This window comes from Callospermophilus lateralis, chromosome 2 (genome assembly GCF_048772815.1).
Source record: "Callospermophilus lateralis isolate mCalLat2 chromosome 2, mCalLat2.hap1, whole genome shotgun sequence".
Lineage (NCBI taxonomy): Eukaryota > Metazoa > Chordata > Mammalia > Rodentia > Sciuridae > Callospermophilus > Callospermophilus lateralis.
In genome coordinates, this window is record NC_135306.1 from 5,579,236 (window position 1) to 5,647,926 (window position 68,691).

General features: G+C 58.1%; 2 protein-coding genes across 3 annotated transcripts in view; both read right to left on the reverse strand.

Moving 5' to 3' along the window:
- Nucleotides 1-384: 384 nt before the first annotated feature.
- Ass1 (argininosuccinate synthase 1) lies at nucleotides 385-45,962 on the reverse strand. Of its 2 annotated transcripts, XM_076843081.2 has the most exons (17): nucleotides 45,885-45,955; nucleotides 44,390-44,495; nucleotides 41,245-41,303; nucleotides 39,459-39,565; nucleotides 38,083-38,151; nucleotides 37,001-37,189; nucleotides 31,897-31,953; nucleotides 30,201-30,275; nucleotides 27,039-27,109; nucleotides 26,543-26,573; nucleotides 21,850-21,940; nucleotides 19,043-19,127; nucleotides 18,421-18,485; nucleotides 11,006-11,137; nucleotides 5,760-5,916; nucleotides 1,975-2,040; nucleotides 385-653 (listed from the first exon to the last, which is right to left on the reverse strand). In XM_076843081.2, exons 4-17 carry the CDS (start codon nucleotides 39,561-39,563, stop codon nucleotides 608-610), a joined length of 1,239 nt encoding a protein of 412 aa, XP_076699196.1. In that variant the 5' UTR covers nucleotides 39,564-39,565; nucleotides 41,245-41,303; nucleotides 44,390-44,495; nucleotides 45,885-45,955; the 3' UTR covers nucleotides 385-607. The 2 variants fall into 2 exon arrangements, with proteins under 2 accessions (XP_076699196.1, XP_076699195.1); XM_076843080.2 differs by lacking the exon at nucleotides 44,390-44,495 and having other exon boundaries at nucleotides 45,885-45,962.
- Nucleotides 45,963-56,604: 10,642 nt separating this feature from the next.
- Hmcn2 (hemicentin 2) overlaps nucleotides 56,605-68,691 on the reverse strand; it is a 104,383-nt gene continuing 92,296 nt past the window's right edge. Inside the window, exons 85-96 of the mRNA XM_077108747.1 lie at nucleotides 65,840-65,989; nucleotides 64,331-64,468; nucleotides 64,121-64,242; nucleotides 63,547-63,784; nucleotides 62,527-62,589; nucleotides 62,285-62,401; nucleotides 61,516-61,650; nucleotides 60,439-60,567; nucleotides 59,775-60,095; nucleotides 59,015-59,134; nucleotides 58,157-58,283; nucleotides 56,605-57,281 (exon numbers count right to left, since the gene is read on the reverse strand). Coding sequence (XP_076964862.1) covers nucleotides 56,936-57,281; nucleotides 58,157-58,283; nucleotides 59,015-59,134; nucleotides 59,775-60,095; nucleotides 60,439-60,567; nucleotides 61,516-61,650; nucleotides 62,285-62,401; nucleotides 62,527-62,589; nucleotides 63,547-63,784; nucleotides 64,121-64,242; nucleotides 64,331-64,468; nucleotides 65,840-65,989 — 2,006 coding nt within the window. The 3' untranslated portion in view covers nucleotides 56,605-56,935. The remainder of the gene's footprint in view (nucleotides 57,282-58,156; nucleotides 58,284-59,014; nucleotides 59,135-59,774; nucleotides 60,096-60,438; nucleotides 60,568-61,515; nucleotides 61,651-62,284; nucleotides 62,402-62,526; nucleotides 62,590-63,546; nucleotides 63,785-64,120; nucleotides 64,243-64,330; nucleotides 64,469-65,839; nucleotides 65,990-68,691) is intronic.

The window sequence follows — 68,691 nt, forward strand, 5'->3', positions numbered from 1 at the left end:
TCAGTCGGGGATGCCATATCAGGGGTTCCCTGTGGGTCTCAGGCAAAGGCGCACCCTAGGAAATGGCTATGTGCCCCTCATGCTCCCAAGCAGGTCATTGAGCCTCTCCATGGCTTCCCGGGCACATGCCACAGGGTCACTGTTGGAGACAAGTTCCCAGGCTGTTGGGTTGGGGTCTGCCCTGCACCGGGACTTCTGGAGTTTCTCCTGGAGGAGACAGGGGTCCGTTCTGCCAGTAAACACCCTCTCTGCCCTTGAATCAGAAAACACAGGTTGGGTAAGGACAGCACGATTTTACACACACACACACACACACACACACACACTCACCCCTCGGTAGAAATAAAGAAACAAAAGACTAATATATCTTTTTTTTATTGTCATTTCACAGCTCCCCCTGCAGCCACCCCCACCCTTCTCTTCAATGACCACTTTTTCAGGCTACAAGGGACCAGGGAACAAAGCTGGGGCCCAGGGCAACCCTTCGAGGCTGCCAGGCCGGGAGAACAAGTCACAATTACAAATGATCACAACAATTAGCGCCTGTACTTGGGCAAGGGCAGAGTGAGGAGGCCCTGCTCCTCGCTGTCAGCAGGCCTATTTGGCTCTATTTGGCGGTGACCTTGCTCTGGAGCCGGTGATATTCCTTCAGCCTGTAAACCAGATTCAAAACAAAGAAAAATGTAAATCAACAGTGACAACAGGGCACTCAGCTCAATTAGTCCAGGCAGGACCCCGGGGGGCAGCTGTGTGTTAAGATGTTGGAGAAGTTGTCTTTTTCTTCTTTCCACTCTCCCATCCTGGCCCCTCCTGCCCTCCAATCAGGGTAAGGTAATTAATTTATCTTAGGGGGAAAACATGTTTGTCATTGTTGAAGACAAAGCATTTAACTGGCAATGGGAGAAAGGAAGAGGCCATTATGAAATCCCGGTGTGTGCTGGGCCATTTAAAAGGGTTCACAGAGTCATCCAATACACAGGAGGGCGTACAGGGTGGGGGAGGGGGAGGTGACTGCAGGGAGGTCCTGCTGGAGTCAGTGTCTGAGGTGGCTCCAGGGAAGAGAGACTGATTCTGGAGGAGAAGGGTGGCTCTGTCCCAGGACACATTGCTCTAACCTTCTTCCTGACCCCAAAGCTGGACGGGCAGGCCTTCTACTTCCTAGCTGGGTGACCCAGGATAAGTTACTTAACCACTCAGAGACTGTTTCCAGGGAACTGCAAATTTGGGTAAGGATTAAGTGAGGCACCTAGGACTGAGCCTGGGGGTGGGGGCTTAGTCAGCAGTAGCTGCTGGTAATGAATGACCCTGTGTGCCCTGAAGGACACTGGCCTTGGGCAGGGGGCACCTGCTGCTGGACTGGGCTCTTCCCGTGTGCCAGGGTTGTCATGTGCTTGATTTCCCTGAGGTCACATGGAGCCTTCCCTGCACCTGTGAGCAGGTGCATTTAACACCCTCACTGTGACTCGCAGAGGTTGGGAAGGGGTCTGAGACCCTACTGCAAAGCCAGGACTTGAACCTGGGTCTGAGGGGCTTCAGACAACATCAACCTCCCGAGTGGTGGAGAGCCATGTGGCTAGGGGGGTATCCCACTAGACCTTCAGCCCAGGTGACATAATGGCTACTTTGTACTGCTAAGCCATTTCCTCGTCTACCCTGCCCAGCAGAGCTCACAGAGGAGCCCTGGGGTTGGAGGGGCCAGGGTGAGTGTCAGAGGCACAGGACAGGACAGGAGCCAGGAACCGGGACCCCAGGCTCTGCTGCAGCTGTTGGCTGTCACAGATGCCTTCGGCCCCACTGAGGATGGGAGTAGCTGGGTGCGGAGCAGGCGTGGGGGCTACCGTGGGCACATGGACAAGAAGGTAGGTTTGTCCGGGGCAGGGCGGCCATCAGGGGAGTCAAGGTCCCATCAGAGCCTGTCCCCCCCCTCCCCCTGCATCTGGGGACTCTGAGGACCCAGGGCCCAGAGCTTCTCACCTGAGGGAGTTGATGTTGATGAAGCCGGTGGCATCCAGGGGCTCATAATCACCCTGCACGTTCATGCTGCAAGGAAGGTGGATGCCTGTCAGCCCACAGGGCCTTGTCCCCAATCAGAGGACAGCTGGGGCCGGGGAGCTCCACCCTGTCAACACCCAGGCCTCTGTGGGTCCCCCCGGCTCCCGCACTGTGGCTTTTCACAGGATTCCAGGAGCCCTACTCTGGGCTGGCACGGGCCACAAGGTCCCACAGGGCTCCCAGCAGCCTCTTTCCTGTGCGCAGTGACAGGCAGGGGGCTGCCAGGTCTCGGGAGGGGACTCAGTCAGAACCGACCCCATGGAATCCTCCTCTGAGCCAGAGCGTGCCATGTGCAAACCAAGGAGGCCTCCGAGCCAGCTCTGCCCCAGGGCGGTGGGCGGCTCAGAGAGGATCCAGGAAAAGTGGAGGACATTCAGTGGCCCAAAGGGGCACAGACTGGAGCAGCCCGATGGTCCCTCTCAAGCTGCAAGGAAGCCAACAGCTACAGCACCAGCATCTCAGTAAAGTCACGGTTTCCCTTGCTTGTCCCCAAGCCAGTCCCCCTAACCCACCCTGGAACCTGGGCGTCCACCACCTGAACAGTGCCAGTCACAGGCTGCGGACGCCCTCCGCAGGCGCCACCCTCCAGACCCGACAGCCTTCCTCTTCCAGCCTTCTCCCCCGACCCCACCCCCACGGCAGTCCTTCAAGCCTGTCAGGCTGGGTCCGCAGGCTGGCTCTGCTGCCACTGTGGGGGAGCCTCACACAGGCTCCTGGGGCTGCAGTCTGTGCTGCGAATGCGGCCGACGGTGGCCGTTCTCAGTGGTGGCCGTTCACAGCGACACAGCCGGCTCTACAGGGCACCACGGCTGGGACTTGTCGAGCACACTGCCTTGTCCAGGCTGGGCGTCCACCACGGACATGGGCCCAGGTGACCCATTACCCAGTGCCTGGTTAGTAACCGCACTTGGGGCACCTCGGTCTCAGGCCGACTCTACCAGGCCACCCTGAGCTTCTGAGAGCAAGGGGTCCCCGACATGTCCCATTCAGAATCAGTCACTTGTCTTCATGTTTGCAGAACTCCAACCTCAGGATGACCTCAGTCTCAAGGTTCTTGATGACAAGGAGGTGGCCTGTCCCCTCTTTGGGGAGAGGGAGGGAATCTGCCACTTTCTGCAGTTCTGAAGCTGTGGCTCTTGGTGGACTGTGAGCAAACTCTGCTCTGTCCTGCCAGACCTTGCATCTTGTGCGGGGCTTGGGCCCTGCCTCCCAGGCCCTGCAGCAGGGACATGGAATGCTCCAGAAGCCACCCATGCTGCTCCTCCCTTAACCCCACCCCCCATCTCCAGGGCCCCATTCCTGCAGGGGAGCAGCTGCTGGGCTTCCATACACCCCTCACTAAGGAAAGCCTGGGCCAAACCAGACCACCAGCCTCCTCAAATTGCTTTAGCAGACCTTGCTTGGGGTGGTGTGAGGGGAAACGGATGTCTGAATACCCCCTCCACCAAACCACAGAACAGGCCTTGGATAGCCAGCCTCCCCCCGTCCAGCCTCCCCCAGTCCAGCCTCCCCCCGTCCAGCCTCCCCCTGTCCAGCCTCCCCCCGTCCAGCCTCCCCCCTCCTCATATCCCCCACTTTGCAAGGACCAGGACTCAGCCTGGAAAAGATGGGTTGCAGAGTCCTTCCCCTCCCTGTCCACAAGGCGCACTGTCCTTGACCACCGCCCCTCCCAAGTCCAAACAGATTCTTGCCAGGTGCAGTGGTGCACACCTGTAATCCCACCAGCTTGGGAGGCTGAGGCAGGAGGATGGCAAGTTTGAGGCCAACCTCAGCGACTTAGCAAGACCCTATCTCAAAACAAAACAAATCCAAAGGTCTGGGGATGTGGCTCAGTGGCAAAGCATCCCTGGCACCAAACAATCACAAAATCTCCAAATTCTCCCAACCCCATCCAAGGTGGGGCCCTTCTAGACGGCTCCAACAACCCCTGCAAAGAGGAGCCCACTGGGAACAGGCTTGTCCCACGAGGCCACCAAGAGTTCCAAGAGGTGTTTCTGGGGAAAGAAAAACCTCTTTTTAAAATTGTGGTTTGGGGTATGTTGTGGGGGGAGGTGGAAAAAGAGTTTACAATGATTTTTTTCGCCTCCCCTGACGGTCTGCAGAAAACCTCTGTGCTTTTATTTTTGCTCATTCGAGTGGCTCTGACCTGCTCTATAATTACGTTACTTTCTACCCACTGTGCCGCGGCATTTCCAGTTCTGCTACCTCTCGCGGCTTCCTCGCTGGTCCCCGTGAGGCTGTCACTCAGGGGCTTTCAAGGCAGCGATGTAGAAATCAAAAAGAAAAGGGAAATGGTCGGAGACACAGTGAGAATAAATGCTTCTGCTTTTTTCTCTTTTTTCCCCCTTTCCCTTTTTACTTTATTCATTTAATCTCCCTCAGTGAGACTGTAAGGCTTAATGAAGGGTTGGACAGATTATTAGAGGCTGCTGATTGGGAGGGGGAGGGAAGAAAGAGCCAGAGAGAGAAAGAGAGAAGATAATTTGACATTTACCCCGACTGATCTAAACTGATTCGGTTATATTTATGGCTTATAAAGTGTTTAGAAAGATTGAAGGGGGGGCAACTCAACATGGCAAGGAGAAGGGAAAGAAAAAAATAATATTGACTGCTAAACAAAACTCGTACCTTAATTCCCAACCGGCCTCCGGGAGGGAAGAGCTGGCCTGGGCTGAGCTGGGCCGGGGTTGGGGCCCATGCCAGGTGGGGCTGTCTGTCCCTCAGGGGTTCTCCCCACCCTGGTTTGGCCAGGTGACCTCCGAAGGAGACCTGGCTCCCCAGGGAAGGCAGAGCCCCCAGGCTGTTGCAAGCCCAGGAGTGGATAAGACTCGGCTCTCCCTGGCCCCCAGCTCCCTGCACCGCCTGGTCTGGGGGGGAAGCTCTTCGAGGCTCTGTGGCTGGCCCCCTCCTCTGGGTGGCCGCCTCGTGGCCCAGCATGCCTGCCGCGCTCCCAGGCTTCAGCCCAGTTTCCCCCCTTGTGAGACCCACGTGTCCTCAGCCAAGCTGGTTCTGCGGGCTGCCTCAGAAGACCTGCGCTCAAGGCATCTAAGCCGACATGCATGAGCCTTCAGGGACATCCCCTGGACTCGGTGATCGCTACCCCCATGCTGCTCATGGCCCCCCAAACCAGGACACCTGGGCCTCCCACCTCCCTCCACATCCAAGGACCTTCAGAGCCACCTCCTAACCTTGTCAAATCTGTCTGCTCACGATGTTTGTTTGCATCAGGGATTGAACCCAGGGGCACTTAACCACATTCAAGCCCTTTTCATATTAGAGACAGGGTCTCATTGAGTTGCTAAGGGTCTTGCTAAGTTGCTGAGGCTGGCTTTGAACTCGTAATCCTCCTACCTCAGCCTCCAGAGCCGCTGGGATGGCAGGTGAGCGCCATGGTGCCCGGCCAGGCTCAGGACGTCTGCATAGCTCTCTCCCTGGACCGCCCCCTCAGGTTCACTCCTGCGGTTCCAATCGAGGCAGCATCTCCACAACCCCAGTTTTAGACCAGCCATGGCACCCTGTCCTGCCTCCCAATCCATTGCCATCTTTCTCATTCCACATTCCGGGGATGGTTAGGTTGGTACCCAGGTAGTGGTCCTCCTCGACACCTCACCTGCTCTGGGCACGCATCTGACAAGTGCTCTGGCACACATTTACTGAGGAAGCCCTTAGATGTGACACTGGACAGGAGGTGGAGAGGGGGCACCTACCTCACCAGCTCCTCGTTGTAGAGAGACAGTGGGGACTCCCGGCCGAGGATGTACACCTGGCCCTTGAAGACGGACACCTGCACTTTCCCTTCCACCCGCTCCTGGGACTTGGCGATGCAGTGGCGCACAAATTCACACTCAGGGCTGTGCCAGAAACCTGCGGGGAGGAAAACACGAGGACACTAGGGAAGGTCCCTGCTGCCTGCCTCGGCCAGGGCCCGGGAGGACGGGGCTACGGGAAGGATGTGATTTGTAAATGGCCGGAGAGGAACATGCTCCCCACCCCTGTCCTGTGACCTTGCAAAGGGCGTATGGGTGAGGAGGGGAATTTCTTATCCCTGAAATGCAGTCCCTTCCTCAGGGTCAAGAGGACAGTGGCCACAGACACTTAGGCAGTGTCATGGCCAGGCAAGGGACACTTGGCTCCGGCCCATGCCCCTGGGGCTAAGCAGCACAGGTGCCCAGGACAGGCAGCTGGGTGGTGGTTCAGGTCAGACCGACCAAGGATGTGCATGGCCTTCGCCTCCTCGCCCCCTTTCCCCACCTGTGAGTGGGGGGACAGGGCTGCTTCTGGGAAGAGCTGGGCCTGGCTGGGCGGGCCCCAGGAGTCACTGAACCACCCTCTAAGGCCACTGGTATTAGCATCTAGCATTTTCACTAGGCAAACAGAGGCCCACACCGAGTCCTTCACCTGGACCAGCTCTGGGCCTCCATGTGAGCAGCCTGCACTGCGGCCGAGCAAGCGGGGTTGGGGAGGGGCCACAGGCACGCATGGTGCCAGTGGGGCCTGGGCTCTGCCTCCTGCCCTGAGCCAGCAGCTTTCTCCTCCATGGCTGGAGAGTCAGGAGGCCTGAGAAATGCCCCCATGAGCTCCAGGTGCTCAGTCTCATTTGTCCTGGCCTCGGTGGCCAGGGCTGGGGGAGGGACAGCCCCGGGAGTAGGGTTTCTGTGAAACAGAGCTGGGAAGGTGAGCCCACCTGGGGGCAGCTGCAGGCCAGATGGTGCGAGATCCCTGCCCTGATAAGGGGCTGGGTCAGCGCAGGGACCTTGGCTATTGTTGGAGCAGGGCCTGGGGGTACCTGCAGCGCTCAGCTCTCCGTGGGAAAGGGGCAGGCCTCTGGGTGGGGTCCTGTGACTTGCAGAGGTATGGGGGAAGAGGTGGGGTCCTCACTCTGCAGTGTCCCATCCCAGCCTCCACAGGTGACTCAAGGCCCCTGTGACGAGAGACTAACTGCTCTCCAGGCGGTGAGAGCACGCCCAGGGCACTGGGAGCTTTGATCTGCCGTTTGGCACCATGACCTCTGCCAGCACTTCCACCAGAGAGGGAAAGGGCCTGTCCAAACCACACAGCAAGACCACGGAGGAACCCAGGTCTGAGGGAACATTCTTAAGTCTAGCCCGGGCTTCCCCAGCATACCACTGGACCCCCATGGGAGGGGACAGTGTCCTTTTCCCTGTCTATTTTATTTGGGATAATTAGCCCATGAAGTTCCCAGGCTGGAAGGCAGTGGAGACGGAGCTAGAGATAGTGGGGTAGAGATCAGTGGGGCAACTGGCCTGCGCTTTATCTCCTGCCTCCACCTGGTGGGGGTCCTTGGCTCAGGTTTCTTTTCCCAGTGGACCTGGCCTGGGATGAGGACAGTGACACTGGCCCAAGCTGCATGGGGGAGACCCGCCTGTGCTGTGGGTGGGGCCTGGGGCTGAGCCGCAGAGGCTCCCCTCCTGGTGCCCTCGAGGCCCAGCCCAGCCCTCTACACACATGGTCCTTCTACCTGGGACTCCGTGGAGTTGTGCATTGTACCCATTTCACTGCTGAAGAAACTGAGGAGAGGGGAGAGGAGGTGAGCTACGCCCCCCAAATGACCTGCTCCTCCCTTGGTCTCCTCCAGGGGACTGCAGCTGGGGTCCTGCAGGGAGACCAGAACATCTGGGACAGGGGATGGGGAGAGGGAGCTGCCCAGACACGGCCAGGCAGAGGCAGGGAGGCGGTGGTCACAGAAGTCGGGGCATGGAGGGGAGGGGCCTGGCACGTGAAGGGCCTCCCCCTGCTCCTGTGCCTCAGTTTCCCCCCACCCCGTGCCCTGAGGCCACCGGGCACCAGGGAAGCTAGGTGCTGCGGCAGAGTGGTGGCTCTGCAGAGGAGCCATACAGGACTGGGAAGAGAGCCAGCTGCCCCGTGCCTGGCACCCTGCAGTTTGCAGGAGCAGAAACGGAGGCTCAGGGAGGAAGGACATAAACCAGCCAGAGGCCTGACCCCGTCTCCGGCCTCCACACTCAGAATCCAGTGGCTTCTCCACTCCTGCCCTGATCAGAGGCTGGACAGGGTCCATGTGCTCAGTCCTCCCCAGGAGCGCGAGAGACGGGGTGATGAGAAGCCAAGGCACAGGGAGGGAAAGTGGGGTGCTGGGACCAAGCCCAGGGCTAGGCACAGGGAGGGAAAGTGGGGTGCTGGGGCCAAGCCCTACAGCTCTATATGCCCCTTGGGAGAAATCACATAAATGGCCCCCTTGGGGCTGTGAGGGGATGGTGGCTGCTGGAGGCTGGCTGGGAGGCCTGTGGGGCCGGGACATCGCAGGACCTGGCAAAGTCCATGCCAGCCAGAACCACCTGGGGTGAGCCCGACTCCTCATCCTCCCTCTCCTCCACTGTGGTTTTGTTTGCTTTCAAATCTCCTAATAGCTGTAGCTCATTTTGGGATTTAGAGGGCTCCTAACCCAGGCAGTGTGGTGCAGAGGCATGGTGCCCGCAGCCCGGGGCCAACCTGTGCCCCAGACACCCAGGGCTCCCCTGTCCTTGCTGTGGCACCCTGGCCACTCCTTGATAAGGATTCCCTGGGATCCACTGGAGTGACCAAGAACTCAGTATCTGAGGCCAGCCTGTGCTGAGGTCAAGGCCACCACACAGAGCGTCATGACCTTCGATGACTGTCTTTGCCTGAGCCTCAGCTATGGTCAGACAGCGGCCCTTGGTTCCCAGTCCAGGGCCTGGCAGCGGGGGAGCAGGGGAAGCAACGCCAGAGCCGCACTGGGCAAGGGGCCGCTTGGCTTCTACGGACACCCCCTGAGCAGCAGGGCCAGTGCCCGCTCCTCTGCTGCACCCCGCCACGTCTTAATGATGCTCCCACTCTGTAACCAAAATCTACCTTGCAGCGCTGAAATCCTGTGGTGCTCCCAAGCCCGCAGGAAACAATGGCATTTAAACACCTGTACCTGGCAAGGGGGTCTCAGCTTCAAAGCTGTGAGCAACAATGCAGTGAGAAGTGACTCCAGCCCATGGTCCCCGCCCCCGAGACTCTGGGAGGAGCTATGGTGGACCTTGGAAGGGCAGGAGGAGAGGGGAGCTAAGGCTCAGGGAGCGATGGTGGTCATCACGGTGTCACGGTCACCCTCAGGCAGCAGCCTGACCCCCAACAGCTCACAGGACTGTTAGAAACAACTCCCCAAATCAAAGACGTGACTATTCCAAACTGGGGGTCAGAAAATATCTTCTGTGTCTGGCCAGAAGGCCAATGCTTTAGGCTCTGTGGGTCCTTTGGTTTCTCAAAACTACTGGACAGCTGGGCATGGTGATGCTTGCCTCTAACCCCAGCAGCTTGGGAGGCCGAGGTGGGAGGATGGCAAGTTCAAAGCCAGCCTCAGCAACAGCAAAGTGCTAAGTGAGACCCTGTCTCTAAATAAAATGCAAAATAGGGCTGGGGATGTGGCTCAGTGGTTCAGCATCAAAACCCTAGACAGCAGGTACAGGCCACATGGACACCAAGAGTATGGCTGTCCCATTAGAATCATTTATGGACACTGAAATATGAAGTTTGTCGAATTTTCACAAGTCATAAAATAGCTTCCCAACTATTTAAAAATGTAAGCCAGGTTTGGGGGCACACACCTCTAATCGTAGCAGCTCAGGGGCCTGAAGCAGGAGGATCACAAGTTTGAAGCCAGCCTCAGCAACTTACAGAGGCCCTAAACAACTGAGTGTGACCCTATCTCAAAATAAAAATGCATTTAAAAAGGGCTTGGGTGCGTGCGGCCCAGGTTCGATCCTCAGCACCACATACAAAGATGTTGTGTTCGCAGAAAACTAAAATAAATAAATAAATAAAATATTAAAAAAAAAAAAAAAGGGCTTGGGGATGTAGGTCAGTGGTAAAGCACCCATGGGTTCAATCCCTATCCCTAGGACCAAAAATAAATAAATAAATGAAATAAAAACATAAAAACCAGGGGCAGGATGGTGGCTCAGCAGTAGAGCGCTCGCCTAGCATTGGGCGGGACCCGGGTTCAATTCTCAGTACCACATAAAAAAATAAAGGCATTGTGTTGTGTTCATCTAAATACCTAAAAATAAATATTAAAAAAAAACATAAAAACGATTCTTAGCTCACGGGCTGAACAAGAACAGGTGATGGCTGGATTCGGGGGAATCCCTGATGTACAACATGGGCGTCAGCAGGCCTGATTCCAGCTCATGGGCAAGGCGTGGGGCTGGGTCTGCTGGCCTGGAAGGTGGGTGCCAATGTCACCCTCTGACTCTTCCACTCATGGACTATGCCTGGGCCTGTGGCCACTGCAGTGGTTTCATGGTCAAGATCTGGCTCCTGCTGGGGGCAGTAGCGCACACTTATAAATCCCAGAAACTTGGGAACTGAGGCAGAAGGACCACAGACTCAAGGCCAACCTGGCGACTTAGGGAGGCCCTATCTCAAAATAAAACAGAAAGGGCTGCGATGTGGCTCAGGGTGGAGTGCCTGCTCAGCACGGGGAGGCCCTGGGTTCCATGCTGAGTCCAGACTGGATTCCTGGTCCAGCGGCTCCCTCAGGCAGTAACCAGAGTGGCTCCAGGTTCTGCCTGGGGACAGTCTGACTCAGGGTCAGACCCTGCTGGGCCACTCTGGCTAGGTCATTTGGAACAAACTCCTTCTCTGGGTTTCTGTTTTCTTATCTCTAATAAAATGAGATACAGGTTTCCTGGGCAACATGAGGGATGGCCTGTGTTCCCCATGGCACCAGCACCTGGCACATCTTGCTGCAGGCTGGCTCCTTGGGAATGAGACGGGACACTTCCCTGACCTTGCTCTTACCAATCCCAGGGGGAGGCATCGGCCTCCCTTCTCCCTGCCTCCTCCCTGGCCTCCCAGACCGCCTCAGCCTGCACCTTCCTCCAGCAGGCAGTGGGCGCGTGGGCCAGGAGGGAGGCCCCGAGTGCCTGGGGTGGGGGTGGGGCTGGGGGACGGAGGGAGAGTCACGCACCAGTGTATACCAGCTCCGCGAATTTCAGGCCCAGGCCCTGTTTGATTTTGCGCACCTCGCGATCCATGGTGAAGGCCTCGATATCTAAATGAGCGTGGTAAAGGATGGTCCCTGCTGGGGTCTCGTAGATACCTAGCCATTTTTCCAGGCAGGGGGAAAAGGAGAAAAAAGAGAGAAACACATGAAACCCAAACTGTCAGCAAATGACAAAAAAAAAAAAAAAAATAATAATGACTCATCTGACAGGAGACAAGCCGGTCGGACCCATTCACTCCCAGCTTGCCGCAAAATGCGCCTGTCATTATGCTCATGCTGGGGCCACGACAGTCCACTCTGCGGCTTGTGGAGAAAATGTCTAGATGCCCCCCTTTGAAGAGGCCCGCAGACGTTGGAAAATGACAGGGTTTCGGAGCAGTTCCCCCCCTTCCCAATGCATGCCCACCGGCCTGCGCTGAAAACCTGTAATTAAACCAACTACGGTGGAGCCCAGGGCCCCAAATATCCCTTCCTTCCTTCCACCAGGGAGCCAGGGAGGGGGACGGCGGAGCGCGCACGCACATACATGCGCCCGTGTGTACATGCATGCGCCCTCCATCAGTGGCCTGGGGCCCACGTGAGCACCTGGGCTGGCCCCACTGTACAGATGGGGAAACTGAGCCCTGGAGGAGAGGGGATTTGCCCAAGGTAGAGCTAGGAGCCCCCGAGTCCCTGGCCCAGTGCTGTCTGCTGCCCTGTGGGCCAAATGACCCTGGAGGCCCAAACCCAGAGGGTCAAGGGCATGACCCTTGCTCAAGTCTCCTCCCCCCTGTCAACCTGCTTGGGCCAGATGGTCTCCAAAGTGATGCAGAAGTGCCTGCTCCTGGGCTGGACTAGGTCCGTCCTGCTACGCTTGAGGACGGAGACTGTGAGGCAGGATCGTCATCCATGCTTGGCTGGCCCAGAACCTTTCTTGGACAGGCAGTGTGGCCTCTGTCCTGTGTCCACTGTTCTGATGGGAGGGACAGTAGCCCCCTCCCCACACATTCCACCCTGAAAGTTTTCTTCCTCTGACCACATAACACTAGAGGCAGGATGTCAGTCACCTCTCCACACTAGGATTCACACACCCACAGGAGCACATGCACAGGGCCCCAGATAGGAGGCCGCCCAACGCCCTTGGCCAGAGGACAACACTGTAGTCCAGCCACACCATGGAACTCGGCTCCACCTTCCCAAGGAAGGACTTTCAGGGATGACCTAGGACTGGCGCTGAGTGCAGTCAGCCAGTTACACGCCAAGGACAGACCCCACTGAACTCCACAGGACCCCAGAGCAGCCACACATAGAGACAGAAAGTAGCTGCTGAGCTGCAGGACAAGCAGGGGACTTAGTGTCTAATGGGGACAGAGTTTCAGCTTTGCAAGGTGACAGGTCCTGCCAGTGGACAGTGGTGGCGGCTGCTTGACCATCTGAATGTACTGAATCCCACTGAATTATGCCCTATGCTCAGGAATAGTTAAATGGTATGTTTTGTTAGGCATATTCGATTATAGTTAAGCCCCTCCCCTTTTTACAAAACCAAACTAAACCAGCAGGGAGAATATTCTTGACTTTGAAATCCTAACGGGGCATGGGGAAGGCTATCAGTGAGCATCTCATGTTACAAACTAGAAGTTTCCTCCTCTGAGAATTGCCCCAGGAGGGCAGTGACTCGTCCAAGCCAACCAGAGGGGGACAGGAGTGGCGTCCTAGCCTCCCGTCTTGGTTCCAGGTTGCCTCTCATGGCCCTCATTGCCCTCTCATGGTCCTGAGCATGATGGAGACACCCAGGTCCGAGGTCTCGGCTGAGCCGGAGGTCAAACCCCACAGAGACGGGGCGCGGATCTGGTCATCACGTGCCCTCCCCCCACTCACTGTAGAGGCTGCAGCTCTTGTGCAATCTCCACTGTTCTTCTGCTTGTGACCTGTGGACGGAAAATGGCCCCGCTAACACCCCCTTTATACAGGAGGCTGAAGCCCTCAACTCCCTCGGGACACATCGTCACTCTTGTAAGTACGTTCAAACAGGCTCCAGTGTCGGCTTCTGCACGTTAGAGGGGCAGAGAGCCTGATGGAGGGAGGACAGGAGGAGTGGTACAGAAGGGCCACTGCAGCGGCCTGAGAACAGGAGACACCGGAACTCAGCACAGAAGCCGGGGCCACTCTTTGGGGGACAGGATGGTTCCACACAAGCCACCAAATCCACCACCTAATAGTCCAGCAGTGTGTTTAGGAGGAGCTGAGCACAGGAGGTTGGGAACACCTGTCCCCAAACACAGCAGAAATGCTGACGAGGCTCAAGGCCAACTTTTCAATTACCCTAAACCTTCACCACCAAGAACAGAGTCATTTCCCAGGAGCCACCAAGATGCGTAGGAAGCCGGCACCTCTCATCCTGGCAGAGCAGCAACTCAGTACTTCCTGGGTCTGAGTCAGGTCTCCTAATGATTTCCTTTTTCTTTTCTTTCTTTCTTTCTTTTTTTTTTTTTTTTTTTTTTTTGGTACATTTTGAAAAAAACTAGAAACTTGCAAAACCCGCCCTTGCACCAGTCACAGGTAGTGGTGGCAGCGCTGTCCTGGGCAGGCCGGTAGCAGGAGCCTCTGCAGTTGCAGCTCCCAGGGACCAGGCAGCCGCCCTGGGCCTCTCTCCTGACTGGGACAACTGTAAGGCCGAGCCATATTTGCAGAGCTGGGGCTGGAACCGCATCTTACCACCTCCTCCTTTACAGAGGGCCCGCTTGGCTTTGCTGGGGAACTTGGCCCCTCTTATGAGTTCTCTGAGCCCCAGGTGGGCAACCTGCCTGGAGAACACAGGTTGCCAAGTTTCTGCGGCTCTTCCTCTGAGACCTGCCTGAAGGTAAGTGGAGACAGCTGTCCCTGCAGGCCATGCACACCCATGGGGTGTTTCCAGAGGAATGCGAAGGGCCAACCTCAAGGCATTATTTCACCACAGGCCAGAGAGGGGCGGACACAGCGAGAACTTTGACTTGCCTAAGGTCCCCTAGCCACTGGCCCACAACAGGTGTCCCCAGGAAAACAAGGCCAGCAGCCCCAGAACAAACAGTGTCCAGGGGCAGAGGGGCCCGCAGAGCCACCTCCTCCTGCTCCCCCAGAACAGCCGTGCCTGGGGGCCTCTGAGGCAGCTCCAGGAAGGGCCACAGCCATGCCCCGCCAGCCTGATTAGGTTCTTGCTCCTTTCCTTATGCGGTGTTAAAGTTAATCGTGGCTGATCAAAAAACTGGTTTTTAGGCTGCTGCTGGTGTGTGCACGTGTGCGCGCGCGTGTGTGCATTTTAAAGCTCTCTCCCCTCTCCGCAGGGGTGGGGGGCACAGATGATTTCTGTGTGTTTCTACTGGGGAAAAAAAATGACTTAAAAAAAATTGGTGACAGAAACCTGATGCTAAAAGACTATGGATTCTGGCTTTTGACAGTCGGCATACAAACCACTGTGCAAAAGGAAGGAGGACGTGACAGCTGAGCCTCGCGTCGCCGAGGAGCAGACAACAGACATCTTCGGAGTGACACGCACAGCGGCTCCAAGTGTCTATTTTCATCTCCCCGTGTTTACAGGGAAGACAGAGGTGTCAGCACCGCTCTGCGGAGCAGCTTCAATCACACCGTAATTACTGCCAAGAAGGTGGGGGAGGCGAGGAAGGAGGATGAGGAGCCGGGGGTGGCAGGCGGGGAGAGTGGACAAGGAGGAAGGTGGGACCACACAGCTGCTGCGGCTTAAATCCTTCTCATCAGCCCCAGGCTGCCAGGTTAGCCCGCGCTGAGCGACTGGGAAGAATTGAGTGGATCTGCCAAGCCAGCGGGGGGGTGGGTGGGTGTTAGGCACCTGGGCCAGAGGCTCCAGAGGAAGGGATTTGGAAAGGCCAGGGGAAGGAGGTTGGCCGGAGCCCAAGTGCTCCCCTCTTGGTACCAGGGCCGAGGCTGGAGGCGGTTGCCATGGTGACGGGAGGCCAGTCGGGGTGGTGCCCAGCCACCCTCTGTGCTCCTGGCGCCTGTCCTGAAAACAGGGTGGATCTCTGAGGATGGCCGCCGCAGGCCTCTGGGAAGAGAACCCCTCTGTTTCACAGGTCACCTACACTCTGCGTCTGGAATGTTCCAGCTGAGCAGAGCCTCTGGGAGGGCTGGACAGGGGGGCAGCCCTGCTTCCTTCCTGACCAGAAAGTGGAGGGGCGAGGAGGAAGTGAGATGGGGGAAGGAAGAGGGAAGTGTCCCAGGGGATGAGCACCGGAAGCAGACCAGAGGGAGGAGAGGGAGGGAGGCGGGTGGGCAGCTCAGAGCTGGCTGGAGGGGTCTGGGCCAGAGAGGAGGGGGAAGGTGAGCCGAAGGACATGCGGGCTCCTTCTCGGCTTCCCCCCTGCCCGCCTCCCCCTCTCCTCCCCACTGATTTCATTTACTTCACTTAATTAGCCCCCCTCCAGAGTTAAAAAGATAATGTGATAATGGCGATGTGAACAGCCACAATACAGGGGAGCCACTCCATCCGAAGATTCCCAGCCCTCTGTCCCTGACCCCATGGCCCCTAGCACCTCCTGACCACACCACCCCAGGCCTGGGTCCTGGCACTGACCAACTCCCTAGCTCCCCCTCCTCCCTGAAAAAACAAGCCCTTAACGAATTTCAATTACGAGCTTTGTAAAATCAATACAAACGACATTCCCCTTGTACACTGAGATACGGACAATGGCACCGTCCAGCCATGCCCTCAATATAATTGGTGATTATCAGCATCTCCCGTTTCTGTCCACTTAATAAATACCTCATCACGGGGATCCACAACCCCTCACTCATTGTCCCTGTCCCTGCTTTCTCACAGAGAAATAGTTGGAGTGGAGAAATAAAAACAGGCCTCTCCCTGAAGTCATCAAGTGAGAGGAGAGCCATCAAGTCGGAACTTCTGAGGGAAATGACAGATCCTCCTCCAGGTGGAAGTCTCAGAGAGAGACAGCAACTTGCCTAAGGTCATTCAGCAGCCTCTTGGAATTGGAATCCTAATTTCCTTCCCAAGGATGGTGTGCTTCTCAGACTAAATTCTGTTCTTTTCGGGACAGCCCCCCATAGGTCACACAGTACCTGTGCCGAGTGAGGACAGCGAGACGTTTTCCTCCACAAGTGGTGAAGAACTAAGGGGGCTGGTACAAGCTGTTGATGTCACAACTCTGCCTTTCTGGGGGATGATGCTCCGGACGACACCCAGACCCAACCCCAATCCACTTCACAGGTGGAGGAGTCAAGCAAGGCTCGGGGCGCTCCGTGGCTTCCCAATGGTAATGGGGCCAAGATCAGGACTCAAATCTGGGGCACAGCTTGACCTGATATGTGCAGTGACGCATGCCTATAATCCCCGCTGCTGGGGAGGCTAAAGCAGGAGGATCTCTAATTTGAGACCAGCCTCAGCAATTTAGCAAGGATCTAGGTAACTTAACAAGACCTTGTCTCAAAATAATAATAATAAAAAAAAGCTGGGGATGTGGCTCAGCGTTAAGCACCCCTGGATTCAATACCAAGTACCAAATCAAGAAGAAGAAACAGAAAACAAACCTTGACTCTCAACACTGGATCTTCCATGTGCCTCCCCAGCTCTGCAGGGGCTCAGCCCCCACTAGCCCCCACCCACCACCTGGAGTACTCCTGCTCCACCCTCTCATTTGACCCACTGAAGTCTGTTCTACTACCACCCCCTCCGGGAGGTCCTCCTAGGATAGTACTACCCAGGCCTTCAGTACAGTTCTGCCCCCCGCACCCAGCAGGATGCCATTTCTCAATTGTAACAATCCTGATCAATTCATAGTGCCTGCCAACACCACTGAGCCACATCTGGAGTCAGCGGGAGCCTGCCACGATCGATTAGTGATGCCTACCATGGGCAAGGCAATGGGCAGAGTAGTGGACATGCCAGAGCCCACTGACCACACCCAGAGGGCCTAGGCTGCCTTTGTGCCCACCCGGCATCCCCTGAGGACTGGCCTCATCTGCGGAGCCCCTCCCTTGAGCCTGTTCCCCTATCTTGTTTCTCCTGGCCTTCCTCCCCACGCCTGCCTGGTCCTGCTGCCCTGGACTGGGAGCAAGCGCTCTCCCCTGCTGGCCCTGGGTTTCCCCATCTGGAAAGTGAGGTGTTGGCCTCTGGTCCCCAAGGTCCTGCCAGCTGCCTCTGGAGGACAACCATTGTGCCTGCTCCCAAGGGCAGGTGGAGACAAAGGGACATTTAATCAGATGTTAAATAGGTGAAGAGACAAAGGTGAGCAGGATAAAAAGGAGCAGCTAATTAGTAACATTGTTCTCCACAAGGCCTTCCCCAGCGCTTCCATTGAGTGGTTTCTCATGGACAACAGCTGAGGGAGGAGGAGGGGGGAGAGCCGCCGAGGCTCCAATTGAAACAGGCTGGAGCCAGGACGACTCTAGTCCCAGCCTCGGGATGACTACATTACACCTGGGGAAACTGAGGCCCAGAGAGAAGTCCAAGGTCACTGAGTCAGGCTGGGCAAACCTGGGTCCAGAGCCCCGGACACCTGGCCTCCCAGACCAGCACCCTGGCTAACGGCTGAAATCTGGCTGGGCCCTGGGATTTTAGGAAGTTGGTGAAAACGTCCTGCAGGAGAAAGGGCCCTGGCTGCCCTGGCCCGGCCTTGCTCAGCTGCAGGAGCTTCGCGAGTCGACGCTGCACAAGGTGACGTGAACACCCACCCAACACCACCGGCTGCCACAGGTCCTGGCGCCCAGTTCTGGGGTTCTCGCTTGCTGAGACCCCGTCCTCTCCCCCAGCGGCCCCTCAGAAGGAAAGCAGCACTGCTGCTCCACACCTGGCTGCCCCTCGGGCTCTGCCTGGGACCCCCTGGTTGGGCAGGAGGGGAGACTGAGTCCTGGAGAGGAGGGTGAGGTCAGTGAAATGGCGAGCGACAAAAGCAATCAGACTGTGGTTCCTCAGACAAGACAGCGGCCCCTCAGCCAAAGTGGCAGCCACTCCAGTCTGAGTAGATGCCTGCCGTCCGGGGCTTCTCCCCACACCAGGGGTGAGGCGGGGACAGGCCCTCGGGCTTGGGCTGGCTCACAGCGCCCACCCCTGGCGGGATTCCCGCCCTGCCTGTCTGGAGAGCCACACGACACAGCTTTAATGACCACAAAATCGGCCCTGCACGGTCTGCCTCCAAACCTGGCCGACCCGCCCCTGACACAAGAGAGGGTGACCTCAGGGCCTGGCCCTGGCCCCTCTGAGCCTCTCCCAGGCCCTCAGGGCCCTTCCCAATCTTGGGCAGGTCCCCTCATAACACTCTGGGAAGCCAGCGGCAGAGGCCATCATCCTACTTTGCTGGAGAGAAACTTTCTGGGCCTTCTGGGGTCTCTAGGGGCTGGCTGCAGTGGCACACTGCAGGAGAGCTGGGCCCACTCACCTCGGGACTTCATTCCAATGAAGCGGTTCTCCACAATGTCGATGCGGCCCACGCCGTGCTTGCCCCTGCGGGGAGGAGAGGTCCCTTGGATTCAGACACTGATGCAAGGCTTGGGTCAGATGCCACCCACAGGGCCGGGCTGGGGCTGACACCGAGGGCACAAGGTTGGTTGCACCCACCCCAGAGCCTGTGTGGCACATTAGCCTCCATCTCAGGCTCCAGGACTCAGAGGACATCTGAGCCAGGGACCTGGTCCAAGTGCCCACTGGTTGAGTAAACTGAGGCCCAGGGGAGAAGGGACTGCCTGGGTGACTGGGTTCAACCTGGCCCCACGCCTCCCCAAGCTCATCTTCCTTCCCTGATCCAGCGGCGGGCTGGAAGCCCCTGCCCGACCAACCCCAGGAGGCCACAGACCCCTTGGTTGCCATCTTTGTAGGCTAAAGGGTTTAAACAGGGACTGCAAGGGCTCTCCTGGCAAACCCATCACCGTGGTCCAGGAGACTCTATGCCTATGGGGCCAGTTCACAGCCTGTCCTCCTCAGCCTCTGAACCCCAGCTGTGACCGTTAGTGCCTGCCCAAGAGGATGGTTCCCGGGTGGCCAGGCAGGCTGTGGGCACTCACGCGACTTCATTCAGGTACATGAAGAGCTCCAAGGAGGTCTGGTGAGTGGTGCCATCCTTGACATTGGTCACCTTCACAGGGACCCCTGGGGGCAGGAGGAGAGGGCAGTGGGCCTCTGGGACTGGAGCTGGGCTCTGTAGAGGAGCCTGCGCCCGCCACCCCGCCCTCTCCCTGTCCTTGCAACGCCTTAAATGCATGTGACAGATATAGAGTCCAAATGACTCCTTCAAAGCCCTGTGCAGGTTGAGGCCCGCTGGGGGGAGAGAAGGGGCGAGAGAGCCCCCCAGAATGAAAGGGAAAATGCAATAAAAACGCTCGCAGGCCCCCTCCCATTCTCTGTGCCCCTTTTGCATTTAGGGACTGTGAAATTGGAACCAGGCCCTGAACTAATTGAATTTCACGCTCCACCATTGTCTTACACAGGGAGCACCTTCTGTCCCACCAGTTGCCCGGGGCCGCCTGGCCGAGGTGCGGCTGGGCGTGCGCACGCGCACACACTCAGCCCCTGCCACGTCTGTCAGGCGGACCCCTGCGCCCCAGCCCGACACCCCAGACCCACACACAGCCATGTGATTGATGGGGGCGAGCCGGTGCCCGTTCTGGCAGGCGGGGTGTCGGGGACGCCCATGAATTCTGAGAAGTGGGGTCCAGCGTGGCAGGAGGGCAGGAGGGAGGCGGTCGTGGCTCGGCAAGGAAGGGCCGTGTCAAGGGGGGCGGCGAGGTGGGGGCGGTGGGTGGGTTCGGGGTTGACTTTGAATAGCAAGGGGCACCTTCCCGAGCGGTGTGAAATGAGCAATAAATGTATTAGAGGGCTAACAAGAGAGCTGTAACAGTGACAAAGGAAAGCTGTTCAAAGTTGGCGCTAATCCCCCACCCATCTGCCCGGCTCATTACCATGTAGCGAGCCATCGGGTGCCAATCAGGGCTCAATAGCGGCTTTGGAGTCTTTATTAGCCAGCCGCGGCTTGGAGGGGCTTCGCTCAAGCCGCTGTCAGCCTCGCCATTCTTAACCCCCATTTCCAGGGGTTTTATAACTTGGTTGTAAATTGCTATTAAATGTAAGTCTGCCCAATAATGAACCTTAAGCCCCTCTCGCCACCCCCCGCCTCTCCCCGCTGCCTTTCTCTCCCTCCCGGGTCCTATTATGGGCCTTCACTGGGGCCGTGGATGGGGCCTGCCCGGGAGAAGAGGGGACATTGTTGGTGCGGCTGCTGCAGAAAGCCTCTTAGCGTTTAAAATAGTTAATAATTAGATTAAAACTTCAAATAAATTAACTAGAGAGTGAATGGGGACCAGGAGGGGGGGGGATGGTCCTCCCTCTCTCTCTTTTTTTTTCCCTTCCAGACTGTCCCCAGATCCTCATAATGGATCATGTTTCTTCCCCAGCTCAGCCCATAGGGCTGCCCTGTCCCTCCAGGTAGGACTGCCAGAGCCTGGTGCCAGGGACCATCAGCCACCTTCTGTTCACCTGTCCCCATTGCTCTCCTGGGCTCTTGGGGTTCCCACACAGGAGGGCAGGATGTGCTGCCTGGTGCCCCACCATCTTCTCAGGGGTGACCCTGTGCCTTCAGACCAGGCCTGGGCTGGGGAGCAGGCACAAAAGGACCCAGGACTCCAGCTGCCCAGGGGTCCACCTAGGTCTCAGCAGCCCCGTCTTTGGGGACATGGAATTCAAGGGTTTGAACAGTGATGGAGTTGCCCACTGACTTGGCCGGGCTCTTGGGAAAGGCCCAGAAGAGACTCACTGAGTACTAACAGTATGGAGACCTTACAGCGTCCGCTCAGCACCTGTGAGCATCTCCTCTATGGCTCGTGTTACAGGGGATTGCACCTGAGGCCCAGGGGTGCCGGTGTGACTGCTGTGTGACTGCTTCTCTCGCCCTGTCCTATCTCTGAGGTGCCCTGGGGAAAGGCTGAGCTTTGGAGCCCCTCTCTCTGGTCTCTGTCCCCTCCTGGCAGATGTGTGTAGATGGATGGGCTAGCCCCCTTGGGCTTGGGATGGCCTCAAACTCCTCTTGGTTCCCCTAGCTCCTGCTCAGCACCACCTCCTCCAGGAAGCTTTCCTGATCTCTGCAGCCTACTGGGAAGGTCCTCTCCTCAGACCTTGGCACCCTCGCTCTGAACTGGGTCCTGCTCCTCCTGTCATCAGGCATGCCTTGCCTTCCCCTCCCTCCTTCACAGCAAGCAATGAACACGGTGTCAGCTCAAGGCTGGGCGTGCAAACCAGGCCGGCAACTATTTCTCTGACAGCAGCGGGGTGAGGGGAGACCAGGATCCCCCGACCCCAGCTCCATCTGTGCCTGGGGCTGGGGGGTGGCCAGAGCTGGGCAGCTAATTTAGGACTGGCCAAGGCTTAAGAAGTGGAGCAGAGGGGCCCTTGAGTCCAGCTGTATCGGATCTGCCATTCATCGAGCACCTGCCCTTGCCAGCTAGCTCTGCTGCGGGTCATTTCCCATACGGACCTCCTTCCACACCAGGAAAACAGCAGGCACCTTGTATCCCCAGGTCACAGATGGGGAAACTGAGACCCAGGAAGGTCAAGTGACTTTCCCAAAGTCCCAGAGTATCTGGCAGGTGGCTGCTCAGAGGCTGGAAGTTTGGATTCCCCTCCCAAGCCGCGAGGTGTGCATGGATCACACCGTCTGGGGATGGAAACTGTTGGGACCTTGAAGCCTCTGCCTGATTTCTGGCTTCCAGGGACTCAGAAGAGGTGAGAGGACTTAGGACCCAAGCAGGGAGCAGAGCGGGCCAGAGCCCTGAGCATCAGCCCCCTTCAGGTCCCAGGGGTGCAGTGCGGTGCGACGTACCTTTCTTGAATTCTATCTCAAGGACGTCAGGGGTATTGGGGGTTTTGGCTGGGTCCTGGGTCTTTGTGTAGAGTCCTGGAGGCGCTTGGTTCTGACAAAAGAGAAATAGGTTGGAGGGTGGAGAGTGCAGAGCCCCCAGGCAGGAAAGCTGCACCCTACCTCCTGCACCCACGCCCCTCTCCAGGACAGGAGGCCTCCGGCAGGCACTTCCCCGCCATCCCGGCGGGTCCAGCAGGCTTCCCAGCCCCCAGCCCAGAGCTGGCCCCGCTGCCAGGGGCCTGGGAAACAAAGGGCTCAAAAAATCAGACAATTTTTCCCCTCAACTTGATCTCATCTTTTTCTTCGACGCCCCCACAGCTGGAGGTAGAATAGCAGGAGAGAAACAAGTCAGGCAGGAAAAAGTGCGACTTTGCAGGAGCGGCCGCGTTCCGCGGGCTTCCCGGAGCCGCAAGCACGCTCTCGCGGGCGCCCGGGAATTGGGGTTTATTCCGCGATGACCGCAAAGCTAATGACTGCGCGTGACCCCAGCAGGTGCTCCGGCGGGCCGAGCCGTCCCCGGGGTCCCCGAGGTTAATACTCACAGGGAGAAAAGAGAAGAGCAAAGCAAAAACCATTTGAAAACACATCAACCTTTATGTATATTTGTTCTCGGGCGCGTTGGAAAATGGGCCTCGTCTTGCGGCAGAGGAGGAGGGATTCCTGCTGCCCGGACTCTCGATTCCCGGCAGCCTCTGGGGGCCCCAGCTCCACCGGCTGCGGTTTGGGCACTTGCCGTGGTGGGGACAGGGACCCATGGGACCTGCCTGCTCAAGTTCCTCCTGTGCCCAGCTGCTTTGCACACTTGCTGATGTCCCGCCAACAGGGTCCCTTACATCTGTGCCTTTCAAAACCTGGAGCCCATTCACGCATCGCCTTTGCTTCTCAGCAGCCCTGTCTGGTAAGAAGGCCAGACCCCAGCGCCTCATCTACAGGCGAAGCCACAGAGCCTGTGGGCCAGCGCCGAGTTGCAGCAGTGAGTTCTGGAGGTATGGATGGACGTGTCCAGCTGGAGGCTGGGAACACCTGATTGTTGGCATTTAGAGTGGTGGAAAATACTCCAAGCTAGAGGCAAGACCTCAGGCTGCGGGGCCTTGAGCAAGCTGCCTTACTTCCTTCTGCCTCAGTTCCCTCATCTGTAAAATGGGGGGATGACAACCCCCATAATTTAAGTGCATAGACCGATTCTTACTGGACTCGAAAACATACCAGAGAACAATATGCAAGGTGCAGTGCAGATGGTAACGGATCTGCAAGGGAAGGGACAGCGGGTGACAGGCACTGAGCCTCCTGCCTGTAAGAGTCCTTCTAGGACAGGCCCCAGTCCACGGGGTGCCTCGGCCCACGCACCTGTGCTCCCCTTCCCACTGGCTCTATGCTGGGTCCACCCATCCCAGTTTCCCTTGGTTCCTGTTTCAGCAGTGGACATACAGTGACTGTCCAGGAAGCCTCTAGTGCCGGGCAGATGTGGTCCTTCCAGCTGTTTCTGAGCTCAGAGACGAGGAACCCTGCCCCACCCAGCACTGCCTGACCTTGGGCCTGTGCCCCTTCGTCTGTGCATTAGAAAACAAGAACCCAGAACCTACCTTAAAGACAGACTCAGGGAGGCAGGGAGGTAAGGACCCCTCTCCTTACCTCCCTAGACCAGAAGGAAAACTAAGGCCCAGAGAAGTGGCCGATCCAAATCATGCCTCTCAAGCCAGCCCAGGGCTCTTCCCAGCATCCCGTGCTCTGTCCCAGCTGCCGAGGTGGCCTGGGCCGAGAAGCAGTGTGAGGACCATAGGGAGAGAGCCAGCATCTGAGCCTGGTGTCAGAGACTGGCCAGGCTCCCAGGCCCACAGCCCCTTCCCCACCTGCCTGGGACTCCCAAGCCCCAGGGCCCCCAGCCAGGTGCCTGACTGTGACCCCAGTTTTCAGCTGGGCCCTTGTCACTTTCTCCAGCCACTCCTTAGAAGTGGAGGACAACAGTGTTTGTATTTGGAAGGAGCCACGGGAAGACAAGAAGACCTCGAGGCCCGGATAGGGAGGAGGAGGATGGTCCCTCGACATCGGAAGTTGCAGGCAGCTGCTGGGGGCACCTGACAGCTCCGATTAAATAAAATAACTAAATAGAAATAAAATGACATTTGCTTTGCATTCCAAGTGCTCGGCGCCTGCCTTCTTTTTTACTCCCCCTCCTAAAAGCCCAGTTCAAATGACAAATAGTTTGTTGCGGAGTATCAATGCCATCTATTTATCCATCCCAGCGGGAGGGCTCACTTCCAATGTCATCTTGGGGGGGTGCAGGGGGAGGGAAGAGAGTGAAGAAGAAGAGAGGGAGAGAGAGTCGGTGGGGGCGGGGGAGAGAGCGAAAGAAAGCATGAAGCAGAGCCCGGGAAGGAGAAATTGGAAGCAAATGGCCCATGAACTAAGCCATGATGTAGAGGCATGATCGATGCTGCAAATGGTTTATTCATCCATCAGATATGGCGGGCCGGCGACTGAATGAACTCTTTCACTGTGGGCCGTATGAAGTTAAAGCAAGTAAATTTCTATCTTTCTTCGCATTAGCTGCCTCATTGCCCTTCAATCAGCCCTCATGGAGGCAGAAAATGGCTCAGCCATCTGCCTTCAAACCCTCCCTTCCGCAGGTCTCGGGGCTTTTTTTGGAGAGGGGGAGGGGCACTGGTTCCCCTAAGCTGCTCCCCCAGAGCTCCTCCCCGGGGGAAATGGGGGGGGGCCGGGGGGCCGGGGGTCCACGGAGCAAGGCTGGGTCCTGGAGGTTAGGCACCTGCATGGAACTCTGGGGATCCCCTGTGGCCAGGTCAACTCAGCATGGCGCTGACCCCCTGCTAGGGTGGGTGGGCCTTGGGCACCTCTGCAGGACCCATGACTACTGCATGCCCTTTCTGTAGACTCTCACCCAGCCCAGCCCAGCCCAGCCCAGCTTTTCCTGCCTGATGAGAAGAGTTTCTGAGAGCAGCTTGGTGGCCTAAGGGGGAGGGTAGGACCCTCCAACCCCCAAGATTGAGGCCTTGCCTGTGCCAGTGGAGGTGCTATGATTTCCCGTTTTGTGCACAAGAATTGGCAGGCTCAGAGAAGTCAGGTAGCTTGCTTGAGACTGCACAGCAATTAAGAGGCAGAGCTGGGTTCACGCTCAGTTTTACTAACGCTGGGACCCAAGAATTGATTGGGTGGCAGCATCCTTGATAAAGACTTGGGAGCACTTACTTATCCATCCAATGCCATTGTTAAAAGGCCTGAGAGGGGACAGGGCCTGCCCATAGTCACAAGGCGAACTGTACCAAGTCTCAGTCCCCTAAATGCCTGAGGGGTGATCCTCTCCTGCCTCAGCCCCGCAACCCAATCCTGTGTTGGTCTAGTCTTGGGGAGATGGCCACAGGCTGCTTGGAGAGGGTGGGAGTGGCTTCCCAGCATGCCCTGGGCTGGCAGGACACCCTGCCTGGAAGCAGCTCTGCAGGGCCCAGCCCCCCGGACCCCCTTGGTGCTGACTGACTGGCTAATTAGAGGTGGCTGCCCAAGTGTCGTGGGGTCAACAGAGCGTGAACTGGAAGAACCTGTGGCCAGCAGGCAGCAGCCCTGCAGTGCCCATCAGTCCCCAGGGGACAGGGTGCCGGCTCTCCTGAGTGACAGCGTGGACCAAGCGGGGAGAGCGGGTGGGAGGGGGACCTAAGACCCAAGACACCAGCCCTGCCCTTTTTCTGAGCGACTGGCCCCCAGGGTGCCATCACTGCCCTGGCCCCCAGTGTCCCTCCTGTGAGGTGAGGTGCTCCCAGCCGGCAGCCAAGGAAATCAAGGCGAGAAAATGAATGCCCAAGCAGGCCAGGTGCCAGCGGGCGGGGGCACACGTCACATGGTGGCCGACAGTGACAGAGCCCTTGACGGCTGGAGGATGTCGGGTTGGCACACGTTGGGGCACTCAGAGACGCCAGGCCTGGGGAGCCGGCCCAGCACCCCGGGCAGAGCTCCAGCCCTCGGGGTTCTCAGCCAAGCCACCGGCCTCTCCCTCCAGATGGCCTTTTTGGATCCCCGAGGCCCAGCTGCCCCAGCACTACCCCCGCCCCCAACACACGTCCCCACCCACCCCCAGAGCTGCCGCCCAGGGTGGGGCTGGGCCAGGGACACATTCCCTTGGGGACAAAGAGGTGTTTCTCTTCCCATGATAGACTCTGCCCTGCCTCCCCCACCTCCCATGGTGGGCAGGGGAGACACAAAGAAACCCCCGAGGAGAGAAACCCCAAACTTCAAACCCGGCTGAGGGCCCAGCCTGGCCAGCCTGGAGGTCGGGAACAGGATCAGGGAGACCAGGGCGAGCGTGGGACAGATGCAGACAAATGGGTCCTGCCACTCAGTCCCACACGCCATGGGCGAGGCTGTGGGCACAGGCTGGGTCCTCCCACAAGTGTCTCATCTGCCTAATGACGCCTTTATTGTCTCACAGTCCCCTCTCTCCTGGCGGCTCTGAAATACTTCCTTCCCTATTCATCCCGACAGCAATTAGAAAGAGCACGGGGAGGGGGGTCGGTGGGAGGGTCAGGGACAAGGCTCTGCTCCAGGCCTGCCCCCCGTGAAATTTCAAATTAGGCTACAAATACATCAGAGGGCACAGGCACGGAGCCACCACCAAAGGTGGCCAGCAAAAAGGAACGGAGATTACCTTGGGGTTCTCCAGGATTCCAGCCTCGTAGCTGTGGGGAGAGAGGGAAACAGGGTGAGTCGGGAAGGGACACGGCCACGCCAGGCACATGCCTCCGCCCGTTGTGTGCCCACCAGTCTGGTCTGCCGTTTCCTGTCTGCCAAAACACTGGCTGCCCACCCTGCCTGGAACCCCCCCGCCCACCCCCGTTGGCTGTGAGAGCCAAGGGCTGCAAAGAAGAGCGGGACAGTGCCCTTGGATTCTGGGGTACAGGCCCAGGCTCCACACACGGGGCCTCTGGCTGGGGACCTTCCCATGCCATCCCTCTGCCTTCAATACTGAGCCCCGTTCATCCTCAAGGTTTTAACTGCCACTTCCTCAAAGAAGTCCCCCTACTGCCCCAGGCAAGGCCAGGTCCCCACTGACACAGAACTACAGTAGAAGCAGCAGTGGGAGCGGGTGACTGGGTGACCGCTCCGGGAGGCAGGACCTCAGGTGTGGGGTAGGCACGTCTTACCTGATGTGCATGAGGTTCTCGTCCATGCTCCAGGGGTTCTTGGGGGTGACCGGAATGGGAATTCCGTGTTGCTGCAGGTTAGAGACAACATGGGGCAGATGTGAGATGGCTGGAAGGGGCCCTGAGGGTCAGGCTCTGGACCACCGGGGGCCGCCCTGCAGGAGGAGCGAGGTCCGCTGCTAGACCTGCCAAAGACCAAGTGCTTGGGATGCTGATCTTGGAGCTTCCTTCCAGAAGACTCTGAGTCCATACTCCAAGGGCCCCTGGAGAACCTGGTGCCAGGCACTGTGCTGAGGGTCCCAGCACTGGCTCACTGACCCCCACAGAGCCCCTGCAGAGCCAGGGTGTGAACCCAGGCATCTCTCCCAGAGTCCACACCGTGCTCAGTATGGACCCTTCCACAGGAGGGACCCAGGACAGCGTCAGCTCGTGGCCCTGAAGTGCAAGACCTGCTGGGAACCACACCCTCCCCAAGCCCAGGGCAATTGCCACGTATGTCATCGTGGAGCTTGCAAGGGGATAGCCCCGGCTGGAGGCCTTGCTTTTCCATGAGACTTGGCTCTGGTCAGGGTTTGCTTCCCAGTGGTCCTCCATGGTTAAAGGAACCCCTTTCCCTGGGCCTTACTTAACATTTGGGGAAAGGACAGGGCTGGTGCCTTACTGACCGTGCCCCCTGGCTGACACCTGACTGGAACCTGCATGGCACTCAGGTCCTCCCAGCACAGGACTCTTGGCGCGTTCTCCCCTCCTGAGGCCTACCAGGCAGAGGGCAGGCCAGGGGCCCCTTGAAGCCAGTGAGACCCGACGCTCTGCCTCCCAGCCCCGGAGCACCTTGCCCCAGTGGTCTTGGCCCCCACCAGCAGCAGCCAGGGCCACCTCTCTGCCGATGGGGCTCTGCCCACGACAGGTTCTGGAACCCTCCCCTAGGTGGCTGCTGCGTTCCTTCATCTCTACTTCAGACAAGGCACCCAAATCGAACACACCAACAGGGTTTAGTTTTGTAGCTTTAGCAATAGAATCACTTAAAAAACAAGAACAAACAGCTCATGCCTCCCCTAGGGCTTCTGCCTCTTGATTTAAGCCACATGGGCCACAAGAACACCGCGTTTCCAGGCTGCTCCGTGTTGGGGGGCACATGTCTCCTAGTGTCCAGAGTCGGAGGTGGACACTCGCCTGGGCCTTTTCCCCCGTGCAGCTGCCAGGCGCAGGATCCAGGACCCTGTGACTACACCATAGGGACATGCTGGTGGCCTGGTGGGCCTTGTCTTCCAGACTTAGGGCTGGTGGCTGGGGCTAAGAAAATCGGTCACCCAGGTTCCTGGGGGGAGGCTGTGGGAACCCATGCCCTCTCTTCCCTACTGAGCCTCCATCAAGGGTGAGGAGAGGAGAGCAAGAGGGGAGGAAAGGAGGAGGGAGAGCAGGCAGGCCCACAGAACCAACCAGGGTGACGACCCAAGACCTGGGAGACGTGTTTCCCCACCCCTGTCTGTCCTGGGGCCCTGGCTCCCCAAATCTCTGGTGGTGATAGAGAATGGAAAACAAACTGTCTTCAGTATGGGGTGGTTTTCCCCGGAGTCTGGCTATGACTGTTCCTATGAAGTCTAGTGACAATGAGAGGATGCGAGGCTCTGAGCATCTCCCCCTTGGGTGATGGGCCTGGGGAAGACGGGACGTGAAAGAAATCCATGTTTTTCCGAGACTCAGAGAGCCCTTTGGCCTTGGCTGCTTACAGGTCTCGAAAGCAAAGATTTCCAAAGCCCCATTGATTTTTGTCTCGTCTGTCTCGGATTCTGCCTGGCTCGGGATTTTGGACAAAGCCCGGTGGCTGCTCAGTTATTCTGGTCATTTCCTGGGTGGCTCTGTGGCCCTTGTAGAGTGCGCTCAGACTGCCCACAGCTCTATTCTGAAACCCAGCTCCCAGAAAGAGGGTGGGCAGCTGAGGGGGCAGCTCGTCTTTCCCGGGCCCACTTCTCCTGTTCGTGAGGTTTTTTGGGAGGGAAGCTAAACCAAGGGCCTTCTTCCCAGAATCTGGGCAGGAGGGACCGCGATGCTCCTGAAGTCCATTTTTGCTGGAAAACCCAGGAGCCAGTTTTGTGCGGGGACTTGCGGGAACAGAGGGCACTGTGTGGGCCAGCTCTGACGCTCCCTTCCACTGAGACTCCAGGTCTGAGCATGGCCACCATGACGTGTGGGGGCTGCAATTCATTATTCTTAAAGACGAGACACGCTTCATATTCTATATCATCAAGGAGACGAGGGGGGGAGGGGACGCCGCGCCAACCTCCGCTCTCTTAATAGCGCTGCTATTTGACGATTTGTTTGGCAACATATGGGTTTGGTCTTGTAAACTCCCCTCTTAATAATAAAACAACAGATGGTGGAGGAGGTCTTTCCTCCCAGCGCTCCAGGTCTTAATGGGATGCTGGCGGCAGGGGCAGGGCTGCGTTCCCGCCGCGTCCCCTGCCACGAGGCACCTCGGCGGCAGCGAGAGCGCACAGCCAGCCCTGGCGACTGCTATTTAAAAACCTGAGCAATTTTCTGGTGTGTGCACCGAGTTGCTTTCCCCGTCTGATTGATTGAGGCTGTTTGTCAAGTGCTGCCATTGAGTCGCTAAAAAGAAAGCCACCCCGGGGAGCGGCTAAGGATCTTGATGCAAAACTTCTAATATGTTTTATTGCAACTTGTACTTCAAAAAGGGCCGGCGCCACACAGGTCTTTGTCTACCACTCTCCTCGAGCGCCTACCTGTTCCCAGGAAGCACTGGGGACAATTAGCGGTCAGGTAATTGAGGTGCACAGAGCAGCCTCTGGCTCAGACCCGCTCCCAGTTGTCCCAGAAGGACCCCCACAGAGACACACACCACAGAGGTGGCAAGCAGGATGCGGGTCTCCTGGAAATGGGAAGGAGACAGCCAGCACCCTCTGGCCAGGTGGCATACCCCTTAGAGATGCCAGCCCAGGGAGTGGGTACTGCAGATGACCACACCTCTGTGGGTCTGACCCAGGGGGCAAGTGCCCCTGGGGTGCAACAGGAACAGAGGTTCAATCTCCCGCCCTGTGGGATCAGTGTTGGCTTGGTGCCACTGGCCCACAGGAGCCCTGCAGGATGCATGGGGAGGGCAGTGGGCGGTGGCCAGGGCGACAGTGGAGGCCCAGCTCTTACCTTGGCGTAGTCCATCAGGTCATTGCGGCCCTTGAAGCGATTGTAGAACTCGGGCATCCTCCAGGGAGCGATGACCTGGACCAGGGACGGGGCGAGCTGTCAGGCCTGGGCAGGGCAAGGTTGCTGACTCCTCCTGGTCCTTGGCAGAAGAGCTGGCACTTCTGGGAAGGGCTCGTGGCTCTGATGGCCACCGGGGGTCTCCGTGGGGATGGGCAGGGGGAGGGCAGAGGCTGCCACACTGGGGTGCCTGCTCTCGGCCCCCATGGGCTCAGTCCCCCTAGCTGAGACCTGAGGATCTAAACCACCTGGGCTTCAAGGTCCAACGATCCTCGGTGACTGGGGGTCCCAGAGGTGAAATACGTTGCTGCCACCCACTGCTCTGAGTGGGGAAGGAGCCCAGGCCTGAGGGAGGGGCCATCAGGTACAGGGGGAGCTGGGCGTGGCTTCTGGGCTGGGGCTGGTGTGGCCGGTGGGTGGGGTGGCAGCAGGACCTGCTTTCCTCTCCTGGCCCTAGAGTGAGGCGTCCCTGGACCAGGCTCCCTGCTGAGAATGACCCAGGCCCTCAGGGCTCCCCCAGCCCCACCGCAGCCCCTGGCTTGGCCTCTGCGGACAAAGACCCAGAAACTGGACGTCCTGGCCCCTGACCCCAAGCTGCTGCGGGAAGCAGAGAAGTGGAGGCCTGGGCCTCGGCAGCCTCCTGGCTGCAGAAGGCCCACAGGTAGCCACTGACCGAGGGCAACTGTGGCCTGGCATGTGGGGTCAGAATCACTCACTAGGGCTCATCATGGCTCACCTCCAGGCCACGCCTGGGCCCAGACAACTGCCCCAGGATAAAAGGACAGAGAAAGACCTGCCGCAGGAGGAAGGGGATGCTCCTAGAGCCCCTGGGGGCAGGGAGGGGCAAGCTGCTGTGGCTCCAGCCAAAGGGACAGGAAAGGAGCTCAGGTGGAGGCTCCCTGTCCAGGACATGGCTCTGGTGAGTGCTGGGAGGTGGCCGTCCCCACCGACAGCCCAGCCCCAAGAAGGAAGCACATAGACGTCTCCTGTGGCTCTGTGGGCATTGACGCCTGGCTGAGTCCATGGGGTTTGATATATAAGATGATGTTACCGTGTTTTAATGTGGCCACTAGGGGATCTGGAAATGATCCGCAGGGCCACATCCAAACACTGCCACCGCTCTGGCTGCAGGCCCGGGAGCATGCCCCTGCACGGCTCACCTGGAGCCTGGCTGAGCTGGTTCCCAGCAGGCGCTCAGTAAACGCTGTGTGAGTGAAGGACTGGATGGATGGAAGGACAGACAGAGGCCCAGGCTGGACGGGGAGGGGACAGTCCACAGACAGAGGGGGTTCATTCCCCAAGATCCTGGGGTTCTGTATCCCAGGAACGGGCCCAAGATGCCAGAGTCAGCCCCAGCAGCCAGGGAGGAACAGGGTGTAGCCAGATGGTCCTTCTCAGGGCTGGGAGGGCCATGTCCCAGTCATTCTGGCCTGCCTCTGGGGACCCAAGGACACTGGCTGCAGGGTCCACCTGGGCACCACCTCCAGGAGGAATGAGACAAGGGAGAGCATGGCCTCTGAGGACTGTCCTCCCAGTGGATGTTCTTGACGGGAGCTATGGTCCCGACACCCTGGAGAAGGCTCAGTAGCTTCCATCCCTGAGCCCCGGCACCTGCCCCAGGAGGACGGCAAGGGCTTACCTTAATCTGGGGCGCCAGTGAGTAGCAGGTGAGCTCAAAACGGACCTGGTCGTTGCCCTGCAGTTCAGAACACAGGCTGGTCAGGACACACAGGACAAGGTCTGGGGCCAAGGGGGGGAGTGGACAGGGACCGTGCTGGCAAAGAACTCTGTTCCTGAGCTCACGCCCACCTCCCCACCTGCAGCCTCCCAAGGGTGGTCGCCCTGGCCCACTTTAAAGACACCAGCTGCAAAGCAGCCCCTGCCCCAGGGTGGGACCAGGACTCCACCAGCAGCTTCTGGGTGGGAGCTGGGTGTGGAGGGAGCGCAGAGGCGCAGGAGGCAACGCGGGGCCAGACTGAGCGCTGTAGCCTGTGTACAGAGTGAGCGTGCGAGAGGCACAGGTGTGCACTTGTCGGGGTGCAGAGCTGCATGCTGCAGTCTGGCGCGTAGAACATGTGCACACGTAGCCACGTGTATGGGGTCACAAGACTAGGGTATGTGCAGGGTGTGGGATTCTGGGGGCACGGAGCAGGGAGGGGTGTGCATGCAGCAGTGTACAGGAACATCTGGACCCTTGGGGACAGAGGCCTGGACCAGATTCCAAGTGTGAGAAGCCCTGAGGGCCGGGGTCCTCTCCAGGCAGCCCCGGAGCTGCCTGACCCTGTCCTGGTGCTAGTTCCTCCTCACCCATAAAGGGGGGAATCCTGTCACCTCCCGGGGCCTGTTTCCAACTGTACAGTGGCTGGTCAGCGAGGAGAGGGGCCAGGCGAGAGGGAGGGCCTTCCCTGCTTAGCACCTCTCTGCACGAACAGGAGCCCAGGGAGCACAGTTTGCAGGTGGCCGGCCTGCCCTTCTGCTGTCCAGTGCAGAGTCACTCTGCTCGCTCCCCGGGCCACCAGGCTCATGACCAGGACGAGGAGGAGGGGGCAGGGCTGGGTGCAGGCGCGCTGCACGGGAGCCCAGGGAAGCCGCCGCACGCCCGCCTGCTCCAGGGCGGGCTCAGTGGCAAGGAGACTCGATCACTGTGGAAATGACAGAGGGACCTTGGGCCTACTGTGAAAACCGCACGGCGCAGCCAGGCAGCAGCGGGAATAACATGTCATTTTCCAGAGCCTCGTCAGGGGACGCGGAAATCCAGGTTCCAGCCCCTCTCGGCTGTGGAGCTGTGTCTGCTCCCCTCTGCTGCCCCCAGGACCCAAGCTGGATCCTCCAGCAGGCCCCCTCCCCTCCACTCCGTCTCTAGTGAGCACCTACTATGCCCTGCCACACAGGCAGCCACTTGGGGCCAGTGGGAATTTCAACCCCATTTTATGGACAAGGAGCAGGGAGTTCAGAGAGGTAAGTCTGACTACACAGAGCCACACAGCAAACACCCACCCTCATAATTCACACTCAGCAACAGATGTGAAGGTGAGTCCACTGAATCCTTCCAGCTGCCCTTGAGGTCGGTTCTGGGCAGGGACACTGGGGAATGGGAACACTTGCTCAGGGCCCACGGCCAGCCCTGCTTCAGTACAAAGCAGATTCGTTTTCAATTTGTAAAGCACACAGCGGATGCTGCTTGTACCAGCTATTTTCTCTCCACGGCTTCATGTTTCCCCAACACAAAGACGGCTTGTACCTCCCCAGCCGGCCCGGCTGAGTGGTGTCTGCCGACCCAGATGCCACCAGGGGACACCCATCTGTTGGGGAGCCAGAGAACCTCTAAGAATCCAAACAGGCTTCCTTGTTCAAAGCCTGTCCCAGCAAGAGCCCGCGGCCCCACTCAGGGCCCTCCCCAGCCCCAGGACCCCCAGCCCCAGGGCAGCTCCTGGCAGCAGGAGAAGGAGGTACGGGTCTCGCGTACCACAGCACAGTGCCCACTGGGACCGAGGGTGCGGGGCCCCCATCTGCCCCTGGGACAGCCCCACAGATGGTGCCATATATGAAGTTGCCCCCCCACCAGAGTCTTAGGCTCATGTTTCCAGGCCCTTCTTCCCAAACTGCTGGGAGTCAGGGTCCACAGGGCTTCTGCGCTGCTCTCTGGGAGGGGGATCCGGCTGGCTCAATGAAGGGCACAGAAGGGCAGGAAAAGGGCGCCACTCTCCACTGGGTGTGGCCTGACCCTGGGAGGGAGCTGCCTCTGGCCTGCAGGCTCAGGAATGCCCTTTTCTGTCACTTCACCCAACTCCTGCACCGGGCACCAGCACTAGCATGCCTGTCCCTAAGTCCCCCAGGGCCTCTGACTCCCCTAGTGTGTGGAGCAGAGGTGGATCCCCCTGCGGGGTGAATAAGCGCCTCGAGGCCTGCCCCAGGGTCCTGGTTCCCTGCACCCCCCAGGTGAGGAACAGAGCATGGGCAGCTGCGGTTGCTCCAGGAGTGGCCGCGGGCCCGGGGACAGGCCTTGGGGTTGCCCTGCAGGCTACCACGCAAGGCCCTGCACATGGCCTCTGGTTGACCTCACGTGACCACCCTTTTGGGACACCTGCCTCCTGACGCGGGGTCACTGGTGCCCACCGTCCAAGCAGGAGCTGCGCCTGTGCACGAGGCTCCATCCTCAGCCTCCCAGTGATCCCCACGGGCTCCCCGGTTCCCAGAAACCGTCTTCAGGGGCTGTCGGGGGCTTCCCAGGTACCACACATAAGGGGACACTGAGGCAGGGGAGGACACCTTGCTGTCACCCCCCAGCTAAGAGAGGGTGGTCCTGATGGCCTGTCCACAGCTAGTCTTGGAAACCCCCAGGGACATTTCAAGTTTGACCACCCCTCCTGTGGTCCCTGAGTGCGAACTGCAGGGTCACCCCCAATTCCCAAGCAGCCGCAGAACATGGGCAGAGGGCGTTCTTCAGAACCAAGCCCCACTGGACCCCAGTGGGAACAGAACACTGGGTGTACCTGGCCTCTGCAGCCGCCAGCAACTTCCCCAAGCCCCGGGCTCTGGCTCCCTCTGGTGGTCACCTGGGGGCAGCGCACACAGAGATGTGGGCAGCTGCTCCCAACTGCTAGTGGGCCCGTCTGGAGTGGGGGATCTGGGCTTGGACCCTGGAGCTGCTCAAGCCAGAGCCTGACCCACCCCCAACCCATGCACCCACCCACTTGCTAACATGGATGTCGCTCAACTGAATTCTGGCAGTACCACCAGAGAGACCTCCTCTGGCAGGACCCCTTCCAAAATCCCAACCCCCTGGTCTCAGCTGGAATGCTCCCTGGATAGGGCACCCACTGCCAGATAGGTCCACCTGGGCAGGTGAGATGCTGCAGTGACACTGGTTCGGTGGCCTTCCTTTGCCTAGCTCAGGCTGCTACCTGGGATCGGGGCATCTCCTGCACTGCGTTCTGGGCGCCCAGACCCACCTGCAGGCTCCTGGGAATCACCCGACCGCTGCTCCTCAGCACCCCACAGGCTGGGCTCTGTTTTCGTCCTCATTTGACAGATGAGGAAGCAGAAACTCGTGGGGGTCTGTCGAACACTGTGGGAGCTGCGGGGCCTGGACTCGATTGAACCTGGCTATGCAGGCCCTGGCCCCAGTCCAACCTCGGGGTCTCCCCTGCACCCTCTGCCACACAGCCTCACAGCAGAGGCACACATCCATGCCCAGACAGCCCAGGGCTGCCCACCCCTCCTCATCTGCTTTTCCAGCATCGTATCACCCCCAACTGGGGTACTCGTGAAAACCAGGGCTGCGGGTGCGTGGGCCAGGAACGCTTCTCAGTCTCTGCTGCCCACCATTCAGCCCAGCACGTCCCAGCATCCCTCTGGGGAACTGCCGGCCACCCCCATGAAGCCTGTGTGACATTCCACACGACCCAGTCCACTCAGGACCAGCCACCCCCTAGCATGGCCTCGGCTCAACCCTGACCCTGCTGCTTGATTCCAGACAGACCACGGGTCAGAGCCTCTGGTTTCGGCTGTCCCTCTGCTTGGCACACTGTTCCCACGCCCTGGTTTGCACTCACTTTCAGGGCCAAGCTCTGTAGCACGGTCCCCCCAGCCGCCTCACCGCGTGTCCACTCTCCTCTCCCTTGCTAGGACATGGGCCCCCGAGGACTGGCCACAGGTCCACGGGGTTCCCTGTGCCCGTGCTCACAGGCATCCAACCCTTTACAGACGCCCGGCACAACAGAGAAAGAAGGTGCACCTGAGCTTTCAAAGACGGCCAGTGCCATCCTGGTGGGCGGCTCTTTGCAAGGCCGCGCTCAGGTCCTGTCTCCCCCACCGTGACCTGTGACCTTAGCTGCCTGTGTCCCTGCAGCTCAGAGAGCCGTGGCCTGCTTCCCCGTCACTGGGAGAATCAGCGCCTGCGGATTGTGAAGCAGCCAGTCCCGTGCCAGGCCTCGGTGCCCACTGCCTGGGAGAGCTTGTGTCTCAAGAGTCTGTCCCCTGACCCTTGCCAACATTGCTGGGGATCCTGGCTCTGGGGACAGCCTTAGCTGCAGAGTCCTCCGCAGGCTGCCTGGGGCCTCGCGGGCAGAGGAGGTGCATGTGTGAGGGCGTGAGTCAGGCCTCCCTAGAGACCAGGGTAGTCCTGACCCCAGGACCTCAGCACGTGACCAATCTATGAGGAGGTCATCGGGGTGGCCCTCATGCAATGAGGTCGGTGTCCTTATTAAAGGAGGAATGAGGCATGTGCTGAGGGGAGGCCCCGTGATGAGTGTGACAGTGAGGGGGGCAATGACACTTCTCCAGCCAAGGAGCGAGGCCAGGAGCTGGGCGGGCAGACAGACCCTTCCCGGGCACCTGCAGAGGCGCGGGCCCTGCTGACCCTGGACCTTGGACCTCCGCCTTCAGAGCTGCCAGGCAGCAGTTTCCACGTCTCGGCCACCGGCTGGGGGAACCCTTGTTTCTGCAGAGTTTGACCCCCTCTGCCCACTCGGGGTCCCTGTCCCTTCACCAAGCCCCATGGTGACACTGCAACTTCAGCCAGGCCTGCGTCAAGTCTGCCACGCGGGGGTGGGGTGGGGAGGGGACGACGTGGCTCCTCCCTCTGCACAAGAGAACCGCCCTCACGGGTCCTAACAAAGCCGGACTGTACCATGCTGACCTGGGCACAGCCCCCTGGACCACCGTCACCCTGGCTGCCCGCGTCGCTGTGGCAGGCCTCGGTCCCTCCCCCCTCGCCCAGTCCTCCCGGGTCCTGGCCTCACCTTGCCTGTGGCGCCGTGGGACACGTACTTGGCTCCCTCCCGCTGGGCGATCTCCACCTGCTTGCGGGCTATGCAGGGCCTGGCCAGCGACGTGCCCAGGAGGTAGCGGTCCTCGTACAGCGCGCTGGACTGGACGGCAGGCCAGATGAACTCCTCCACGAACTCCCTGCTGACGTCCTCAATGAACACCTGTGGGACAGGGGCCATGAGAGGGGCCTCGGCAAGGTCCGGCCACGCCAGCGGCGGATATCTGTGACACGCTGTCCCGACCCTTTCCCCAGCCCGACAGCACAGCAGACATCACCAATGGATCCAACAAACTCTCCCTCCTGCACCCAAGGCAGACACTGCTAGCCGATCCCACACCCCCTAGCTAAAACTGGATGTGGCTCCTAAATCCTCCCTGAGGTGGAACTTAGTGCCACTTAAGATCTATAGCAGTAAACAAAGGGGTGGCTCCGTTCCCCAGGGACATTTGGCCACATCTGGAGATATTTCTGGTCATCACAGTTGCCAGGTTAGGGGAGTTTTCTGAACGTAAAGACCAAAGATGTCACTAAACATCCCACATTGCACAGCATGGCCAGGTCCCTGGGAACAGTGCCGGGCTGAGAAGGCACACCTGGGGCCCCAAGACCCCTTCAGGGAGACTGAGTGGACATGCTTCCTATGATGATAGTAATCTGCCATTTGCCTGTTTACTGTGGGGACATTCACAGGGATGGTGCGAGAACAAGGTGGGTGAACCCCAGTGCTCCATGCAAGAAAAGAGAAGAAAACATTGCAAATGGGTAAGAGTGGAGCGGGCACCAAGGGCAGGAGGCGGAGAGAGGACACAGGGGCGGGTGGGCGGACAGAGAAACCAAGCAGACAAGGACAGATGGACGGACGGACGGGAAGAGATGGCCGGGCAGGAAGTTGGTAGGAGGGTGAGCGGCTGGGGACCCCTGAGCAGAGCTGGGCCTCACACTCTGGAGACCAGAGGGCACACTGGAGGGACGCAGGGGACAGGAGTCCTGGGCAGGCGACCCACGCTGGCCCTCCCGTTGTGCCCCGCCAGCCTCGGCCCCACCTCCCGGTACCTTCTTGGCCCCGAGCTTCAGCGCCTTCTTCCTGGCCTCCTCGAAGTCTTCCTTCTGGCCGATGTTGGCCTGGGCAGAGGCAGAGAGGTCTAGTGAGCCGGGGAGAGCCGGGGGGAGGGGGTGGTTCCGCTGACAGCCAAGGTCACACAGGAGGAGGGGCAGGCGGCTGGGTGCTTGCAGCTGGGCCGTGGGTGTGCCAAGCAGTCACTGCCCAGGTCGCAGGCTGGCTGCGCTGCCCTGGGCACAGGGAGTCCAGGGCTCCCCCTGAGCCCACCTGGGCCCTCAGCCGTCGCTCCCCGGGCAGTGCCAGCTGCCTGGCAGGAGCCGCAGGCCCAGTTCCCCCCCACACCAGGCTGTGACTCCTGAGCTCATTCCCGCCCGACCCCTGCTTCCCGATCCCTGCTAGACCCTGGCTGGCCTTGGGCCTGCTGCCCAGATCCTGCCTGAAGCCCGCTCTCTGCATTCTGGAATCTTCCCAGAGCCCAGCTGCAGGTGCTTGCCTGGGGCCACTCAGCTTTCAAATCCCCCTGTGGTTCCCAGGGTCTGGGCCAGTGCTGCCTCTGCCAGAGGAACACACCCCGGGCTCCCGGCTCCACTCGGCACTGGCTGCCACTCACCAGTTGGCTGCCCTCCTCCCTCCTCTCACCTGAGTCAGGAAGGACAGATCGGGCTCACAGCTGTGCACAGGTCACTCCTGGCCACACACAGCCCAGCCCCACTCTCTGGGAACAGAACCTTCTTTCCTGGGGGGACCCTTTCCACAGGAATGGAGGGGAGTCAATCCCATTTTGTACTCCCTGTGGCCCTGGCCTAGTCCCCAGACACAGCCATAGTGACTAATGTGTGGTGGGCAACAACTGGACCAATGAGAAGACCCTTGGGGCCCGTCACTCTCTGGGCAGGCCCTCCTCTCTCTGGGAAAGCCAGGCTATGATGGTTCCTGTTGGAAGTCTTGCTTTCCCCACGGAGAGGCCAGAAATGAAGACAGGTGAAGTTGGAGACAAATCTGGATAGTCACCTGGATCCTGCCTTACCTGAAGTCCCACCATCCCCTGGACTTCTCAGTTATGTGAACCAGCTCTGCTTTGGTGTTTCTTAGGCTGTACTATGTTGGACTAGAATCCTCAACAAGGAACCCCCAGGCCCCTCCCACTCTGGATTCTACAATGTGATTATTGGAGGCTGGCGGTGACTCTGGGGAGGGGAGGACCATGTCCCACATCCAAACCCACAGCCCCTCTGCCTGTGGAGAGGCTGTTTCCCCAGTTCTGACGCCGGCTTGGCTAGCGGGAGGCAGACAGGGACCTGAGCAGAGAGGTAGAGGGCAGCTTGGCTGGGACAGGGACGCAGGCGCAGGAAGACAGGGCGCTCCTCACCAGGTAGGCGATGACGTCATAGCCTTGCTCCTTCAGCCACACAAGGATGCAGGAGGTGTCCAGGCCGCCACTGTAGGCCAGGACCACGGAGCCTTTCCCGGACATGTCTGGGGGAGTGGAGGGGCAGCATGAGCACTCGGGAGCCCGCCACCCGCCACAGCTCCCTCCTGGCCCTGGCGAGCTGCAGGCCCAGCCCGACCTCGGCCTTGGGCAGCCTTATCCCCTGGACATGCTGCCACTGCGGTGGGAACAGAATGTTCACCCTCCTGCCTCCACCCCCGCCCCAGGGACCCTGACCCTGGCATATCTGCACAGCCACACTGGGGAGGCGTCTCTCCCGCCAACCCCAGGTGCTGGCAGGCCTCGAGGCTGAGCCCTCTGGATGCCCGGTGCCCTCTGGATGCCCGGTCAGTCGGTTGTGGGAGCAGGGCTTGGCAGGTGCCTAAGCACAGCTGCCCCTTGGCAAAGCAAAGAGGGCCCTGGGGGTCTCCTGCGGATTGCCCTGGACCCCCACAGTGACCTGTGAAGTAGGTGTCATCGTCCCTACTGGGGAGACAGACAGTAGGCCTCGGAGAGGTCAGGGTCAAGATCACAGAACTAACAGTTCAAGGTCACAGAGCAATGTCTGCCTGCAGAAGCTGGGCTGTCAGGGAGGTGCTGCGGGGGCCTTTCCCTTCATTCCTTGGGATTTTAGGCATTTTGTTGTTTCAAATGCAAGTTCCTCTGAGGGGGGAGTACCCCTGAGAGACCCTGAGCCACTGCCATGAGCTCAACTCTGCACATCTCAGTAGCGCGGGCTCAGAGACCCACACCCAGGGTGCAGGTGGGAAAACGCCTGGAGAGGGAAGGAGACCGGCCGAGGCAGGACTCCTCTGAAACCCAGGCGTGGTCCCCGGGAGCCACAGATGACAGAGCTGTCCATCTGCAGCTAGGACACTCCCCAGCTGCACAGAGGCACCGTGGTCACCTGTGTCCTTGGCCAGAGGCCCTCCCTGAGCCCCCAGGCTTCATCAGGGCTCTCCCGACCCCTGACTGTCCTGGTACTTGTCATGTGACCCTGAAGGGAGATGCGACTGTTTCACTCACGGAGTTGAAAAGCAAACTGAGGGTCAGAGAGGCAGCTCACCTGCCCCAGGTGGCTAGGCTGGCAGGCCGCAGGGCCAGATTAGACCCAGGCCCCAGCCTCCTGCATTACAGGGGCATTTGCCTGGGTCTGAGCATTTGCACTGGAGTTTAACCAAGGGCACAGCCAGCTGGGGTCCTTAGTAGACACTACTGGAAAAGGTCACAGATGTCCCCTGCAGACACACAGGGCCTGGGAGGCTCCCCGAATGCTGCTGCTTTCCGTGCCAGTGGCTCTGGTGCCTGGAAGTGCAGAGGTGAGGTAGCTCTCCCAGGTCACCCAGCCTTGAGCTCAGGGTGGGCCCGGAGCCTGAGTATGCGACCATGCAGTCCCCAGCACCTCCCACAGGCCACCACCAGTCAGCCCAGGTCTCGCAGGCCCACTGCCCCTGGGCTTAGAAGGGAGATACCCCATGGAACAGGGTGGTTGGGACAGGGTGGTGGCTCTGATCTTGGCCCCCACTCTCACCTCCACTAGGCATTCGGCCACCCGCTAGGCCCTGTCCCCCGCCAGCTGGGCCAGATGCCCCAGACCTGAGCAGCTCAGCAGGCCCTGACCCTGGAGCCAGCAGCCGGTGCCCATGGCAACCATAGCCAGGCAACCGGCCGTGCCAGATGGAGGGAAGGAGGGAGAGGGAGGCGGGAAGGACCGAGGTGGGGGTACCTGGGACTGGAGGTGTGGGTTCCTGGTGTCCGGAATCTGTCTTCGCAGACTGAACCGCCCTGCGGAAGCAAAAGGTGCTCAGCCTGGGTGACGTGAAGCCTGGGACCTGCAACAGTGGCTGGGTCCTGGGAGTGGCTCAAGAGGGAGACTTGGGGGAGGCCCAGAGCCTCAGAGCCACTGTCCAGCTCCAGCCTCCTGCCCCAGGGGACTTTCAGGGACATTTCTCCCTCCCGCCCTCTAGCTCTTGTTCTGGGGCCGGCCGGGGTGTGGGTGGCAGGGGGATTATGGGTGTTAATGTCCCACACTGATTTTAAAAGCGCTCTATGACGAGCACACAATCAACTGCACGTTTAAAGCCTCCGGCTCATCAAGTCCCAGCAGGCGCACACTCTCATGAAACTGTCACCATAGTCCAGGTGATAAACGGCCATCTCACCACGCAGAGCCCTCCCTTTTGGGGCTATCCCCATTTTAGAGACAAGGAAACTGAACTCGGGTTCAGGAACTTGCCCAGGGCTCACCTGGCTGGTAAGGGCGGAGCCAGGATGGAAACACATCAGCTGGGCTCCGGGCAAGGCTGCCCCCTCTGGGTGGGAAATGGCAGGCCAGGTGTGGTTGGGAGCCCGGGGGCTGACATCTGGGAGGCCAGGGTGGGCCAGAGCCAGGGAGAATGGAGGCTGGCTCCAGATTCACCCAGCTTTCGGAGACATCTCTATTCTGCCCCTTCCCAAAGATACCTGGAGCCAAGCCAGGGCCTGGGAGCAGGAGAGGGCAGCCCGCAGAGACAGACCACCCTCGGGCACCTGTCCCTGCTCTGCCTCGTGGGTCCAGTGTGCTTCTCCTGCCTTCAGAGCATGTGACGTACTGAGTTCCATTGCCCCCCAACCATGAATTCCGTGAGGGCCAGGCCACCCCTCGGGTGCCTGTGGCCAGTGTCAGAAGTCCTGCTGGTTGCGCTCTCTGCAGTTCAGCCTCCCTGAAGAAAAGGAGGGCTGGGGTCCTCTCAGAGACAGGGTCCCTTAGGCCTCCCTGGCCATGTGGGCACAAGCCTCAGCCTGGGTAGAACCACGTGAGGGACCGCGTGTGCCTGGGAGCATGTTCCTGACCATGCACATGTGTGGGTACCTGTGAGCACCCAGGATTGCATACCTAAGAAAGGACATGTGTGCGTGCATACCTCTGTGCACCTGGAGGTGGGTACCTGGGAGTACATCTGTGTGTGCACGTGTTTGGGTTTGTGCAAGGATGGGTTACTTGTGTGCACACGTGCACGTCTGTGCATGCCATGTTCAGGCCGGCTTGCGCTCAGAGACTGGCTGGGCAGGCGGACTGGGAAAGCCATGCAGTAAGACACCTGGTAACACACCCTCCCCCCTCAGCCACCAAGGTCCCAGGCTGTGAGGAGACTGCAGCCTGAGGCAGAAGCTGAGGCCTGGGTCTGGGGGCGGGGAAGACAGGTTAGAAAGGAACGGTAGATGGAACCCAGACAGCACACGGCTCTGCAGACAGAGCTGAGGCTAAGGCCTCCACAACTGGTTCCAGCCACTGAAGCCCTGTCAGCATGGCTGCTCATCTGCAAAACAGGGCAGCGGTAAGGATTTAGAGATGCTGGGGAGAAGCCCGGGGCTGGGCACCACGCCTGCGTCCACTGAGCACTCCATACCACTGCCACAGCTGACCTCAGGCGAGTCCCCCACTCTCTAGGCCTCAGTCTCCCCATCTGCACAGCAACCTAAAGCCCCTTGGGTTCAGACACCCCAGGACACTGCTTCCCTCCTGGGGAGGCACCTTGTAGATCCTCTCTGAAGTCAGGCTCCCCCAGCTCGTGAAGGGCCCAGGGCAGGTTTTTCCAGATCCCAGGCCCTGCCTGAGGCCATCCAGCGCCAAGGCCAGTGCAGACAGCCTTTACCAGCAGATGCCTGGGGTGGAGGAGGTGAGCGCGTGTCAAGCTGCCTGCCAGCCTGGCCTCATTGGCAAGGCAGAGGGCATTCTCTGTGGCCCTAGCCAGAGCCACCTGGCTAGTGCCCAGGGAACACGTGCCAGGCCAGCCTAGGCACTTCCTCAGCACAGAGGAAAACTCATGGGGCTCTAAAATGTCAGAGCTGGAGTGACAAGAGGCTGTGTTCAGTCACATGCACGTCATTTCCAGGCCTAAGGAACAACAGGCCCCGGTCATAGGCTAGTGACGTCAAGCCCAGGCTGACTGCAGACTGCTGGCTTCCTACTGCACTCTGCCTGATGCTGCTCCCTGTCCCCTAGGAGACCTAAGGTCCCTCCCCCACTCCACACAGCAAAGGCTCTGAGGACTCACCCCTGTTCTACCTGTTATTTTTCTGTGTGCCCTGCACCCTATAGCTCAGGACTACCGCTGCAGCTAACATCCCAGTTCAGCTGAATTTGGTTTGTTATAATTGTTTTAAAAACAACAACAACAACAACCTGGATTCCACCTGGGCCAGCAGATTATCTCCTACTTTGGGGCTTCTTTGTTCAAGGATTTCCGCTCCTGCAGGGTGTAATCATCTGTGTCAGATAGAGCTGGGCTGCAATTCTGCACACTGATGGGAAGGAGGCGCACTGCCCTCTTACAGGTCCAACCTAAACTTTCACTTGACAGGCTTGGGTTATTTCAGGAAAGTTTTGGGTGAAAAATCCCCCAAAGTAGCAGCTAGGGGACTAAGTAGGTACACTGGAGCCTGGTAAGAGATGTTTGAACCCTCTCCTGGGAACACTTGGAGGAAAAAGAACACTGACTCATTCATTCGTTCATTTATTTAGGAATAGCGAAGAGCCTGTGGGTGCCTGGCCTATTCCATGTCTAGGGAGGGAGCCTGGGCCTGGAAGATCAACGTCACTCAAGCAGAAATCAAAGCCACAGACCCTGAATTCCAGTGAGGTGCCTCTTTCCACATGGGTGACCACAGGCAAGCCACTCATTTCAGGGCCCCTATATTTGGTGCTCAATGAAGGCATCTGGCTGTCCTGGCCAGTCTCCCAGGACCCAGGGTGAAGACAGATGGGTCATGGGAAAGTGCTGGCTCAGCAGGTGGGTCTGGACCTGGCTCCACCCCAAGTCTCCTGGGGCACCTGATTTCACAAGCCCAGGACAGACATGCAGATGGTGGGGGTGCGTGTGAGTACTTACTTAGTAGGGCTGAGACTGCAGAGGGTGGGAGCGTCTTCTGCCCTTACCCTGTGCCTGGCCCTGTACAGGAGCTCAGGGGACAGGATTCACCACCCGCTCACTGGGTCTGCTTGCACAGAGCAGAAGAGGAATTACTTCTCATGTGGTGTGCAGGTGGCTCCTTCAGGGACAAGCCACATCCCACCCCAGGCTCCCTGCCCTGGATGGAATGTGGAGGGAGACTGAAGGGGGGTTGGAATGAAGAGGATGCCATTTGCTACTCAGTGCCAAAGTTCCTGTCCCTCGTCCCTCTGTGACCATTTCAGACTCTACTGTCTTCTTCCCTTGTCACACCCATACCAGGGGCATAGGGACGGGTCTCCTTCCCAGTTTTGCATCTGCACTCCCAGACCCAGTGAGCGATGCATGGACCCAGGAACTGTCCTCCGCAGTCTCCAGAGCCCTTACCAGCCTCCTGCTGTCTGTGAATGAGTCCCAGCCTGGCCCGAGCAGCTCCAACACACAAACAAGCACTGGAGCTGGGGGATGACCCAAGGCCTGTCTCCCCTCTCCGGTCATTGGCCGAGTGATGTGCCTGGGGTCACTGGCCTGGGATCAAAGCCCAGGACCTCTTGGTCTGTCCTTGGGAAAAGGACAGGTCTGTTCTTGCCCTGACACCTGCAGCCAGGTCCAGCTACTCAGGAGCAGACAGCTCCATTTCGCAGGGGGGAACACTCGCCCCCTCAGAATGAGCCCTGGCAGGATGGAAGAGGATTTTCCTTCATTTCACAACGAATCCTGCTTCCCTGGAGGGTGCAGCCAGCGCCCAGGGGCCAAAGGCAACAACCCAGAGGGCGGACATTTCCTGTAGAGGGGCCCCTCCCATAGAGCCCAGCCCAGGGCCAGCAGGAAATGGGGTTGGGAGGATACCCCAAGGACAGCAGCGACTGTGCCCTCTGCAGGCAAAGGAACCCAGTCACAACCACGTCCCTGAGCAGGTAGTCAGGGTCCTGTGTCCATCTGCCCAGGGTAAACTGAGGCTCAGGGAAAAGTGAGACGCCCAAGACCCAGAGGGCAGGGCTGCCGAGCTGGGGCTGGAACTCTAGTTTTATGCCAAGAAAAACAGGTGGGGACAGATGGTGAGTCGGAGCGGGATTGGGAGCCCCATACCCTCGGGACTCCCAAAGTCTCCATTTGGGGGCTTCACGGACAAGAGGAAGCCAGATCCAAGAGGGAAAAATCCAGAAAGAACCTCGGCTAGCACAGGGGACACATCATCTGTCCTACTTCCCAGATCCGAGATTTGTGTCCCCAACTGGCGCCCCAGATCCCAGGAACCAAAATTTGGGCGCCAGCGTGTGATCAACAGAAACCCCGGTGTGGGCCTCCTTCCCTCGTGCCCGGCCGAAGCCCCGGGTGCGAGGCGTTTCGGGAGTCGACGCGCTCGGACTGGGATCGCGGAGGGGGTGACCTAGAGCAGAGAGCGCGGGAAGCGGAGGGGCCGGGGGCTACTCACCGGGATCCAGGCGGCGGTGGCAGGCGGCGGAGCAGGGCCGGGAAAGGCGCGCATCCCGGGTTATAAGCACCGGGCCGGGGGCAGGGCTGGGGACCTGGGACACGTGGGGGCACGCGCGCGACAGGCCCCGCCCCCAGGCCGGGCCCCCGCCGGGAGCCTCTAAGAATTTGAGGCCACTGGCGGGTGGGCGGGTCCCGGCCTCTTCCTCCTGCTTGCCCTGCCCCTTTCCTCCCCCCCGCCCGCCCTCCGCCCAGGGCCCCGCGCCAGCACGGCCTCCCGGGGGCGCACGGGCGTGGGCGCGCGCGGCGCGGGTCCCGGCCGGGTTTGCAAGCTGGTGGCGCCTACGAAGGCGGCGGTGGCTGGAACCTGCGTAACAGGCAGGGTGATCGCGGCCTTCTTGCTGGAGACTCGCCGCCCGGCACTTGGGGAGCGTTCAAAGTGCCTGGAGGTGAGAGCGGGAATAAAGGTTGTTTAAGCACAGAGCGTGGAGCCGCCGGTGCCGCCGGGCCTCAGGCGCCTTCTGCGGCCCTGAAAGCACCTCCCTTCCCCCCACACTGGCCCCTGAGCCCGAGTCCAGGTGCAGAGGAGAGAACAGGGTGGAACTGGCCCTGGATGGCTTGGGTCGCATCCCTCAGCCCAGGATGACTGCTTCTGGCTGTCTCCCCACAGCCTGGCGCCTGGCCAAATTCCCCAGGGCACCCAGTAAATGGTGAATAAACGACCGGCCGACCACTGACCCACTGCACAGAGGGGAAGGTTGGGGTCACAGAAGTGAATCCTTGGCCTTGTACAATGACCTGGAGTTGTGATGGGCATGGTCTGCAGCTCCGCCATAAGCACTGGGCCACACCCCAGGAAAACACCAGGTCCCAGGGGCCTGGCCAAGGCCATTGCCGGCAGCTGGGACTGGCCCCAAGTGAAGTACCTGTCCTCAACTAGCTCTGACTCCTGGGCAAGTGGGAGCCCTGCACCTCACCGGCTACCACCCTGAGTCACCACCAGGCTCTTGGTGGGGCTGTTGGTCCTGCCAGTCAGTGCCTGTCCCCTCTGCCCACGGCTGCCTCACTCCAGCCCTGTCAGGAGCAGTAACTGAGAGTCTGTCTAGGGGGGAAGGGTCTCCCACCAACTCAAACAAAACCACAGCTTCAGGACCCTGGTGAATGCTCTAGCCTCCCGGTATCCAAACCCGGGTCTGGCCCATGATGACGGGGCTAGTGAGCCATATGAGACTGGGCGCCCTGCGGGGCTTGAGAACCCTCCTGCCAGGAAAGTTGTGTGACAGCTGCCCCTGGGCCCACTCACTGGATCAGCTCTGGACCTCACCAAACCCTGGGCCTTCCACACCAGCAGAAAGCACGCGAGGAGAGAACAGACCAGCAGTGGCGCAGCCCCGTGGCCTCACGACAGCCATTTCCAACTGCAGCCTGCCAGGGGAGGGTGGGGTCCCATCTTCAAGGATACCCCAAAATCTATTACCCCGTGATACAGACAGGAACCCGAAACACAGCGAGGATGTGTCTTTCCTGAGGCCACACAGCAAGTCAGTGGCATAGCAGAACTAGAAGCCAGTCCCTGAAGCTCTGGCCCAAACCTTCCTCTTTAGCTCAGGTTTGAGCTGAACTGATGGAGGAGTTGAGGTTCCAGTCCCATGGCCACAGGGACCTTTTACTCTCTGGTACGGAAATGGCTCCAGTCCAGTGGATGGTCCCTTCCTGATACACAGGCACTGGTGACATGAGGGGCAGTAGAATTATTCTCTTCTGAGAACCCAGGAGCCCAAACTGCCACCAGAGGCCTTATACACAGAGTAGACAGTTTCCCAGAGGCAGAGGTCTAGTTCAGGTAGACTGGCCAGCTCCTGGATGAGCACCCCGCCATCAGCTAGGTGGACATTTAACCCTGCCCCAGATCTCATCCTGCAGAGAAGTTCCTGGGTTTGAGGTGGGGTATGGTCAAAGGGGATCCCCACTGGACCTCAGCCACCATAGATTGAACTCAGGGGCACTTGACCACTGAACCACATCCAGCCCTATTTTGTATTTTATTTAGAGACAGGGTCTCACTGAGTTGCTTAGTGCTTTGCCATTGCTGAGGCTGGCTTTGAACTGTGATCCTCCTGTCTCAGCCTCCCCAGCCGCTGTGATTACAGGTGTGTGCCACTGTGCCCAGCCCCCCACCATAACCTTTGACTTTCATCTTACCCCCTTCCCACACCTTGGTCAGAGCTCCTCAAGGTCAAACCTTCTAGCCAAGTGATCTTGGGCAATATCTCTAAAAACACCAGGACCTAGGCATGGATGGGTAGAGAAACTGAGGTACTGGGGCCTGAATATCCAAATCTTCTAAGTATATCCAGGCTGCCCCCTTTCTCTCCACCTCCATCTCTCCCACATTGGTCTGCCACCTTCTATTACTCAGACCATTAGAAGGTCTTACTCAAATCTCCTGGCTGGTTTCCCTGCTTACCCCAAGGCCCCCCAACCTTTACTCCACCAAATGGCTAGAGAGTTCTTAAAAACTCAAATCAGAACAGATTATATGTATTCTTAAAACTCTTTGATGATTCATTTTTCCCCCATATCAATTTCGGGTTGTTCTGGCATTGACTGAGGATTTTCCCCATTGAATTATGTGGCTACTTGTGTCGAAAATTAATTGGGTCTGCTTCTGTACTCCTTGATTCTGTACCGTTGATTTACTTATCTACCTTTATGTCAATATGAGGTCATCTTGCTTAATGTATGATTATAGTAAGTCTTGAAGGGCATCTCCTCCACTTTTGACCTATTGTTTACCTGTTTTGACCGTTCTGTGTCCTTTGCACTTCTATATTAATAGTAGAAACAGCTTGTCAGCTTATATAAAAAGCCTGTGGGGGCTGGGGCTGTAGCTCAGTGGCAGAGCACTTGCCTAGCATGTGTGAGGCACCGGGTTCAAGTCTCAGCACCACATAAAAATAAATAAATAAAGGTATTGTGTCCATCTACATTAAATAAATAAATAAATGCCTGTGAAGACTTTGAAAATTACATCTATAGATTCTCTTGGGAGAAAGTAGGCATATTAACAACATTGAGTTTTCAATCCATGAACATGGTATATCTGTATTTATTTATAACTTATTACATTTCTTCAGCATTAAAAAATCCAAAACTGTTCATTAAAAATAAGCATTTTTATATGCATGCACAATTGTGTTGCTCATGAAAATCAGGCCAATCTGTAGGGCTACATCTTGAGATAGCCTTTATTTGTGGAGAGTTCACTTTAGTTTAACTTAGTTTTTAGTGGGTTTAGTTTTAGTTTTAGAGGTAATTCTCTAAATACAGTGATGAAGCTTATACACGTGAGTGGTAGAAACCTGGTCCTTTGATGTGAGATCCCAGGTAAGACTCTTTTGAACGTGTAAATTAGCAGAACTCCTCAGGTTGACGAGGTTCCAAACAGATCAGGGTGGAGTGGACATCCTGCACGTGGGAAACAACATGTAGCTCTCCTGGGAAAGGCCTGGGGTCTCTGATAGTGGCGTGAACAATACCACCTCTCATGTTAGAGGAGAGAGGGGTTTTGTGGTTGCAGGTATGGTTGACCCAGCATCCAACTCTGGAATGAATGTTTTGTTGGACAACTTTCCAGGTGGAGGCCTGTTCTCAGGCAAAGGTCCAAGTCTTCCATTCAAAGAAGAAAAGGGCCTGGCATGTTGGGGCATCTTTGATGGGTGGTATAAAAGACCTCAGTTTAAATGGAGATGCTAAAAGACCCATGGTAGCTCAGTTGTCTGAACAATGTTTTATGGTTTTCAGTTACAGGTCTTACTTACCTTTCATCAAATTTACTTCTGAGTATTTTAACTTTTTGATGATATTGCAAATAATATTTTAATTTTCTAATTGTTTGTTGTTAGAGTGTACAATTATTTTTTGTATATTGGCCTTGAATTTTGCAACCTTGCTAAATTCACTTATCAATTGTAGATTTTTATAAATAACTTAGAATTTTCTATGTAGATAATAATGTGGTTTTACTTTTTCCTTTATTAGCTTTGTGCCTTTTTTTCTTGTCTTATTGTTGAATAGAATGAGAGTGGCTATCCTTGTTCATGATCTAGAGAAAAGCATTCATTCAGTCTTTCATGGTTGAGTATGTTGCTAGTTGTAGTTCTTTTATAGATTTTTTATTCCAATTTTTTGGGAAGTTTTATCATGAGTAGTGCTGAATTTTGTCACTTTTTCTATATTTATTGAAATAGTTTTGCAATTTTCTCTTTTATTTTGTAAATGTGATGAATTACATTGGTTTTCAGGTATTGAACCAATCTTGCATACCTAGAATAATTATATCTCAATAAAGTGGATTTTATTTTAATTTTTGTGCTACTAGGGATTGAACTCAGGGGTGCCTTACCACTGAGGTACTTCTCTAGCCCTTTTTAAAAAATACTTTTTAAATTGTCAATGAACATTTATTTTATTTATTAATTTATTTCTATGTGGTGCTGGGACTTGAACCTGGTGCCTCACACATGCTAGGTAAGCGCTCTACCACTGAGCCCCAGCCCCAGCCCCTTTTTATTTTTTATTTTGAATCAGAGTCTTGCTCAATTTTCCAAGATTGGCATCAAACTTGTGATTTTCCTGCCTCAACCTCCCTTGGGGCTGAAATTATGGGTGTGTGCCACCATGCCCAGCTGGATCTTAAAAATTTTAAGGAGAAAAGGAGGGCGGGGCTTTCAGCTAAAAGAGATATAAACAATCACCATGGGTAGATTTCATTTGGATCCTATATTTTTTAAGAGCAAAAGAAATATCTTTATGAGAAATTGGAAGTTTGAATACTGATGGGATATTTGATGACATCAAGGAATTACTATGAATTTATTTTTTTTAAATTTTTAATTTATTTTTATTTTTATTTTTGGGACTGGGGTTTTGGCTCACTGATAGAGAGCTTGCCTCACATGTGTGAGGCACTGGGTTCAATTTTCAGCACCACATATAAAGAAATACAACAAAGGTCCATCAGCAACTAATAAAATATTAAAATTTTTAAATTTGTTTTAATTAGTTATACATGACAGTATCGATATTTATACACTTTGATCTATCATACCTAGATAGGGTATAATTCTCATTTTTCTGATTGTACATGTTAGAAACACATTGGTCATGCAGTCATATGTGTATATAAGGTGATACGGTCTGTCTCATTCTACTATCCTTCCTGTCTCCATATCCCCTCCCCACCCCCTTTACTCCCCTCTACCTAATCTAAGGTAACTCTATTCTTCCCTAGTGCCCCCACCCCTTATTGTGAATCGGCACCCACATATTAAAGAAAACGTTCAGCCTTTGGTTGTTTGGATTGACTCATTTCACTTAGCATGATATTCTCCAACTCCATCCACCGGCACATAATTTCACTCTTCTTGAAAGCTGAGTAATAGTCCATTGAATATATGGACCACATGTTCTTTATCCATTCATCTCTTGAAGGACTGCACCTCATAGACCCTGCGACTATTGATTGTTTTAGATGTAATACTAATGATATTGTAGTTTTTTTTCAATCGTAATGCTTTAGAGAAATATTAACGAATGAAATGATTATGTGGAAAAAAAAAAAAAAGACTTTGATGGTCCCCATCACTCTTAGGATCAAAACCAGAGGCTTGAACCTCCGTCCCTGGGTCCCCACCTGCCGTGGTGGCTTGCTTGTGGTTGCTGCCATGTCAGGCTCTTTCCTTCTGAATGGTCTTGGCATTTGCTGTTCCTTAGAGATGCCTCTCTGATCCCTTCCCCCTCCTTGCCAGGCCAGTCCTTGTCATTTGTTGTCCTGCTGGCACATGGCAGAGGCCTGACATCTCCAGCAACAAGAGGGAACCGAGGCTCCGGCCTGTCTCCCACCCCCACTTCTGTTGTCTTGGTCCAGACCACTATCACTCCACCTGTGCCCTGCGGACACCCCTCACCTGACTTCTGCCTGTGCCTGGCTCGCCCTCCAAGGCCTGCTGCACACTGCACCCAGGGTGACTTTTCCCAGGCTGGTCTCCTAACTGTGGTCCACTTTATGCCTTGAATACAGCCCTTGCTGCTCTGCCACTGCCACTTACTTTTTAAATGGACATGTTTCTGTCTCTTCCTCTCCCCCTTCTCCCCTAATCTCTCCCCATCTCTCCTAATCTCAGGGGAAACAGGATGACCTTTCTTCCTCCCATCCTAGGCAGAGTTATCTGTCCTCGAGCACACACCCACCGGAGGAATGAAGTCATGCAGACTTTGGGGGTGGCAGAAGATCTCAGAAGTGACCATCTCCCAAATTAACAATGAATTACAACTCCAACAGAGAATGTACCTCTGAGTCACCTCTTGAAAAGCCCCCTGTTCCTGCTGAGTGCAGAATCACAGCCTCTGGGACAGCCTGTGCTTCTCCTTTGCTAGGGAAACCTTCCTTTTCCTTTTTCTCAAAATTGTGTTCTGTTCTTATTATTGGATTGGAATTGGGGACAAGGACCAAGCTTTTGGCAACAGGCTCTGACTTCTATGACCACTTGTTTGAGCTGCCAAGGGCAAGCTGAATGGATGGCATAGAACTGAGTCCCCAGCAAGCTGCACACCTGCTTGCAGCCTGTGCACGTGACCACAGAGAGGCCTCTTTCCTGTCTTCTGCCTCTGTCCCCTGCCACCCCAGGGCTCTGCATGGAGGGGCCTGACTGTGTAGAGACTTGAAGATGTCACCCTGCAATCATCTCTAGGTTGGACCAGAAGTCACTTCGTGAATGCCCACACCTGGGCAATGGCCCCAGAAACAGAGAATGACCTCCAGGCCGGACCTCAGGTTTCAGTCCCCACCAGGAGGAACACAGAGTCCAGTCGTGGGATTCTTGGAAGAGCTCAGCAGGAGTTTAATGAGTGACCTGTGGTTGTTTTCCAAATCCCTGATGGTGCCTCTGCTATCAGGCGGCACCAGGGGGCTGGGCGCCTGGACAGGCCTTGGCCAATGACAGTTCACACTGGAAAAACAGATGTGAAAAACACCCGTCTGGTTCTGGCTGCAGCTCCCCAGGCGGCGGCACCTCCCACCAGGTGACCATCCCCGTGGGTGGGTGGGGGGCTGGGAGGTGGATGAGGCCTGGGTCCCGGCCTGGATTCCGCCTGGTCTGCCACAGGCTTGCTGCATGGTACTGGGCAAGTCCCCCCTTTCACCAGCCTGTTGCACAGCCTCAGATGAAAGGGGGGGACACGGGGTGAAGGAGGGCCTGGCTGAACAGCGTTTCCACTCCGCAGGAGCTTCCTCTCCTCCTGCCCAGGTTCCCGGCTCCTCCTTCCCCTCTTTCCCTGGAGACTTGAGGCAGGGAAGTCAAAAGGTCAGAGCCTGCACGCAGATGGCCTGGCTGAGGCTGTGTGGGCTCAGACAGGTGGCCACCTCCTCTGAGTCCCCATTCCCTCATGCGTGAAATGGGGACCCTGTGTCTTGCTTTTGGGGTCTTGGAAGGGTAAGGTGAACTCCAGCTCATAAGACACAGAGCAGGACTTAACAAACATTAGTTTACCATCAGGAAGGGCCTGGGTGACCCTGGGGATCAGCCAGCACAAGCGCTGTGGCCCTGGCTTCTCTTGGGCTCAAACTTCCTGGCTCCATGAAATAAGAGCCCAGCAGGCAGCAGGGCTGGGGGAGGCCCAGCAGCCCCCAGGGCTGCACAAAGAGGGGCCCAAGGGAGGTTCTCACAGCCAGCTCCAGACAAACAGGGTTGGGGGCCTGGGAACCCCGCCCCCCTGCTCCACCCAGCCCGGAGGAATCCCAGCAGGAATCCCAGCAGGGTCAGAGACAGCGGTCTGTGCTGGTTTAGTAAAGCTTGGGGCAAACTAAGAACAACTTTCATGTTGTAAGTGCAAAAAATCAAAATCAGATTAAAATAATAGTAGTAATAATAATAATGAATACGAATAAAAAATAAAAGGAAAAAGAAAACTTCACGACACGTGAGAATACTTGAATTGTGAGCATTCATTCCAAGAAAGTTCTAGGGATGGACGGACGTCACCCACTGTGTGTGTGGCTGCTTTTGTGCCCCAAAGCACAGGCCAGCCACGGCCAGAGATGGATATTCCGAAAGGCCCAGCGCTGACCACCTGGCCTGGAGGAAGTCGCAGGCTCCTGGCTTAAGGGAAACCAGCTTTGAAAGTAGAAGCGCCCTGGGGAGGACCCTGCAGGGGCTCCAAGGCGTGAGTCTGGGGTCCCAGTCTGACCATTAACCAGTCACCTTTCCTCAAGTGACCTGGGTGGGGCTTGTCCCCTCCCGGAGCCTCCCCTTCTCCAGCTGTAAAGTAGAAATAGCTGGCTTTCCTGTTGCCAGAGAGGTAATTAGAGGTGGCTGTGTCATGCTGAGGTGGGGGGGAGACACACCTCTCCAAAACCTCAGCAAGAGACAGCGGGAAGTCACCTAGGCAGGGGCTGCGGCCAGCCCAGGAGGAAGAGCAAGGACAGGGGTGGGGGGGAGGAGCAGCCCTGGGTCTGGGCTCTGCTCCCTGCTGTCTTCCCTGACCCAGACCCTGCCCCAGCGTGTGGGAGACCCGCCGGACCCTTTGCTCCTGCCTTGCCAGCCACCTTTCTGACCCATCTCTCCTTGCCCCTGCCCTCCTTGCTCCGCAGCTGCCCCTCTCACTCAGGGCCCTGCACCCACTGTTCCCTCTGGCCAGAACGTCCTGTGGGCAGAGTTCCCTCCTTCACCGTCATCAGGTCTCTCCGCCAATGCCACCTGCTCTGCCCCACTGTCGTGGTGTAAACTGATCAATAAAAGCAGTCAGAGTGTAAGTTGTAGGTTATAGATCAGTAAAAAAAAAAAAAAAAATAGAGATGTAAAGTTTTGATAAGTGAAATAAGACCATTATAAAGCACGGACTGTCACAGGCAGGCCGGGGACTCCATTTTGCTGCCTTCTGTAAAAACTGTCACAGGAGCTGTTTCTGAGAAACAGAAACGAAAGCTGTCTTCTTATAAAAATTGTTTTCCTGCACTCTGTACCCCCAGAGTGTACCCAACTCAGGGTATGGCGGTGTTGTAGTGCGCCATGTCCTGGGTTTGAGTACATTTATGGGTCTCCATGACTTTGAATTGGATGATGGCCCCGCTCAGCTGGAACTTGGAATACGGTGTCTAACACTTGCTGGGACCTGGCTGACTAAGTTGTAAGCCAACCGCTTTATCAGCCTCTGTCACTCGCTTGCTTGCCTGACACTGAGTTATGGCTTTCATCCTAAATTCCCAAGACACAGGCCAGGAAACTGCTGTTCTCCCACAGAGAGTCTCTACGGGTGGGGGACAGTCCCTGGCCAGGTAAATAAAGCTTGCTTCTGTTTGAATTTGGACTTGGAGTGTTTTCTGAGGCGGCTCCCCATGATACCACCGGCCCATGGAAAACTGCCCCCTAACATCTACCCACCCCCCCAACTTTGCTTTCCTCCCTGGGACCCCCCTCCCCAGGTCAGGGGTACACTCACTCTTCCTTTGCCACCAGAACATGAAGTCAGGGTGCTAGGATCTGATGGCACTGCCAGGAGACAATGAATCTTGTGAATGAGTGAATGAATTTAATCAGTTTATTATAATAATTTTAATAATTAAATAATGATCTCATTTATCTGTGGAATTTTTTTGTTGTTTTTTTGGTTCAGCCACTGAGCCCCATCCCGAGTCCTATTTTTCGTATTTTATTTAGAGACAGGGTCTCACTGAGTTGCTTAGGGCCTTGCTTTTGCTGAGGCTGGCTTTGAACTTTCAATCCTCCTGCCTCAGCCTCCAGAGCCGGGATTACAGGCGTGTGCCACTGCACCTGGCAAGCTTTTTTTTTTTTTTGACAAATTAAATAGAAATGGAGAACAAATGGCTCAGGGGCGGGGGTGGGGAGGAATCAGGGAGATGTAAGTCAAAGGATACCAGGCTGCCAGTGTTCTGGATGAGGCCAGAAAGCTACCAGGTGAAGGCTGGAGTTAGGAACAGTATTAAGAGTTTCTGTTAATAGAGTAGATGTGAGGTGCTCTAGCCACCCAAGGAAAAAGAGCATGGAAGATAAATATGTTAATTTGCTTGACTATTTCAATCTGCCTCAGGTCCACCATCCTTGTTCTCCTGCACTGCCTGGGGCCGCTAAGATCTTACACGGCTGCGTGACAATCCGGCTGGGATTGTGTCTGTACTGAAGATGTACAGGTTTTCTTCTTCTTTCGCCCCTGCCATTATTCCCTGAACAATACAGTGTAGCAGCTATTTGCAAATCATTGGCTTGTCTTAGGTGTACAGGTGATCCGGAGAGGATCAAAGCATATAGGAAGATGTGCATAATTATAAGTGAATATTTTGTGGTGGATTTTGGAATCCACCAGGGTCTTGGAACAAACTCCCTGAGGATATTGGGAGACAAATTATATTTTTAAAAATCACGTTGTACACCTTAGATGCAATTTTATTATTTAAATAATTTTTAAAATAATTTTCTTTTGCTACATGTGTTGTCATTAATTCTTCTCTCAGCCCTAAGGAAGGGGAGTCTTACTGCAATATTCATATCTCCTAAGAAATGAGGCCAGAGAGGGGGCAGAGGCCACGCTTCTGTAAGGCGCTGGGTCCCCCGGACTCCTACTCCAGTGCTCCACCAAAACGGAAAGGACCAGGGCCCCTCCATCTAAATAAAATAACTGGACAAAGAAACCAGGTGGGTTAGAAACACTTGCTTTTATATTACACACACTGGGTTCAGGATGACAATGTGGGGTGTGGATGGGGACAGCCCCCTCCCCCGCCCCCAGCCTGTGGCTGTGCTACCTAAGGGCAGCTCGCTGTGCAGGGGTCAAGGCTGTTCGCAGGGCCGTGTTTACCGAAAGTTCCGCTGACGCACGGGGCGGGAGAAGAGGACGTTCCACTTGCCACAGCAGGTGTCACGGACCAGGGCCACCCTGTCCCTCCGCAGCTTGGCCCGAGTGGTGGGGTGGGCCGGCTCCTCCCCACCCCCCGGGGTCACACCAGCCACCGAACTGGAGTCGATGACCTTCTCCCCTTCAGTAGGGATAGGGCGACACAGCGATGAGCAGGACGAACACGCTCTGGTGGCGCGGCGCCGCGGCGCGCACGGTGAGCCGGTAGAGGCCCGCGCGGGTGAGCGCGCGGCGGGTGTAGACGGCGCCGTGTCCCGAGCGCAGCGCGCGCAGCGCAAACGGGCTGCGCGGGTCGGGCTCCAGCACGCTGAGCTCCGTGCGGTTGGCTGGGACGCCGGCCTCGGAGAAGGCGGCCAGGCGCGCCACGTCGTGGTGGGCGCGCACGCCCAGGGGCAGCGGCAGCAGCCGGTACTGCAACGTGGAGGGGCCGCCGGCGCTGCAGTCCAGCGAGCAGCGGCGGAAGCAAGTCCTGCGGGCCACACAGACAGACTGACTCCAGGCTGCCCTCCCAGCGGCCGAACTTCACCCCCAGCCCCCGTTGCTCTGCCCAAGCTGCCCATCTCCCCGCGCCTCAAATACCTTCCCTAGAAGTGTCCCTGTTATCCCATTTTAGAGACCATCAAACAGATGGTCTCCAAAGGGGCCAGAGCCATGCCCTTTCGCCTCACTGAGGAGTCCTTCGGGGACCAAGCCCCAGGCAGCGCTGCCCGAAGGAGGCAGCGACAAAACTCTGCTGTGCTCTGTGGGAGCGAAAGTGCCCTGAGCCGAGTCACACCTGGGTTTGCAGCTCAGAGACACCGGGTCCCACCTTGCCGGACATCCACTTCCCCACCAACCTCCACTTCCACATTTGTAAGGCCGAGGGCAAGTCACCCACCCCAGGAAACCTTTCTGGTTGCAGCAGCTCCTGACCCCAAGGTCCTCATGCCTCTGTGCCACTTCATGAGTGTCTGTGGCCCCAGAGTGGTGAAGGAAGTGTGGTGTGTTCAGTGTCTGCCGCCCGGGGTCTGGGGTGTGCCTCTGGCTCATTGTGCATTTGGGGGATTGGAGCCTGTGTTTGGCGAGTTCCTCTTTCCACCTTTGGCCTCTCTGCCCTGAGCTCCCTGCAAGTGGGCCTGCTACACGAGGAGCGCAGGGAATGCAGCATCAAGGCGAGCTGCGCCCTGGCTGGCTGTGCCCGTGGGCGCACTGTCTGCACAGGGTTCTGACAGGGTAGCTTTCACTGGCCCTGGGCAACTTTCCTGGGTGGCGTGGTCCAGCCACACAGGAGCCCATGTGGAAGCTGCACAGATCCTGGCAGATGACGTGCCCTGTCCCTTCCACCCCAAACAACCCAGCCCTTACCCGGGGCTGGGGCCCTGCCGGTAGGTGGCGGGACAGGGCGTGTCCACACACTGGTAGCTGCCCCGGGTGTTGAAGCACATCTGGCCAGGCCCACACTCGATGCCGCCTTCCTCACACTCGTTGATGTCTGGGTGGGGGAGGTGAAGTGGGGGATGGAAAGATGGTGTGAGAGAAGGGTGGAAGGCCAGAACCAGAGAAGGCGGGAAGCGGGACCAGCCGGGAGGGCACCCCTCGCCTGTCCATAGACAGCCCAGCCCAGAGCCCAGCACCTCCCATGTCCCCAGGGACCAGACTTCCTAGTGCATGATGGGGCCATGGAGAGTCTGGGGGGGAGGGGCTGTGCTGGCGTCACCCTCCACCCAGGGCACCGGAGACCACCCCAACCCTTGTCTCCCTCAGTGGATGCCCCACCCTTCCAGAGGACATTCACTGCCCTTGTGTGGAGGGGGACAGGGCAGGCAGGTTTCCCACCCTCTAGGGTGGGGGAACAGCAGGACCCACTCCTGCTTGGGTGCATCAGGGTGACTTGGGAGTTAGAGGACTGCCGCCCATGGCCGCTGTGTCTCTGCTCTTCAGGTTTCACCCCAGCTATCTAGGGGGTGCTCTGTGAGCCCCAGTTCACCAGGGGGTAGAGGCTCAGAGAGGTAAAGAGAGTTGCCCAGGGACACACAGCAGAGCTGAGATTGGCCCTGTAGGCTGCCTTCAGATCCTGCCCGCGTGGTCTCTTGAGGCTCTTGGGTGAAGTGGCGGTTGCACCTGGCTGTGGGGGCCTGGCGTGCTCCCCTGAACCCCCTGAGCTCACCTCCCTGCCCCACCTCACAGGGCTGGAGAGGACGGGGGTACAGCTGCCCTGCTCACCCTGACAGTTCTTGCCGCTGGGAAGGAGGCGGTAGCCCGTGGGGCAGAGGCAGCGGTAACTGCCCTGGGTGTTGCGGCAGGCGTGCTGACACAGGGTCCTCACCCGACACTCGTCCAGGTCTGGTCAGGCAGGGACGGGGACAGGGGAAGCTGAGTCAGAGGCCAGGTCACCACACCTGCCTGCTGGCTCTGGGCAGGTCAGGAGAGTTCCTGCCCAAGGCGCCCACTCCCCACTCTGCCCCAGCCGGCTTTAGGGACTGGAGAAATCCCTGATTGTTGGTAGTGGGGACCTCGCCCTGTCCCCACCAAGGCAGGGGGGTCACCCCCACTACCAACCCTGTGCCCAGGCTGGGTGCCCCAGGAGGCTGTCTCTGCCTTGCCCCTCTCTGCTGCCCAGTGCCAGCCCCAGGGTCCAGGGGTGGCCCTTGCCCACCTCTGTGCCCATCAGACCCCTTCGGGCCTTCACGAAGTCTGCCTGGAGCATTCCCCTTCACTCCCTGGCTGCTCTGCCCTGGTACCAGCAGGTTTCTCTAGCTGGCCTCCCGAGGACACAGCCTAGGAGGCCCCTCGCCCAGCAGCTCTGCCTGAGACACCTGTGCCTGGCCCCAGGAAGCAGCCCTCTGTCCCCCGCCCGCCCGCCCGCCCGCTCGCTCGCTCGCATGAGTCCTGGGTTTCCACACAGGGTAGTGCCCCACGACCAGCCCAGGAGCCCAGGGCAACAGGGGCGTGTCCTTGTGGGGCACTTGGGGCCCAGCCTCACCCGTGCAGACGCCGTTCTGCCTGATGAAGCCAGGCGGGCACCAGGCCCGGTCCACGCTGCTCAGGGCTCCCGGCCCTGGGCGGAGGGAGGCCCAGGTATGGAAGGGGCGGCCAGGGACGGACACCTGGGGCCGCAGCCAGGGCGCAGAGGGGCCCGGGTGGCTGATGGTGGTCACATTGTGTGCACTCTGCTCCAGTAGGGTGCAGCCCTTGCCATTGCGGAGGAGGGTGTGGCCCGGCGGGCACAGGCAGCGGAAGCTGCCCTGGAGGTTGTGGCACTGGTAGGGGCAGGGCCTGGGCAGCCGCAGACACTCGTTGACATCTGCAGATGGAGGTCAGGCAGAGGCTGCATCCGAGTTCAAGGCCAAGAGGGCAGCTCAGGGCTCCTGCCTCCAAGCTGCTCATGCATCACCCTGACTCCGGGGTCCGCAGCCCGGAGCCTCCCCCTCCCAGCTCTGAGCACCACCCCAGGTCCAGCTTGCCCAGCCCACAGCTCTTGGTGTCTCTCGGGTCCACTCTACCCGCTAAGCCTCTCAGGGCCGCCCTCTGCCAGGGACGTGGCCTGCAGGGTTGGGTGGGGCCAAGCAGGGTCCAGAACTCCCAGCACCACACCACCAAGGCCCACCGTGCCCAGCAAGGCCCAGAGTGGGTGGGCTTCCTCATACCTAGGCAGGGAAGCCCGGGGCCCTGGGTCCGGTACCCCCGGGGGCAGCTGCAGCGGTGTCCGCCTGGGCTGTTCTCACAGAGCTGGCTGTGGTGACATCCGTCCAGCTGCTCCATGCATTCGTCCACATCTGGGGCAGGGTGTGGTCGGGAGGGGCTTAGCCCAGAGCCCCTCCCCTAGGAACACATCCCCCCACACCTGGGTCTCCCCAGTTCCCTTCTCCAAAGCCGTGTCAACAGGCTGAATGCCAGCACCTGCCCCACCCCCCACGGGTCCCACGTTGGAGGTCAGCAGGGCTCTGGGTCTGGAGGGAGGAAGGGCCTTAAAAGGTGGGCTTTGGAGGCGGAGCCCTGGCGCTGTGAGCTCTGCCCTGTCCAGTCCTGCTGGACCTCAGTTTCCTCATCTGTAAAGATGGCTGGACAAGCACGTGAGGAGCTTAGGAGCCTGCTGTGTGGAAGAGCTAAAGGACTGGAGAGGAGAAAGGGCGGGCAGGCGGAAGGCAGCAGCAGGCAGAAGAGCCCCAAACAGCCCAGCTCTCCAGGCCACAGGGCAGAGCCGCCATGTTTGCCTCCACTGACTGGCTGGTCTCCAACGAGCCAGGGGGACCCCAATCATGAAACCATAGGATGCTAGAGCAGGAAGGATCCTAGAGGTCACCCCTCAGGGGTAGCACCTGGGTTTGAATCCTAAGGTCAGTTGCTACTTATCCATAGTGGCTGCTGGGGAAGCCGTGTTGGGGATTCAGAGGCTGTCCCTAGCAGGACATGGTCCACGGGGGGATAGGGAGGGGCAGCAGAGGTGGTGTGTTTGCCCTCCCTACTGGACCCCCTCATCCAACAGGTGAGGGACCCAAGGCCCAGAATGGATGAGACACTTGACAAAGGACACTGAGCTGCCAGGAGCAGGGCTGGGCCAGGACTCAGTCCTGGGACCTCTCATGCTTTCTCCCGGCCTCATGCGCTCCTTCCTGGTGCCCTGAAGCCCAGCATCCCTGGGACATGCAGCCCCTCATCAGTGCACCCTGGCAGTCTCTAGGTTCTTGGGGACATTACCAGGCTCCACCCAGTGCCCCCCTCACCTTCACAGCTGGCTCCATCAGCAGCCACCCGGAAGCCCGGCCCACAGTCGGGGAGGCAGTGGTAGGACCCGAGCAGGTTCACGCAGTGCTGACCCTCTGGGCAGAGGTGGGCATCCCACGCACACTCGTCCACATCTGGGGGCAGGCCAGGCAGACAGCTGCAGGCCCTGGCCCAGCCCACCCACATGGCTTCCTCCCAGGCCCAAGAGCCCCTGGCAGGACGGCCCCCAGCCCTCCTGCCACCTCTTTCCGTCATCCCCACAGAAGCAGAGTCCTAGTGGCCCTGGCCGGCAGCAGCTGATACAGGGCTGCGCACAGGGCCCTCTGGGGCACCTGGTTGGAGCCTGGCTGAGACCTGGCAGCACCAGGCCCCACTGGTGGGAGTGGAGGGTACAGACTGTGGTCAGCATCAGGACCTTCAGGGTCAGACTGTCGCTCTGCAGCTTTGTCAGGTGACAGGTAAACGGGCCACTGGTGTCAGCCCCCTTGGCCATGCCAATGGATCGGAACTGATGTGGGGACAGTGGCCGAGCCTGTGTCTGGGCCATGAGCACATGGTGGCTGCCTGTGTGCCTCTGGGGGTCCCCATCACCCTGACACCCAAGACCACAGGCTGTCCTCAGAGGGACCTGGTGGGGCAGGACGCTGGAGACCTCAGTCTGGCATCAAGCACTCAGGAGCAGGCCATCCCTGGGGTAGGTGCCCCTGGTCAGGGCCCTCCTGCACACCGGGGCCAGGTCTGAGAAGCACCCTCCCCAGGCCCACTCACCTCTGCAGGTCCTGTCATCCCAGGCCAGGGTGAAGCCTGACGGGCAGGCGCAGGAGAAGCGGCCAGGTGCGTTGAGGCAGGAGTGGGAGCAGGGGCCGCCCAGGCACTCGTCCCTGTCTGGTGGGGAGAGAGCTGGTGGTCTGTGCTCACGGGCCCTCCGGCCAGCTGGCCCAGAGAGATGGTGCATCCCAGGAGAAAAGGCCTGCTCTGGCCATGCGGGGGGTGGGGGGGATGTTGCTCACCCACACAAAACTCTCCCTGGGTGTCCAGCTCAAAGCCCTCGGGGCAGCCAACTTCATCCTCCTCTGTAAGACAAAGGGGATGAACCCTAAGGATATGAGGGTGCCCATTGGCCACGGCCCTGGCTCCCAGGTCCCTCCTGGGGCTGGCCCAGGCAATGCCCCCTAGCTGGCGACCAGCCCTGTCCTAAGCCAGCAGCTCCTTCCTTGCCTGGCGTCCAGGCCTGTCCCAGGCTGTGGCTGTGGGACGTGCCCTATCCTGTACGTGTGCCCGGGGGCTTCCTATGGGGCCGGGCAGTGAGTCAGGAGACCCAGGAGGAACCATCAAAGAAAAGCAGGAAGCAGGAGCTCAGGGCAAAGCCGCTCAACAGCTCTGTGCAGGGGGGTGCGGGGGTCCACAGGGCTCCCCAGGGAGGCGGACGAAGGCAGGGTGGGGCGCTGGGCCTGGAGATGGGTGGAGATCTGGCTGCCTGTGAGAAGGGGCTGGGGAGGGGGTGCAGCCAGCCCCTCGAGCTGCAGCTGGGAGGCGGGCCAAGCCAGGCCCACTGCCCACGGCGCAGATGGGAACAAGGCTGGGGAGACCCAGAGCCAGGCAGGGGTGCAGAGCGGACCTGAGCCGGGTCTGCCTAGCCTCAGCAATGCCCTCTTCCCACAGTCCCTTCTGGGGCCTCTAGTGGTAGCTCAGGAATCTCTGGCATCCCTTGGTTGAGACTGTAGGGGGTCTCCTGCGGGTCTCGGGGTTCCAACAGTGGCTCCTGACCCCGCTCACTAGTGGGGCCTGTTGGACAGGCACCCTTGGGAGAAGAGGGAGGAGAATGTGGCTTGACACTTGAATATCAGCCTGGGGGGCTGGGCCTCCACTCTGGGGCACAGAGAAGGGTGTTGGAGGTTTGGCCTGAAGAGCCCTGTCCCTGTTGGTGGGGGAGGGACCGGTCAGGTGGAGCCTTATCTCTGGCAGTGGTCAGAGTGCGGTAGCCAGGTGCCTCTGGCGGTCTTAGCTGGGGGGGAGGTGGGGGGCCTCACCCGTTTGCAGGGCTGTGGTCAGCTGGAAGTGCAGGGCCTCCTCCTCGGGGTCAAAGGCTGAGCTGATAGCGGAGGCCCGCAGGTGCTGCACCAGCTGGGGCTGGGGGCCCCGCGCTGCGTCGTACTGGATGGTGTGGTTGCAGCGCAGGAGCGCAGGGAGGCTGTCCTGGAGGAAGCGCTGTGTGGAGCCCACGAAGAGCTGGCCGGGCCCTGTCTGCACATAGTGCTCCTGGAAGTCCTGGAGCGGGAGAGAAGGCTTGGGGTCCCCACGACCAGCAGCCTGGGGCTGAAACTCAGGAGCTGGGGTGGAGGCAAGAGCCTGGCCAGCCTCTGGTCTCCCTCCACAGCCAGGCAGCTGGGGCCCTTTGGTGGCCTTGTTTATGGAATGGGGAGCATACTCTGTCCCTGAGAAACACAGCAGACGCTCACTATGACCTGCTGTCCTACCCAAGCCCAAGGCAGGCCCCTATCCAGCCCTTGCTGCTGAGGTGTCGGGGGAAGGGGCCTGGCTGCCTGGCCATGATGGGGAGCGCGACACGCCATTCTCTCCCCCCATCCCAGGACCCGGCCCCACCTGCATCTGAAGATCTGCGTCAGCCAAGCTGTCGGGCACAATGCCATTGACCTCCACATCGAGGAGCAGGAGTCCGTTCGGATCCAGGCCCCGGGCCACCTGGGTCATCGTGAGCAGCTCCCCTGCAGCGCACCCCACCCCACCCAGAGTCACCTCAGGAGTCCTGGGTTGGCTTCAGCGCCCCCTGCCCACCTGAGGAGGCCTGCTCACCTGTAGCAAACTCCACGTGAGACTCTTGCCGGAAGCTGCCACCGGTCAGGGAGTGGCCGTTCAGGGCCTCGCCGCTCTCTCCAGCCAAGGCCCAGTAGATGGGGGCAATGGTGACCACCAGCACCCGCATCAGAGGCCCTGGACAGGGCAGGGTGCAGAGCCAGGTTAGGGCTGGGCCCTCAGGGTGGCCATCTCCTGCTCTACACCCCGTTCCCTGGCTCCCCACTGTCCCCAGGAGAGCTCAGTCCTTTTTCTCCCTGTCCCTCTCCAGGTATTTAACCAGAACCTGGGAAACAGCAAGAGAAAACATATTTCATGAAGTAGTTTTAAAAACTAGTAAAATAGTTTATAGAAAGAAACGTATGTAGATCAACGTTCAACTCAGTCCAGCATACACAGATGAGGGTCACCTGAACCGGGCTCGACAGGCTGCCATGACATGTATGCTGGGCTGAGTTAAACATCAACCAAGTTTCCAAACTTGCAGATGCTTTCCAGAGGAGCCCAGGAGAGGAAGGATCGTTCCAGACCACTGACTTTGAAAAAAGAGGCAAAAATTGCCCTGGACCTGGAGTCTTGGACCTTCACATGATGCCTGGCCCTCTTGGGGCAGGGTGAAGCTGCACGCTGGGCCAGGGACACCACCTGCACCCAGTTTGCTCGGGGTCAGGGGCAGTGGCGCTCTGTGAGGTCAACAGGAGGAAGTCGGGTTCCTGTGCATGAGCTGAACCTTTCAACCTCTCTGTGCCTGTCTCCTCCGCAGAGCCTGGCCCACTTGGCCTGGGATCAAGGTTTCCTCGGGGCTCCTGCAGCTGGAATAAGCAGCCACCGCTGGACACGTCTTGCTTTGCTCACTCCAACAGCCAGCTCTGAGTGACCCTGGCCAAAGCCCCCTGCCCACGCTGCCCCCACGGCTAGCACAGGTGCCATCAGCACCGCCCATTCCCTGCCTTGACCCCAGAGGAGGCTCGGAGGCAGGGTGGGGTGGGGGGACAAGATGGCAGGGTGGGGGGACAAGATGGCGAGGTCCCTTGGGACCAGGTCTGTTCCTCTGCTCCGGACACACTGTTTTAGGGATCTGGGTGCTGGGGGACACCCCTTGGTCCTCTGGGTTTTCTGGCTGGTGTGACTCTCACATTCCCTGCCTCCGTCCCTGCAGCCTGCTCCCTAAGTCATTTCTGTCACCCTTCACTTTTCTGTCAGCCTCGGACTTGACAGTGGAGGCCCCGCAGAGCAGGCAGCTCGGGCCTCTCCCTGAGCTCTGCAGCCACATCACTGGCCTCAGGTCTCTGGGGTCAGGGCGGGTGTTCTGTGCGGTGGGGCCGAGGGCCGGAGAGGACGCTCCTGCTCTGGGGCTTGGCTCTGCTAGTGGGCAGCCAGCTCTCCTCTGGGAATCGGGGCCTGAGCGAGCCTGGGGCCCGCCTTCCTCCTTGTCCTGCAGGAGCCACAGGGTCCCTGGCAGGTTGGAGCGGTGGGCCTAGAGGCAGCGCCACTCCGGCTTCTACTTGCCCACATTTGCCGGGACGTGGCTGATGCTGCTCTGGATGGTGGTGACCCCGGAATGCGCCTCCTGCTGCACACTGGTGTTGAGAGCAGCCACGCCGAATTCCTGGCCGTTGATCACCCCAACCATGCTGCCCCGGCTCCCCTGGGGGTCCTCTGTGAAGGAAAAGAGCAGGAGTGAGACCCTCCCCTCCCATGCCCCTGTACACACAGGAACTGCTTCAGACCCAGTTCATGAGGGAGTAAATTGAGGCTCAGAGAGGTGAAGTAACTTGCCCAAGGACACAGAGCTAAGGAGTAATGGACTCAACACAGGGGATCGTGGCTCTAAAGGAGAGGTGAAGTGTGAGGAGGGTCTCTCAGCTGGAGTGAAACCTGGCAAGTGAGGCCCCCAAGCCACACCAAGTTATCTGAACTTGAGGATGTTGGCCTGTAGACATGCAAGAGACCCTGGTCTCTAAACCACCAGGACCCATGATGGCGGGAGCTGGGGGCAGGGCAGCAGGCCAGGGCTCAGTGCCGTCACCTGAAGACCCCCTTCCCATCTGTGACCCTGGTCCTGAGCTGGCCTGCCTGCGGTGGCTGGCTTCCTAATGAGCAGAGGCCCTGAGCACTAATCAGATGAGAGCTGCCAGTGCTGGCAGTGTCCTCCGACTAGGGGCCAGCTGTCTCCTTGTGGCCTTCCGGCGGGCGAGAGGCAGGAGTCAGCCTGCCTCCGCACTCACCAGCTCCCAGGGGGACATTGCCCATGATCTGTCAAAAAATAACATAAAGCACTCTCCAGCCAGGACCCTAAGTGGGTGACTCAGGGCTGGCTGAGCTGGATTCCAGGAAAGAGCGCCGCTTCCTGCAGCCTCTGTGGGGCTGGGGGCGGCTCAATGCCCATCTGGGAGGTTTCTCACCAATATGATATCTGCTGTCTGCGGTGGAGGCAGAACAGCAGGAGGCCACAAACCCACCCTGGCCTTGTAATAAGGGGACATTGAAGGAGCCAGGAGCTGCTGTGAGAAGGCTGGAGTGTGACCTGGTGGCCTTGAAAGGGACAGAGCCCAGGAGTGGCAAGCCACTATTGACTTTCTCAGGCCTGGGGTCTCAGTGGCCTCTCATCCCCCACGAGGCCAGGGCTGGGACCCTCTGGCTGACAGAGAAGGGCAATGAAGCCGGCAGGGACAGCGACAGGCTGACAGTCAGGGACCCTGAAAACTTAGCCCCCAAAGGAATGTGTCCTGCAGAAACTGAGCACACCAAGGCACGGTTCCAGGAGGGGACACTGGAGAAAGGAACTGTGCATATCTACCAAACCACCTGAAGTCAACATGAAAACACCCCCAGGCAGTGCTGGGGGCCCGGCCAGATGTGGCCTGTGACCCACGGGGTGTCACCCAAGACAGTAAGAAAAGGGCAGGTTGTAGAGACCACCGTAAACCCAACCTCCTCCACCAAAAGAAAAAAACGTGGATGAATACACCCCAGGCCGTCCCCCAGGCTATTTTTGGAAATTGAATCATGAGATAATTACTTTCACCCCTTCTTAGGTTTCTGTATTACCTGGCCTTTCTGCAATTAGCACACATAAAGGAAAAATAGTTATTTCTATTGAAAACATAAGGAGCCCGTCATGGGTTGATCGCAACCCCCACCCTCACGTAGAAGCCCTGACCCTCAGGACCTCAGAATGTGACCTTCTCTAGAGCCTGGGTCTTTACAGAGGTCATGGGGGTACCCTAATCTCATACGATGGTGTCCTTATAAAAAGGGGAGATTAGAGCCAGACGCACAGGACCTGCCAGGTGACAATGAAAACAGACACAGGTGAGGCTTTTACTAGGCAGAGTGGCTAGCAGACCCCTAAACCCTGGGGCACGGCCCAGGGCAGATTCTCGCTCCCAGCCCTGCCTACACCTGACCTTGGACTTCCAGCCCCCAGATCTGCCAGGCAGGAAGTGCCTGTGCTGTAATTCCCCGTTTGTACTTGGGTTTGCCAGCTCTAGGGAGCCAGCATGGGGCCAGGTGCCCAGGTGGGTGGGGGGAAGAGCTGGGACCAAGCTCTGAGGTAGAGGGAGGCTCCTGCAGACCCAAAGCCACCCCCAAGACAGCATCCCTGAGTGGGCATCAGAGAGCCTTGACCATTCAGAGCTGCATCTGTTGGCCCCCTGCCCCTGCTCAGAGGTGGTGAGGGCATCAGAGGCCAGAGGGGTCCTAACTAGGTTGGCAGTGGCTTCCAAGTGGCAAAGTGTCAATCAGTGGAAAGGTGCTGCCTGGAGAAGGGTCTGTGGGGAGATTCCGATACTGCGTGGGCGACAGATGGGTGGCGTCTGCCGTGGGAGGAGGAGGAGGTGACACAAAGTCAGAAACACTCCTCTGCAGTGTTCGGGGTCCAGGCACAGACCGTTCAGAGTGATGTGACCTGGTACAGGTCTGACCATGGTCTGCAGTCTCTCAGGACAGCTCTTTTCTCAGTTTTAAGGTTCGGTGTGGCCCCAGGAAGAGGGGAGCTGGGGACTCCAAGGTGGCAGGACTCAGTGACACGGGTAAGCTCCGTCCTTTCTGACCTCCTACTACGGCAGGCAGTGTCAGGAGCTGGGGACCAGCACTAATGGTCACCCACAGCCACCCCCAAGGGCAACATGGACACTGTTGATCCACTCTGCCTACTTCAGGGGGTTGTGGACTGCCCAGATGACACATGTCCAGACCAGATGACGAGGAACAGCCCAGGTGCCCTGTCCAAGATGAGTGGTGTCATGGTTGGATGTCAGGTGTCCCCCAAGGCTCATGTGAGACAATGCAAGAAGGTTCAGAGGAGAAATGATCAGGTTGTGACAGTCTTAACCCAATCAGTGAACGAGCCCCCCATG

Coding starts and splice junctions, on each gene's coding strand:
- Ass1 (XM_076843080.2), bottom strand. CDS start 39,563: ATGTCCGGGAAAGGCTCCGTGGTCCTGGCCTACAGTGGCGGCCTGGAC. Junction 37,190..38,082: donor TGAAGCTCGGGGCCAAGAAG/GTACCGGGAGGT, acceptor CCTGTCCCACAG/GTGTTCATTGAGGACGTCAG. Junction 19,128..21,849: donor TGAGATAGAATTCAAGAAAG/GTACGTCGCACC, acceptor TCCTGCCCCCAG/GGGTCCCTGTGAAGGTGACC.